General features: G+C 37.8%; 5 protein-coding genes and 1 pseudogene across 5 annotated transcripts; 2 read left to right on the plus strand and 4 right to left on the minus strand.

Annotated features, from left to right (window-relative positions):
- Window positions 1-2957: 2957 nt before the first annotated feature.
- Window positions 2958-11154, plus strand: ZNF214 (zinc finger protein 214). Its single transcript, XM_090267673.1, is given in 5 exon segments — window positions 2958-2968; window positions 8300-8442; window positions 9561-10741; window positions 10743-10969; window positions 10971-11154. Coding segments are annotated over 4 exon segments (1731 nt in total). The 5' UTR covers window positions 2958-2968; window positions 8300-8303.
- Window positions 11155-20019: 8865 nt separating this feature from the next.
- On the minus strand, window positions 20020-28963 carry ZNF215 (zinc finger protein 215). The gene is made up of 5 exons (XM_090267674.1): window positions 28398-28963; window positions 25321-25409; window positions 23621-23753; window positions 23206-23301; window positions 20020-21147 (listed from the first exon to the last, which is right to left on the minus strand). The coding sequence occupies exons 1-5, from the start codon at window positions 28795-28797 to the stop codon at window positions 20210-20212; spliced, it is 1656 nt and encodes a 551-aa protein (XP_090123800.1). The 5' UTR covers window positions 28798-28963; the 3' UTR covers window positions 20020-20209.
- A 9799-nt stretch (window positions 28964-38762) lies between these two features.
- OR2D3 (olfactory receptor family 2 subfamily D member 3) lies at window positions 38763-39728 on the minus strand. The gene has a single exon (XM_090267675.1). The coding sequence runs from the start codon at window positions 39702-39704 to the stop codon at window positions 38763-38765; it is 942 nt and encodes a 313-aa protein (XP_090123801.1). The 5' UTR covers window positions 39705-39728.
- A 10478-nt stretch (window positions 39729-50206) lies between these two features.
- Window positions 50207-51153, plus strand: OR2D2 (olfactory receptor family 2 subfamily D member 2). Its single transcript, XM_090267676.1, is given in 2 exon segments — window positions 50207-50624; window positions 50627-51153. Coding segments are annotated over 2 exon segments (945 nt in total).
- A 2960-nt stretch (window positions 51154-54113) lies between these two features.
- Window positions 54114-55088, minus strand: OR10A4 (olfactory receptor family 10 subfamily A member 4). The gene has a single exon (XM_090267677.1). It carries the CDS (start codon window positions 55086-55088, stop codon window positions 54114-54116), a length of 975 nt encoding a protein of 324 aa, XP_090123803.1.
- An 8761-nt stretch (window positions 55089-63849) lies between these two features.
- Window positions 63850-64801, minus strand: LOC150018241 (olfactory receptor 10A5-like; annotated as a pseudogene).
- Between the last annotated feature and the right edge of the window lie 7288 nt (window positions 64802-72089).

The following is a 72089-nucleotide window of genomic DNA, read 5'->3' on the forward strand; positions in this document are numbered from 1 at the left end:
ATAGCTGTCCCAGAGGTTTCTGATCCTCTCATCATTTTCCTTGCTTCCCATTTCCTCTCTCTGCACTGGTTGACTGTTTGTTCCTTCTCTATGTTCTGGTTTGTTGATTTGAACTCTGGATTTTATTTCCTCACCATCTGTCTCGTATGAGGTTTTGTTCCTTTCAGTATGAGTGTTTTTCAATTCTTTCTCATCTTTTTCCAGATCTTCTGTTAATTCTGTAAGCCACCTGATAACAATGGTCCTGAACTGAGCCTCTGACAGGTTTCTTATTTGTTCATCTCTCAGGTTCTTCATCTGTTGCCTGGTGAGCTGTGCCACCGGGATTTCTATAGTTGTCTGCCTCATTTTGACAGATGTGTTTTTTTTGGGGGGGCCAGCTATAGGGGACAGTGCCTGTGTACTCGTCACAACCCAGCGACCAGCGGCGATCCGCAACCTTTTTCGCCGTGCTGTGGCCCTTTGTCGTCACAACCCAGCGACCGGCAGTGGTCCAGCAACCTTTCTCGCAGCGGTGTGGCACTTTGTCGTCACTGCCCAGCGACCAGTGGCTATCTGCAACCTATTTTGCAGCGCTGTGGAGCTTTGTGTGGGGGCGGGGGTCCAAGATGGATTCTCGCAGTTATTCTGCTAGGAGACCGGGACCCGTCCTCCCGCCCTCTGGGCCTCACTGTTCAGGGCAATGTGGTGGCTGGTTTTACCATCGTTGGGGTCGCAAGCTGCCAGGGTTAGACTGCAGCTGAGACTGCTCTCCCTGCCGCTGTCCCTGGTGCTACCGCAAACAGCTCCGCCCCCTTTCGCTCTTCTTACCTGCCCAAAGAGCGCCGCTGGTTTATAACTTTGTACGTTGGGCTTCTGTGTAGCTTTATTTTCTGGAATTTCTAGTTATCTTTTGTTTTGAAGTAGTTGTATTCCTCTCTAGTTGTAGAAGGAGACCGAACGTGTCCGTCTAAGCCTCCATCTTGGCCCGAAGTCCCATGGTTAGTGTTATTATCCTTCTTTTAAGATGTGTGAGAAACACTCACAATAGAAACACCAGAACACAGGACTTCAGCAGTAGACTAGGCTTTATTCACAATCTGCAGAGCTGGGTGCACAACAAAAGTATGCACACCCAAACAGAAAAACAAGCTGGTCTTATACTAACATGAGCAGCCCCCCAATACGCCCCCCCAACTTCCCCTTCCTCCTTTTCTCCATGCTTGGATATTCTGGAGTTACAATCTAAGGCGATTAACTAAATTAACTGAGGGTAGTAATTTCCTAAATTGTTTGCTGAACTGTCTAGCTACATTTTCTGATTTCCCTGTATTTGGTGCTGAATATTTTTCCCCTTTGATCTCAGAGGCATTTGTGCTGAACTGCTGAAATATCACTTCCTGACTTGTAGGTATGCTAATACTGTTGACTCTTGACTCAGAGACCCCCTAATTCAAGATTTAATTAATTTGTTCTTTGCTGCTAATTACTTCCTACTTTGGTTTGAGAGTCTTTGTACCTTTACAGGTGGGGACACTGACACCAAAAGATTAAGTCATTCAGCCAAGGTCACATACCAATAAACGGTGTACTGTAGTCAGCTTAGAATCCAAGGAGTCCCTTACTTTTAAAGACTCCCTGAAAAAGGTTTTTTGCCTACTAAATCATTGAATACTATGATCCAACCCAAGTTTGAGGTAAACTGCTTAAGGAAATGAAAACATTTTTGCTTGGATCGCTTTCTGTACTCAAGACACCAAAAAGGGACTGATTTCTTCCCACGCATTTACCTCAGTCTTTCCCTTGCCCTTTCTCAGTTCGGAGTCATCAGAAAAGCCCAGAAAGCGGCTGGAAAAGGAAAGGCGGACGTTCCAGCCCTACCCCTCAGTGCGGAGGGTCCCGGGCACTCAGAAAATAGCTTTTTACCCAACTCTAACCTAAAGTTTAGGGATGACGCTGTGGCCGGAACTAATGGAGTGCCCATTACGCTGAGGGTGCGAAACTACGGGAGCTTCGAACCCTCGTCCCCAAAGGCGACTTGACAACATGGGTTTCCCCAGGTTCCAGATGGGAATTCCGCACCCGCGAGTTGTGAGGGTCCCACAATTGTGAGGTCCGCCGCTCATTTCCCATAATCCCAGCCCTGCCTCTGTTCCAGGGTCCCTAAAAGAACCTTGTAGAGTCCTATTTCTAAGTATGGGAGGGGGGGGGGGGGTTCGTCCCCATCCACCGCTTAGAGCGCCGGGTTTCTCCCGATCTTTCTGGCCAATCAGGAGCCACGTCCTCCTTTACTGGCCTGGCCCGTCCCCTCCCATCTCCTTGGAAACGCTTCAGCGTCTACTCCAAGGCCTGCGGCTTCGGTTCTGTCTAGCCAGGCTGCGTCCATTGCTTCTGCAACAGGAGTGATTTGGTCAGACCCCTCAGAGGCTCCGTAAGTGACTCTCAGGAGCACCAAGCCAGAAGTGGACAGGGTCGGGGAGAGCTGTGGCTGAAGAGCATGTGGCAGAAAAGGGAGGGTCTGGGGCCGAGAGGCGAGTCAGGCTTAGAAATTCCGGAGATAGCATGTAGGTGGGGTCTTCACAGCTACCCTCCCCATGTTAAAACTGGTAAGGGAAAGGAGAGACGAGGCCACAGGCAGCTTTGGGCCCTGCGCCCAGGGTGTCAAGTTGGGGTGTGTTGGGGTGCACCTCGGGTCCGAGGGTCCGGACGCGGAACGGAGACCACGCACGTTTTCGCTGCGGGAGCGGGGGCCGCGCAGATCGTGGCCCTGAGACCGGCAGATCCCGCCCTACGAGAACCGTTTGTACGTCTGCATCCGGACATTCGGGCAGCCGGTGGCGCATTGGGGTCCCCAAACTTGTCCCGCTCTTGGGACACTCATGAGTGGTTTTTCTAACAAAGAAAGAAGGCTCATCTTTTATTTTCCCCAGGGACCAGTGATCAGCAAGGCAGGACTGGGGTGACGAAGGCTCGTGCCTCCATTTTACAGGTGAGGAAAGTGAGGCCCCGGGGGGCCTACAAGTTTGGTCCTTCCCAAAGTTCCACAAGTGGTCGGTGACAAGAGTTAAGAATTGTGATCAGGATTTGGGATCCTTCTCTAAGACTCTGGGTGCTCTGGTAGTCGTCGTCGGCAGCCGTCCGTCTCGAGAGACGATGGTGTAGCTTCTTAAGAGTCTATCTGCACCGCCGAGAATGGCTGTGCAGTCCAACTCGGGAGTGACACGGTATCTGTCTCCTCCCGTGTTGAATCGACATCTTACGATGACGCTGGAGTGTCCTCTCCAGTGAAGCTGAAGCTACAGAGCCTGGGCAGGGTGATATGGAGGGTCTGCTGTTGCCCATGCAGCAGACCCCCCCTCTCTTCGCAGCTGAAGGATCCAAGGGAAAGACGGAGTCAATACAGCTTGGCTTCAGGTGCGCCGCAGGAGTTGCCGGTGTTGACTACAACATCAAACCGCCTTAGGGACTCCGGCTCCGGATTTTCTGTCAGGGTTTACTCCCTTAGCCTTTCCCCTGAAGAGGTATGCCGCAAGGCAGCGGAGGTTTTTTTGGAGTCAGAGTTTTCCTTCTCTGATGTGCCCTGACTGGAAGATCGAACCAGCGACACTTAGCTCGCAGGCCGACGCTCAATCCACTGAGCCAAACCAGCCAGGGCTAGAAGTTGACTAAAAGAGAAAGAATTGGGCTTAGGGCCGAGAAAGATATAATGGCCCCTAAATTCACAAACCTGAGGGAAACACAGTGGAACGCAATTGAGTGAGAATAAAAGAATAAGAAAAATTGAAGCAGCAGCATCAAGGGAGTCAACTATGGGTCACTTGGTTGGACTCAGAAGAAAAATAATATGAAAAACAAAATCAATGTCAAAACTGACAAGTCAGATTAGCAACAGATTTCTGTGACTGAGACATCTTTTGAAGTTTCATTTAGTTAGCAGCCACATGCCTAATATATTTCTCAACTCAGTTTGCTTACAAATGCATGTCCTAGAAATGATTTGAAATTCAATTCATTTATTGGACATTGACTACTAATGCCTTATAAATAAGTTAGCTAAATTCTCCAAGAATCCTGAAAGAATGGCTGGTGAAGTAGAAATAATCAGAACCTTGAGAGATGGAGATCATGTGATTTTTAAGTTCATGCTCTGGTAGTAAATCCAATATTTTCTGTTGTAACAAGTAGGGGAGAGCAGTGGACTATTTAATTGATGAATAAAATAAGAAAAATAAACAATAGAAATTGACTACCCTGCTATTATTTCTACTATTTTTATTCTTGTTAATAATAAAATAGGAAAGCCTTCAGACTCAAGAAGTTAAAGAATATAGTATCTCCATCCCTGGAGGGTGCAGACTAAACTATGAGATCAAATTCTGTGTTTCATGCTCAAACTAGAATTTAAAGTTTCTACAGGGTCAGAAATAAGGGACTCCTGGGTGCCGGTCCTTGGGTCTCCTGATCCTTGAAAGGGAACAGAAATGTTCTTGGGCTCTTTCTGACCGCTTTGTAGGGGATATAGGGGTTATATCTCATTAGTATGTAGGGATTGTAGTGAGTTTGGGAATTTGAAGTCATGCCTAGTCTTTCATTCCTACTTTCTTCTCCTTAGCTCAGCCTTCTCAACACTCCACTCTTACCCAAAGGAGGAGCACAAACTAGGAAGGAATGTTCACTATTTCCCTCATTGCCTGATCCCAGGTGAGTAGGATTGTCTTTTCTAATTTATAAAACGCCCCTGAATTTTCCATTGATAGTGGAAGCAGTGGTAGTGGTTATGGGGATGGATGGAGACCAGACAAAATAAAATAGTGTATGTTCCTAGCTTGCCTAGGAAGTCTCCTGTGCAGCAAGCCCTGCTTCCCACCCAGTGTCTTTTCCCAGCATTTACTCAGTCATTCAAGTCTACTACATAATTCATATTGTTCTAGGGAGCTCTGAAATAAATATAAGAATGTCTTTCCTTAGCATTGGGGAAATAAACCATATGAAATTAGTAATAATTTCTAAAGTTACTGCAAATTAAACAGTGCCAGAATAAGTAGCACTTAAAAGACAGGAACAACTCAGATATATATAGGTTATCATTATATAGAGGAAAATGTCATTGTAGACAGGAAGACCATTTAATCTCAGGCAGAATTTGAGGAGACAAATATGGAAACTGGGCTAGTTGCAGTAGAGGGTAAGTATGAATGTATAAGGTGAGGACATATTGTTGAGGGCTATTAATATTTAATTGGGCCCATACGGTTGTGGCTCAGTTGGTGGAAGCGTCCTTCGGGAGTTTGATTTTCCGTCAGGGCACATACCTAGGTTGCATGTTGGATACCCGGATGGGCAATGAATGGGAGGCAACCAGTCGATGTTTGTTTCTCACACTGATGATTCTCTCTCTCTGTCTCTCTCTCTCTGTCTCTCTCTCTCTCTCTCCCCCTCTCTCTCTGTCTCTCTCTCATTCTTGCTTTCTCTCTCCCCCCTCGTTCTTTCCTCTCTCTTTAAAATGAATAAACATTAAAACATTTTTAAATACTTAATTGGTTTCTTATTCTTGTGCACTTCAGTCTCCTGCCCATCAGCCGTTATTGACTTATACTCGTAGTCCTTTATATAATACTTAACATGCATACATACTTACTATTCTGTACAAACACTAATATGTATACATACATATACATACTCATGTACAAGTAAACATATGGGTTTAAGATACATGTATATAGAAATTAGTATATATAAAACATTTTGAAATTTTAAAAATTTGCATAAAGTGAAATTTTATTTTTTTATTTATATAGATTTGCTTTGAAAGCTCTTCTGCATCCCCAAATCTAATATAAAATCACTTTCATTTTTTCACCTTTTTAATAGTTTCAAGTATTTTAAAAGTTTAACTCTGGAACTTACGCATTCTTTTTTCTTCCCTCTTATTTTATTTTTCTCATAACATTTCCTTTCTCCATTGATTGTAGTGCTACCTTTTCATATTCATATTACTTAATTCTTCATACACACACATACCACAGAATACTTCTGCCACTATTGTGTTACATGGACCCATTTTTCAATTCTTATACTAGTATCAGAATGTAATTAATCTTGTTCCTGTACATATGGTACATTTAATGGGTAATGAAGAGGAATTTAGCCTTTGTTTTTCACTCAGTGAGGACAAGGAAAGGGAAGGAAGATGGCTGACATATTAGTAGTATTCCATAGAATAACATTATGATGATTTCTATTTTGGGAAAAAAAGGAAGTAAAAGTTAATAACTTTTAGATATTGAATATATTAACCTTTCAGTATGTTTTATTAGTATAGCACATTAGACAAACTACAGGTGCTGGACTCACTACCTAAACTTGTTTCATGTCTCTACAGCTTCTCGGTTATGTGAACTAGATTCAGTTACTTAAGCAGTATCTCATCTGAAGTGGGAAAAACAGAACCTACTATATAGAGTCATTGACGTTAAATGAGATCATACATGTAAAAAACTTAGTACAGTTCTTGACAAGTAGAAATAAATGGTTGCTATTATGTTATTTAAAATATGCATACCTGATATAACTCTTTCTAGTCACTAAGACATAAAAGGTGAGGCAGGTAATCTAGTTTTTTTTTTTTTTTTTTTTTTTTTTGCCAGATAGCTAGTTGTCCCAGCATCAATTAAATAAGCAATCTTTCTCTCAAGAATTTGTTGCCATCTTTGTCATGTTTAGGATTCACTACTATATAAATCCATTTCCAGATTTCTAGTCCTTTTCATTGATTTTCTTCTCTATTTCTATGTCAATCCCATGTTGTTACAATTACAGAAGTCTTATTAAAGTTTTAATATACCATTGGGTTAGTCTTTCCTCATTATTCCTCTTTCACAGTTTTTCTTTTTCTCATGGAATCAATTCAAATCAGTTTATCAGATGTACCCCTCTACCAACTTGTTAGTACTGTATCTCAGTTGGGAGCCCATTAAAAATATAAATAGGTTTGATGAGAACAAAATTATATCTATTTCTCTAAGATTATGGAGTATTTCTAAATTCTGAAGCTATCTTTATATAGGTTTTAAGTGTTTTTAAGTTAATTTTTAAAATTTTATATTTTTAATTTACTGTTATTTTTAAAGTAAGTTTTAATGATTTATATGTCCAGACTTTTTCTAAATTATATAATTGGATTTTGTATATTAATTACTTTGAACTTTTATTGTGATGTATTACATAATGTAGAAGACTATATTAAAACACATATGTACAATTTAAAGTACAATAACATGGACACCCAGCATTCAGACCAGCAAATACTTTTCAAAGCCTACAGTTTATTTCCCTTTCTCTCCTAGAGAGAGGCAACTGCTATCTTAAATCTTGTGTTTATTATTCCTTAGCTTTTAAAAATAGTGTTGATTACATACATCTGCATCTCTAACCAAAATTTAGTTTGCCTATTTTTGAACATTATAAAAACGGAATTACTGTATATATACTTCTGTCAATGGCTTATTTAGCATAGTTAATTTTTTTATATTTCTGTACTTTTTACAAAATAAGGAACAAGTTAGTTCATTTATTTACCACGCTGACACCAGTTTTCAGTCCTGCAGTCTGAGTTTCTGAGCATCCAAATTTTAAAATTTTATTTATTCATTTTTGTGAAAGTAGATTTATCTTCAGATTTTTTAAACTTGTTTTTTTTATAATTTATTTCTTTATTTTATTTTATTTTATCAGAGAGGAAAGGAGAAAGAGAGGGAGAGAAACATCACCGTGTGGTTGCCTCTCACTCGCGCCCCCAACTGGGGACCTGATGTGCAACCTAGTAATGTGCCTTGACTGGGAATTGAACCAGTGACACTTGGCTCGCAGGCCAACGCTCAATCCACTGAGCCGCAGCAGCCAGGGCAATTAAACTTGTTTTTAACACACATAAAGAGCAATGAATTTTCTCATTTTTGCGTTATTTGTGATTAATGTTTCATTCTTTAGACATGGATCTTGAGAATTTACTTGATCTTTTACAACCATTGTTTACTAATTTGTAAAATGGAGATAATAGTTTCTATAAGATTGCTATGAGGCTTAATTGAAATATATATGAACTTATCAGACAAGTGATACATAAATGTTTCTTATGGTGGTGATAGGGTTCAATGACTAGATACATTCTTTAGCCTTTTGACTACTATTATGTCTCCTCTTACCTTTCTTGTTTATCTTCATTATTGAAGTTCTTTTTGTATTTGATTTGCCACTTGTTGCCCGATGAACGTCTTTTTCTTTACCTATTTTCTAACTTAGATTTCTCCTTCCTGGAAAGCCTGATGTTTGACCAGATGGCAGTAACATTTGAAGATGTGACTGTTATTTTTACTTGGGAGGAGTGGAAATTTCTGGATTTTTCTCAAAAAAAGCTCTACAGAGAAGTCATGTGGGAGAACTATAAAAATATCATGTCAGTAGGTAAAGTTATCCAGATCTTAAAGAATAGATTTTTCTGGGATCGGTTTGGTTGAATATTTTGGTTCTTTATCTAGGTATTGTATTGAGGTAGAAGAAGTAATCTCAAAAATGAGTCCTAAATCAGATGACAAATAGAAGATAATCAAAGCAAGACATCTTCCAAGACACCTAGGCTATGTAATTATATATATTTGTAATTGTTGTTCTTATTTTCTAGATTACATTTAACACATAGATCTCCACAAACTATAATCACTTTTGTGTGGTCCTAAATTTGTTCTCATTCCATATTATTTGTATAACTTAGCTTTTGCTGTATAACAAACTACTCCAAACATAGTCACTTAATAAAGTATTATTTTTTATGATTCTAATTGGTTAGATGGATCTCCTGTCATCGAGTGACTTGGTTGGGAATGTTTGGTCTAAGATTAGGTTAGATGGCCTGACTCATGTCTGGCAGTAGGTCAGCATCAGTGGAAGTAATGGGTATGGGTGGAACATATGTCCCTCTTCAAGCAGGCTGGTCCAGGCTCTTTTACATGCTGGTGGTCACAATACTTTCAAAACCAGCAAGAAAGAGAACAAGCAGCAATGCATAAGCACTTTTCAAGTCTCTGTTTATATCACTTTTGCTATTGTCCCAGTGACCAAAGCAAATTGTACAGCCAAGCCTAAAGTCAGCGTGGAAGGGGACACCAACAGATGTAGATAATGTAGAGGTTAACGTGGCCATTCTCTTTACACAATCTCTGACACCATCCGAGAACAGAAAAATAGAAACAACATTTTATTTCTTAAAATAATGCCCCAAATAGGATAATCTAATTAAATCTCCTCTTAAAGACTATGTCCATGAAGCAGTTAACCTTACTCTGTCATTTCTAAGAGTACCTGGTAAGTAGTAGATGCTCAAGATATTTGTGAAATGAATAAGTGAATGAATACATATATGCATGAACAAACAAATGAATTTCAAAACCAAATATGGAGCAGCCTAAGTCATAACCCTTCTTTCCTACTCCCACCACACGTATATTCCTATAATTCTAAATACTTAAAAATATTTAAACACAGCCTTCATCTCACCACTGGGTTATCTGTTTATTCCCCCCTAGGAAACTGGAAAGAGACCTACAAACCCCAAAAAGAAAGATTCAGATATTCAGAACATGAAAATCTTTCTTGTTGGCAAGATTGGAGGAATGCCAGCCCTCAGACATATGCAAAGCAAAACTATGTGGAAACCATTCAAGGGATAGGTTCTAAAGACCTAAAGCAGCAAAACCTTTCCCACTCTCAAAAATGGTTAATACTCTCCACACACGTACCAGGTTATGGGGGTCTTGAAGGCAGAATTTCCAGGAACTTAAAAGATACAAAGTTTATACCTTGGCAATCCTTAGAAACAAAACACACTCAAGACAGTAGTAGAGAAATCTACATGAGTGATTCACACGGTTTTCAAGTAAGCAGATACTGTATTGGCATATCCAGGAAAACTCTCTCCATTGAAAAAGAACAGAAGCTCATGGTTCAGCATTCTTATGTCCCAAAAGATGAAGGTCTTCCTGAGCATACTGAGGTGATATGTCAAAATGACCTACTGAAAGATTCTACAGAAGAGAAATACTGTGGATGTAATAAATGTAAGAGGAGTTATTATTGGAACTCACAATGTGTTTTCCACAAGAGAAATCAACTTGGAGAAAAGTTTTATCAGCGCTCCATCAGCACAGCATGTTTCTCTCAGGGATCAGACCTATACATATATCCAAGGCTGCGCATAGGAAAGAAGCTGTACAGGTGTGATGAAGTTGACAGTAACTTCAGTCAGAGCGTAGGTGTTCACTTTCCTCAGAGAGTCCACACAGGGAAGGTTCCTTATATATGTAATGTGTGTGGTAAGAGCTTCAGTCAGATCTCTAGTCTTCACGGTCATCGAAGAGTCCATACAGAAGAGAAACACTATAAACTTGAGTGTGGTAAGGACTTCAGTAGAAATTCATTACTTCACATTCTCCCGAGACTTCACATAGGAGAGAAGCCTTTTAAGTGCAATCTGTGTAGCAAGAGTTTTAGTCGGAGTTCAGTACTTCATGTTCATCAGAGAGTCCACACAGGAGAGAAATCCTTTAAATGTGATGACTGTGGTAAGGTCTTTACCCAGCGCTCAAATCTTCAAATTCATCAAAGAGTGCATACAGGAGAGAAGCCTTATAAATGTGACGCCTGTGGGAAGGACTTTAGTCACAGCTCAGATCTTCGCATTCATCAGAGGGTCCATACTGGGGAGAAACCCCTATACTTGTCATGAATGTGGGAAGGGCTTCAGCAAGAGTTCAAAGCTTCACACTCATCGAAGAGTACATACTGGAGAGAAACCCTATAAATGTGAACCATGTGGTAAGGGATTTAGTCAGCGGTCACATCTTCTCATTCATCAGAGAGTCCATACAGGAGAAAAACCCTATAAATGTGATGACTGTGAAAAGGGCTTTAGTCACAGCTCTAATCTTCACATTCATCAGAGTCCACGCAGGAGAGAAGCCTTATCAGTGTGCCAAGTGTGGTAAGGGTTTCAGTCATAGCTCAGCTCTTCAAATTCATCAAAAAGTCCACACAGGAGAGAAATCCCATAAATACCATAAGTATTACAGGAGGTTTGATCAGAATTCACATCTTTACAATAATCACAGAAAAAACTTATAATTCTGTTCATTTAGTTAACAGCTTTAATCAAAGCTTAACTGTAAGCCCAATAAATGCTGCTGGGAAGAAAATTCTATAAATAACCCAAGTAGCCATGGCTGGTGTGGCTCCATGGACTGAGCACCAGCCTGTGAACCAAAGGGTTGCCGGTTCAAATTCCAGTCAGGGCCAGGTCCCCGGTTGGAGGCACATGAGAGGCAACCACATGTTGATACTTCCCTCTCTCCCCCTCTCTCTAAAAATCAATAAAATTAAAAAAAAAAACCCAAGTAATCCCAAACAACATTTACAGTTTTCCCTAACACTAAAAATCATTTGCTTCAAGAGAATATCCATAGGATTCTTATGTATTTAAAATTAAAGTGTATAATCTTTTTCTACTATAAATATTATATATATTATGAAGTATATAGAAGATTTAAGGTGAAAACTATCTTTTTTCATTCTAGTCTTTATGTGCATGAAATCATACTGTATGATCAACTTTGTGTTTTCACTGACTTCAAGACATATTTTGGTTTGAACTGAAATTGGCTAGCTAGATGAAATAGCATCTTGACTCTTATAAAGTCTCTAGGAAGCCACAGGAAAAAAAAAAAAGGAAACACACAAAACTTGAAATTCAAACTGGTAGCCTGTTGTTCAAATGTGGAATTAATATGGGGTAAGTAAAACAATTACTTATGACAACAGATAGGAAAACACTGTATGTGTCAACCAGAGAACTCAGGGGTGCTGCACTTTGGGGTTACCACAATGCACTGACCCATTCCTCTCCCTAGTTTTCCACTCTTATTCATAGGTTCAGACATCAACTAACAAAAGATTTCATTCTCTAATATGTGAAAGATGTGGACAAAAGCTGATAGCAGTGAATGTTAGAAATTGAAGATACTACCACTGATTGAGAATTAGAGATCCAAGTCGTAGAATTTTATTTAATCTCAGTAGAATAGAGTGGTAATAAATACCTGCTAGAAAGAGAACTGATCTCAGAGCTATGTGCAAATATGAACTCAAGTTAATTATGTCAGAAGAAAGAATTTGCCTTTATAAAATGAAGTAGACTCAATAGGAATACATAAAACCTAACTATTAATATATGAATATATTTGGATATCACTACCCATGAAAAATAGACCTGCTTAGGGAAATAAGAGAAAATTGAAATACCAGAGAAAGGATTATAATTGTAAAGACTTAGAATCCTATTGCCTTAAGAATGAGTTATTTTGGTCTCCTAAAGAAATCTTCCAAGAAAATGGTATTCTCAGTAGCATGACAGAAAACCTGAAAGAAATAAAATGAGTAGAAATTCATAAGTATAGAAGAACTTATAGGATGAAATATATATATAATTGAAGAACTACAGGGAAATTGAAAACTATCAAAATAAAGGCAATAGGGAGCAGAATTGACACTGCAGAACAAATACTGTAATGAATAAGCTTGAGACAATTTTAAATATTAATAAATGATAATGAAATGGGAACAATGAGAGAAAAGATATGAAGTATAGAGAATGGAGATTCCAAAGTAAGAATTAAAGGTGTTTCTAAGGAAGATAAAGGAACACTTGGAATAGAATAGATGATCAAAAAAATTGTTCCTGAGATAAAAGTATATGCTCACTAAATTTCTAGGAAAAACAAGTACTGCAGAAACAAAAATTCTGGTTATCGACAAAATAAAAAAGGGAGGACGAATAAAGACTTCAGCAACAGTTAATGTAAAAGACAATGGAACAACACCTTTGGAATTGTGAGATTAAAAAATGTTATCTACAGTTTTTCTTATCAACTACATTGTCTTATATGTGCAGGTAACCAATTAGATAAACCAGAAAACATACATGTGCCTTTTTTAAAGAGCTCAAGAATGTGGTCATGATATAAAAGGACTGGTGACAAGCACTAAAAGTAGCTAAACATGCCATTAAGTCTTAATAATTGTTAATTTGTTTATAAAACTTCAGGAATTTTAAATAGTTGTGCAAAAAATACTAACAAATGCGAAAAGATTATATATAAAGTTTGGGTGGAAGAGTATTTTTAAAAAAGATATACATAAATAATTTTTTTAGTATAAGTATGTTCCAAATACTGCATTGGACTTATACTAAGAAATTATTTGTTTATATGAAATTCAGACTTACCGAGGCATGCTGTGTTTTCATTTGCTAAATCCAGCATCCCTATGGGGAAAGGACAGCAAAAGGAAGTGTGCTAGATTTCTGATCTTAAGTAGCAGGGACTCATTACATTAGCTTCTTGACTTCAATAATTCAAGAATTAAAGGTCTAATGAATATTTTTTTACAATATTAAAAATTACAACTAATAAAACTAAAATATACCTTCAAAACAGGAGAAAACAAAATCAAAGAATGTTCAATCCCTATAGCAAAAGAGAGAAAAATTTCCAAAAAGAAAAACATGGCCCCCAAAATTAGTCAACATGGATCAAGAAAGAAAACCAAATTTTATGAAAATAGGTTAAATCCTCCTTTTAAAAGTTTTGAAGCCCTTAATTGGGTTAAAATTTTTACTTATATGCTATTACAAATGAGTAGATTAAAGCAAAATGATATTAATTGATCAACTGCAGGAGATAGATTTACATAAAAGAACAGTCTAAGGCTCATTAGGCAGACATAAAGGAGTGCCTACAATATGTTAAGTTAAAATGAACTAATTAAGCCTATTAAGATAGGTAAAAATACAAAAATCAACAGTTTCTTAAACTCTTGCAATAATCAGAAAACATCAGCAAGATGTAAAGGGAACCAACCATATGGGAAAACATATTTGCCAATGATACCTCAGACAAGGGTTTGACCTCCAAAATATACAAAGAACTTATATGACTCAACACCAAGAAGACAGACAATTTAATTAAAAATGGGCAAAGGACCTCAACAAACACTTCTTCAAGGAGGTCATACAGAGGGCCCATAGGCATAGGAAACAATGCTCAACATCACTAGCCATCAGAGAGATGCAAATTAAAACCACACTGAGATACCTCCTCACACCAGTCAGAATGGCCATCATAAACAAATCAACAAACAACAAGTGTTGACAAGGATGTGGAGAAACGGGATCCCTACTGCACTGTTGGTGGGAATGCAGACTGGTGCAGCCACTATGGAAAACAATATGGAATTTCCTCAAAAAACTTAAAATGAAACTGCCTTTTGATCCAGCAATTCCATTGCTAGGATTATACCTGAAGAATCCTGAAACACCAATTCAAAAGAACCTATGCACCCCTATGTTCATAGCAGTGCTACTTAAAATAGCGAAGTGCTGAAAACAGCTTAAGTGCCCATCAGTGGATGAGTGAATAAAAAAACTGGTACATTTACACAATGGAATACTATGTAGCAGAAAGAACTACCATTTGGGACAGCATGGATGGAACTGGAGAGTATTATGCTTAATAAAATAAGGCAGCAAAAGACAAATACCATATGCTATCACCTAACACAGGAACCTAATGAACAACACAAACAAATGAGCAAAATAGAACCAGAGGCAGGTAAACAAGGAACAGACTGACAGTGACCAGGGATGAGGGGGGAAAGGGGGGAAAGGGGTAGGGTCTAGTCAAGGAACTAGTATGAATGACCCATGGACATGGACAACAGAATGGGGATAGAATGTGGGAAGGGGGGTGGGTGGAGTAGTGGGGAGAAATGGGGGGAAAGTAGGATGGCTGTAATAGAAAAATAAAAAATGAAAAGGAAAATATAATGGGTGGAAAAAATGTGCTTTGTAACACTAAAATGTCTTGAGGAACAAATAAAAATGTTGCATGAAAATAATGAAAAAACAAAACAATTGAAACTTTTTTAATTTTTAAATATTTTTATTGATCTATTACATTGTCCCAATTCACCCCCACCCCCACCCCATTGCTCTCCACTGCCCCGCCCACATCCCTCCTCTCCCACAGTCAATCCCCACCCAGTTGTCCATGTCCATGGGTCATTCATACTAGTTCCTTGACTACACCCTTCTTCCCCTTTCTTTCCTCTCTTTTCCTCCTCCCCCCTCTGCTCTGGGCACTCAGACTGTTCCTTGTTTCCATGCCTCTGGTTCTATTTTGCTTGTTTGTTTTTGAAATTAAAAGAGAACTCAAATAGAGGTCTTATTTTTTTAATAGGGAATGTTCCTAAGTAAATTTATAGATTTCAGAATTCATCAAAAACCTCAATGACATTTGAAGTAAAAAGGAGATTCTAAAATCTTTTAATAGACATTGGAGAACAGCAGATATATAGGAAAGGTTAATGAGCTATATATTAACATATATTAAATGATATATTGAAGTTAAAATAACGGAGAATTTGACTGGGAAAAGGACTATTCAGTAAATACTGCTGAGAAAATTATTTCTTTCATGAAAAACAAAATTAGGTTATTGCATGACTTACGACACACACACACACACATACACACACATGCACATGTTTTTAAGCTATGTTCCAAGAACCTCTATATGATTTCATGAAGGCTGGTGTATCAGAAACAAGAACCACAAATTTAATTCCATATATATATGATTCATATATAAGATAAGCACAAGATTTCATTTTTCGTTTTATAAAGAAGGTTCTACCAGTTTAGACAAAATATTTAAAATTCACTAGTGTTTTTTTTAATAGTTGAAAACACATACACACATGCATTTTTTGAGTTAGGTGAAATGGAGAAACACAATACCTAGGAATCTGACCACGTAAAGTTTTTTTAAACTGTAATTTAAGAACATATGGAAGGCAATAACAGGAAAAGTATTGTCATGATTATGACAGTTATGAATTTCTATAAGATGGACACCTAGTAAAAATATTGGCAAAGGATAACAGATTAAAGCAATGAAATACTTTTATTAAAAATTATAATAGCTATTTTCAGTAAGAGTAGAGAGTGACGGATAGTTATACATTATTTATGTTGAGGGTAAATTGATACGGACTTTTTGGAAAAGCTATATGGCAAATCATGAGCCTTAAAATTGTTGCTCTTTCCTGCAGTGAGTTCATATCTACCCATATAGTCTATGGAAATAAGAGTTACACACAATTAGTGAACTTCTGTTTTCAAAGAATAGAGATCCACTTAGGTTATCTCCTTATAAAAAAGTTACATAACATTATGTTTAAAAATATTGTCTTAAAAAAATACAAGGACAGAGAGTTCAATAGGGGAACTTGCTCTACAAAGCTATTTGACAATGAGTCTACTCTTTCAAGAACTTATTTCTCTTTTTGTATCCTCTTTTCTCTCTAGAGACTGACCTTCTATTTATCTATGCTTATAATTGCCATCACATGACTGAATATATTTTTTTCAATTCTGCTGCCCACTTGCCCACTAGGTTGCTATTCAGATTTCTGAATGGGGGAAGATGATTGAGTCAAGTTATATTATTACCTCTGGACAAGCCTTTGAGGCCAGGTTAAGCCATAGGCTACTGGTAAGCCTTTGGATTGGCTATCTTTGTATCAGATTTTCATTCTGGTCCCTTAAGTCATGCTAGGGATGGTGAAAAGGCATATAACATGGTCATTAAGGACTGATGTTCAAATTGATTTCCCCAGAAAGCAGTAGTTTTGGGTCAAGCACTCTAAACCATGTTCGAACACACAAAGAGAAATGTTCAAGATATTTATTGCAATATACTTTATGTTGCCCTCTCCCCAAAACAGGTCAAATAAATTATGATGCATCTATATGATGTTATGCAGTCATTAAAATATATTTTCCAAGAATATTCTGATGACTATACTTATGGTGTTAAAAGTACAAAATACAGAACTGCATATGGGTTAAGATTCTGTTTATATATATTTCCATGGGGAAAATATTGGGTATATTCAAAAATGTTATTTGTATGTCTCTTTGATAGGATGGATTGCAGTTATCTTTATTTTCTTCAAACTTTTCTGTATTTTTTATTTTATTGGTCTTATTTTCATAAAAAATAAAAATCATTTTACATATAATATTTAAAACATTATATGATATTGCATTGTGTGGCTGTACTCTAATTATCTCTATTATCAGGGATTTACTTTTCATTTTATATCATGAACTGAAGAGCCATAAGTGTCATTATGTATGAAGAGTTCTATTGAGTAATTTTAATAGTTTTCTATATTCAATTATTAGGTTAAAAGATAGGAGGCAGAAGGTGTGACTTGTACCAAGAAATGGAATAATGAAATTGCATGATGTATACAGCTAGCTACAAGTAGCTTGACACTGTTGGAGTATAACATGTAAAAGTGGAAGGAGAGGTTAGAGGAAGGACAGATCAAGAAGGACTTCCAATGCCAAGCTAAAAAATTTCTGTTGGTCATGGAGAAACATGAATGAAGCTTAAATGAAGGAGCAACACTCATTTTAAAAAGATGACTTTAACAACAATGTGGAGATTGGATATGTCAGTCAGTGAGGGGGAGAGAATGAACAAGAATGGACATCACCAGGACATTTAGAAGACAATTAAGGTGGTATCAATGAATTTTGATAGTAGGAGGCAGTCTTTTTTTTAATTGTTTTATTTTTCCCTTTACTAGTGTGCTCACCAGAGTAAATTTGGAAAATATATTCAATAAAAACTGAGCTTAAAGGTAGTATGAAAAGTATTGGAGGGTTTTAAGTGACATGATCTAACTTTAAATTTTAAAAGGCTCACTCTGAATGTTGTGCTAAGGATTGACTGAAGGTAGAAGCTAGCGACAATGCAGGGATTCAGAGTCCCAAGTTAAATAATTAGTTAATGGACAAATTATTTGCAGATCCAGGATTAAAATCCAGAAATTTAGCATACATTTTAAGACTCTTTTAGTACATGTGTTTTATAAGAAGCATTTTCATAAAAAAAAAAAAATCAAAATGATATATTCCTTTCTCAGGTGCTTTGTTCTTTAGCCACCAAATTCATTGTCATCTATACTTAGAGATATCTCTTACGGTTTTCCTCACTAAAGTGATACCTACAAAATAAACTTTATAATCAATTTGTGAAAAAAATCTCAATGAAATATTTGATTTTTTTATAGTTTAATGTAATATTCAACATCTCTACAACAGTCTTCTCACCCAGAAGCATCTCTCCATTTATTCAAAATATTTTTTGAGTTTAGTGAGGTACATATAACCGAATTTACTTATTATATCTAAGCTTTACAATAGATTTTTTCAGGTTATCCTGACTGGTCTACCACATCATCAGCGAATGAATTTTCCCTTTTTCAATTTCAATTTATTTTCCTTCTCTTGTTATTTCAATTACCTCTTTGAGAGGACTAAATAACTGTGTAGATAAGAATTTCTTTTTCTCTGCCATTATCTTTAGGATAAAGTCCAAACTTCTAAGGTGGCTTACAAGGCCTTTTATGATCTGACCTTTAGAGTCTCTAGCTTCACCTCTATGTATTCCTGTCCCATTATTTCCCAGTGCCATATTCCAGTACATAAACTTCTGTTTTCTGATGTCAATGCCTTAATCCCACTGTAATTTTGGACTGCTGTTTTTCCTTTATCATCTCTCTTCTCTAACATTCCCACCCTCCACCACACACAATCGAACTAATTTCTACTCTTTTGCGTTTCAACTTGAACACATACAGTAAAAGTCAAACATAATAGATAGGCTTATGGGAAAAGATTGAGAGGTGTTAATTGGCTGTAAATGTTCTGCAAAAAAATTAAATTTTAAATACATTCTAAAGAGACATTCTTTGAAGCTGAGTATGTTTAACTTAGTAAATAATAGTAAACAGATCTTTTATTTTTTTAGAAAGCTTAGAGACTTAGGAGGAAAAAAATAAGAATTTTACTTAAACCCAAAGACCTAGCTGTTGAGAGAAAATATAAAAATAGTACTTTTATGCTTCAGCCACCCAAAAGAAAATCACAGCTTATAAGAAAAAAAGTGAACTATTAGATTCAGAACCTTAAATGAGAATGCTAGAATCCATTATATTCAACAGGTAATTGCTTTGATGAATGACTGAACTATATATCTCAAAGAATTTATTATACTGTTTTTTCCTTGTTAGGATCCTTTAATAAATTGCCTTATGTTTATATGAATTTCCATATCAATTACTTATGTAGAGTTTTGTCTTAATACAATTCATGTTGTGGTGTAAAGGATGAACAAATGAACGTGAAATAATTTTCCACACTTACTAACTCATCTTAGGAGTCTACTTCAGTATGCTTTTCTGCTTTTGAAAAAGCCACCATCATTCATTGGGAATCTCTTCAGTATGAATCTTTTTGGGCAGATTAAGTTTCTCAGCTCAAGAACTCTTTGGGATACTGACGCAGTTTACGGAACAAAGAAGCAGTTCTGGTGCAGATAATTAGGGCACTTTATTGTCCTTTTAATGTTTAGGATAAATGAGAGACCTAGGGCTATGGATATCTCTCCAGGCTAGTCCCGAAGAGTACTTCTAAAAAATGCATATCTTAAAGAATGCATGTAAATTAACAGCAACACATCCCATTGCAGATGATAACCCTTTTCCAATTATAATCCCCACTGAGCACCAGGACAGCCAAGGGTATTAATCAGGGTGGAATAACTGGCTGTCACTGTGGTCTTTGCCATTAATTCAGAGTTTAGTCCTCAGAAATGTCATCCTATATTCTTGTCAGCTCCTGGTTTCTTGTAATCTTATGAGAACTGAAAGTTTGAGTTTCATTAAATATCAACTCCAGGTGTATTGCCTGGCTTCTCCCAAATATGGAATTCCTCAACAGGTCAGGTGAATAGGTCCTATTTATGAACTAGTGAAAGATGACAGTAATGAATATCAGAAGGATGATAGACACACACACACACTTGGTATGGTGCTGTTTAACTTCAAACTCTGTGGTGTCATCCAGAAGTCTGAAAAATCTCCCTGAGATTTCTATCCAATAACAGATTTCTCTCCAATATTAATTCCATCATTTTGAACTAAAGAATAATCTCTGACAAATAGTTTTTTCCCCATTTACCATTTTCACAGGATTCCTTCCAACATAAATTCATGGATGTTGAGTAAGTTCTGCACTGTGACTGAAGGTAATATCACATTTACTCTTACAGGACTTCTCTTGAATATGAAGTTTTTGGTGTTTAATAAGGTTTGAATTCCTGTTGAAGGTTTTATCACATTTGTTACATTTAAATGGTTTCTCTCCTGAATGAATCATTTGATGTCGAATAAGTGAGGAGCTGCGGCTGAAGGATTTACCACAGTTACATACATAGGCATTATCTTTAGGGTAGAGACTTGGATTTTTATTATTGTCTTCACTCTTACTGAAGGTGGTTCCGCATTTATGTCCTTTGTAGGCCTTTACTTCAAGATGAATTTTTTGATGCTTAGTAAGGTTTGTTCGTCGGTTGAAGAATCTCCCACATTCACTGCATTTATAGGGTTTCTCTCCTGTATGAATGATCTGATGTCGAACAAGGGATGAACTCCGGCTGAAGGCTTTCCCACACTGAAAACATTCATAGCAATTCATCACGGTATGACTTTCTGTGTGTTGAATATCTGTATTCAGGCTTGAGGCATTCTCACATTCATTATATTCTGAATGTTGCTTACCTACTGAGTCTAAATTAAATTTGAAGTTAGTTTTAAACTTACCGCACTTTCGGGACTCTTTCCTCATAGGAACTTCCTGTTGCGTATTAAAACTTGAGTTAACTGACTTAACATTGAAGCTTTTATTATTTTCATGACATTTTAAGTCTTCCTCCTCGATATAGATTGTCTTATGAATAAAAGCTTCTTGTGGCAAATTTATGTCCCAGTGCTCCTGGTTCCTAGGTAAGCAATCATCACTTTTCCAGGGATCTAAAGAAGGAAGCCCACTTTGGGTCAGTTTTGTTATTACCACTCTATGGGATGATTCTTCTCCAGAAATTTTCTGCTTTGGAAATGAATCCTGATTTTCTGAAATTGTCTGTCTATCTAAAAAAGAAATAAAAATTCCACAAACTAGAAGAAGGGAAATTGCTTAATTAAGGAAAAGCCAAACCACGTAAGGTGATATGCATATTTTATGGATCTTAAATACAGAATGAAAATGTGAGATGAGGTCAGAAAAGGATAATTACAGAATAAATGGGATAAAATATTACAAAGAAGGTTCAGAAGTCAACAAAGCAAAAAATAGGAGAATTGAAATGGGATCCAAAAGATAACCAAGGAAGAGGATTTACCTTAGAAAGGAAGAAACAGAGTAATTTGCCTATCAAATTAACAAAGGTTTCAGGTTAAAAAAAATACGTAGTGTTTGGTAGGGTGATAATAATAAAGATATAATAAATAGAGATAATAATACTCTCATTACTAGTGTGGGTCTGAATTGGTATAACCTTTCTGTAGACAATGTAGCAAACTGTAACAGGAAGGTTAAATATATTTATTCCCTTTGTAAAGAAGATGTGGAATATATATACCATGGAATATTACTTACCCATAAAAAATAACAAAATTTTACCATTTGCTATAACACAGATGGACCTCGAGGGTATTATTCTAAGTGAAGTCAGTTAAAGAAAGACAAATACCATATAATTTCACTTAAATATAAAACCTAAAGAATAAAATAAATGAACAAACAAAAGAGAAACAGACTAATAGACACAGAGAACAAACTGATGGTTGCCAGAGGGGAGGGGAGTTGGGGCGCTAGGCGAAAAAGGTGAAAGGATTAAGAAGTACAACAGGCAGTTACAAAATAGTCACAAGGCTATAAAGTACAGCACAGGGAATGTAGTCAATATGAATTACGTATGATGTCAGGTGAGTACTAGACTTATCAGGGTACCACTTCTTAAATGTCTGATCACTATGCTGTACATCTGAAACTAATATAAAATAATATTAAATGTCAACTATAATTGAAAAAATGTTAAATGAATAAAATGCATCTTTGTACATCTCCCTAAAAAAAATTATACACACACACACGCACACTTATATATTTATTCATATATATACATATACACCACACACACATACACACCTTTTTTGATGCTGAAGTTCCACCTCTAATAACGTATCCTAAGGAAGTGATCAGATATGCTTGAAAAATTGGTAATAACCTAAATGTCCCATAGCTGGGGGGTGGGGGAAGGAATGGTTGAATATATTGACACATGTATGTGATGGAATGTTATATGTGAATTAGAAACCACATTTTCATAGACTATTTAGTGTACTACTATAGTCCCTTGTGCATGGTATAATATTAGGTGAGAAGAGCTGAATATATGTATATAATGACATATTCCTGATAATCCCAATTTTGGAAAAAAGACACTGTCACCAGCCAGAGACACATCATTACAAAGAAAATGGCTTAACAAAACAAACCAAATGTTAATACTGCATAGCACTGGGTAGTGAGGTAATGGGTATGAGACATCCCTCGTTACAATTTTCTATACTTACTAAAATGTATATCAAGCCCACAGTAATTTATAATCTCTCACAAACAAAATGTTAATAAGAATAATGAGATTATAATAAGGGTAGGGATTTAAGGCACCCATTAAGGAGTTCTATAGTTAAAGAAGAAAAAAATGGAAGAATGTTGAAGCCACTCTAGGATAAAGCAGAGTTTCCTGATTTCTTGTAAAGAAAAATGATCATTTAATGTTATGTTGGCTAACATTTGTTTATACAGTACTTACCAGGTGTCAGGCACTGCGCTAAGTATGCTACCCATATCAGCACATTTAATCCTCACAGTAAAGTGGAGGCAGACACTATTATTCACTTTGTTACAAATTAGGAAGCTGGCAGATCGGCCACACAGCTTTGAGTTAAATGTCTGTATTTCTAACCCATAATGCGTAAGAAAAAGAGTCTGTGATCAAAAACCAATGAAGACCTTTTTCTTCAAAGTCTAGGTGTTTTTTTTTGTCACCTCCCCAACTAGCAACTTAAAGGTTGGCTTGTACCTTGTAGTTTAACAAACAGAAGCTGTTTACAAATGCCTTGTATCTGCCTGCTTCTTACCAAAAACACTTGTTCTTGGGATTTCTTTCTCCATTATCCATCTTTGCTTCTTAATCTCCAATTTGGGGACTTCCACTGGTTTGGAAAATAGGAGCTCTGTTCATAGGGAAAATGAAAACAACAACAAACATGCATGACACTTCAGACATTTTTATAGGGAAAAGAATTCCATCCAACATAGTCTAAGAGCTGTTGAAAGATAAGGCCAGAATCACCAGGGACCTGTGTACTTCTAACTCTATATCACAAAGGACTTTCAACAAGATACAGCAAGAAAATCTGCTATTGTGCCCAAAGGATATTAGGAAACCTGAACCTAACGCAGATGCCCTTAATCACTTCAGCAGTCCTATAGTTTTTAACAGCAGATGAAGAAATTACTAATGGGCAGATTAAGTAAATACACAGAAGCCACCTTTATGCAATGAATTGAAGTTCCTATAGTTCTCCAGCATCACATCCCTGTACAGGTTCTTTACCGCAGGGTCCAATTGCCCCCACTCTTCAGCGCTGAATTCCACAACCACATCTTTGAATGTCACTGGTTCCTAAAACATGAAGTTCCTTTTTAATCAAAGGTCACTCTGAAAACATTACTATAGGAGAAATAAATTTGGAAAGAATAGAGTAGGTGGCCAGAATATACAAGAAATTGAGAGGGCAATGTTTGGAGTTCTTTACTTGTCTATCAACTTGGAGCTCTGTGGGGGCTGAAAAAAAAAATTAATTAGATTAGCTTGCATTTTGCTGGAGGAGAAAAAGACAGTTGGAATAACTGTGGAATAAATAATGTATATTATAGAGCATACATAATTTACATAAAAGGAGTTCAGAGCACAAAGGGTTTAAGGTAAGTTTGAGGGAAATTTAATGCTAGATAGAAGAGGCAGGGCATTTTCTCTAATTGAGAAACGCAGCCTGCTAACTCAGGTCTCATGGCCCAATGTCACCTTGTCAGACAGGCCTTTCCTGATTACCCGAAGTAGCCATTCTCCTAATCAGTCCCCACGGCATTATATTTCTTTTTTTTCTTTGTAATAATTATTTTCCACAATTATCTTATTTGCTTGTGTTTGCCTGTCTGTTTCTGCTACAACATAATCTCCACAAGGGCAGAGGTTTTGTTTCATTTACCATCATATTCCCAGCCCTTAGAAAAGGCGTCCGGCATATCAGGCACCACATAAACATTTGTTATAAGTGCCTTCAGTTACTGCACTTCTCTCCAGCATTCTCAGCTTTGTCACTGTTGGTGTTCTCAATCACACTGAAATATATTCTCCTTTCCCTCCCCCTACTTCAGGGCCCATTTCTGAGTAAGTTGTCTACATTCATTTGCCTACTTCCTTCCCTTCTCTTTTTCCCACAAACCTCTGCAACCTGGCTTCTCTTCCTGTGCATGTTTGTATGTCCATGATGATAAGTGAACAGACACTACTCAGGTTGGATTTTCCTGAACTTTAAATATTCTCATCCTTTGCTTTCAGCAACATCATATTTTCCTGGTTTTCCAGTACCACTTCGGTCCTTTCATTTCAGTATCCTTTAAGTTTCTTTTCCTGTTGATTAAGTAACATTGCTCAGGATTCTGTCCTTGGCTGCCTTCACTCTTAATGCTAAATATTCTCTGGATAGGCTCTATTTTCTTTCTTTTCTACCCTACTTAAAAAAAAAAAAAGATAATATTTATTTATTTTTAGAGAGACGGGAAGGGAGGGAAAAAGAGAGGGAGAGAAACATCAACATGAGAAATATCAATCTGCCTCTCACAGGCCCCCAGCCAGGGAGCTGGCCCACAACCCAGCTTGTGTCCTGACCAGGAACCAAACCGACAACCCTTTGATTTGCAGACCAACGCGCGACCCACTGAGCCACACCAGTCAGGGCTAGGCTCTGTTTTCATAGATTCAATTATCATTTACAATTTTGAAGAAATAGATGCACAGAGATTATATAAAGATTATATTTTCCAAAAGAATGTATCATCAACTAAAATAGGTTTAATGTCCTGTGAGAGAACAATCTCATGTCCTTAGTTGGAACTGTTTGTCAAAAGCCCAAAGGCCGAAAAAGAAAAAACAGCTCATTTCAGTAAAGAGTGGAATCCTAATTCACCTGGGATATGCCTGTCAGAGAGTCAGCTTCCATTTTCTCCTTCTTCATGCTCCCCTTCTGGAGAAGGATAGAATCCTCACAGGATATATCTGAAGATGATGAAGGAAAACATTAGGGAGACAACCTTTACCCTGGAGAAACATTTAATGGTGACAACAGAGATTTTAACATGCTATTCATAGGAATCAGCTTTAAAGAACTTTGAAAAAATAACGATGCCAGTCTCTACCAACAACCAGAATTTCCAAGGGTGGGGTCCAGATCTCATATTTTTAAAAAGCTCTGAAGGTAATCCTGATATTCTACCCAGGATTGAAAACTACTAAATCAGAGGGAAGGGGACCAAAATAATATTTTGAGGCCCTATCTGTGGTTATAGCAGATTCTAAAAAATAACTTCAATCCTACCAAGACTAAAGCCTACCTAAGGCTTAGCCACCACAAGCTGATGTAATTCTACTGGGAACTAAGAAAACAGGATGGGGCAAAAATAGGACTACAGTTCTGAGTATATGAAACAAACTTTATCCTTGTATTTTTATTTATTAATTAGTGTATTATTTTCCATATGAACAACTATCAGCCTACTTTTGCTGTCCCTGTATTTTATGCAACCAATCCCTCCTCAAATACATTAGGGAGAATTCTACTCAAGGGTTCTTTTCCTCTAAGTTAATCTATGTATACTAATCACAGACTTAGGCAGTCTGGTCATCGTGAGCTACTGACCCTTTCAAGTACATAAAAATCTCAGTGGCGACCAACTCTCTTCTCCAGCCCGTTGTTGAGAAGTATACCCAAAGGTCAATTTCCTAAAGTTTGTCCAAGATTCATTAGTTACACAGAGATCTGCAAATGCCAGACTATAAACCAATACTGGTCTGTGAAGAAATTTTCATTGATTCAGAGTGAAATAAGTATAAACAGAAACAATGCAGGAGATATTTTATGAGACCCTTTCATAAAAAAAGGCAGAATTAATTTGAAAAAGTGTACTCACAGAAACTCTCATTCTATTAAAAAAAATTCATAACCATTCTTAAGCTCTTTATAGAATATTCCTTCCCCTTCTGATGTAAGATGGATCTTGGCTATCAACACCTCTTTCCATCCTCCATTATTACAGTCTTGGAAGTTTTAATGTACTCATACCTCCATATTCCCACTTCCTCATAAAGATTTTCTGGATAGAGTGATCTTAGTTGTAGGTCCTTGCTTTTCATCACTTTGAATGCTTCATGCTAGTCCCTTCTTGCCTGCAAAGTTTTTTTTTGAGAAATCAGCTGATAGTCTTATGGGAATTCCCTTGTAGGCAACTCTCTTCTTTTCTCTTGCTGCTTTTAAGATTCTCTATCTTTAACCTTTGACATTTTAATTATGATGTGTCTTGGTGAGGTCCCCTTTGGGTCCATCTTGTTTGGTACTCCCTGTGCTTCCTGGTCTTGTATGTCTATTTCCTTCACCAAATTAGGGAAGTTCTGCTTCATTATTTTTTCACATGTTTTCAATTTCTTGCTCTTCCTATTCTCTTTCTGGTATCCCTATGTTGAAGATGTCCCAGAGTCTTCTTAATCTCTCCTCGTTTTTTTGAATTCTTGTTTCTTCATTCTGTACTGGTTGACTATTTATTTCCTATGTTTGAAATTGTTGGTTTGAATCCTGGCTTCCTTCCCTTCATTATTAGTTCCCTGTTTTTCTTTATTTCACTTAGTATAGCCTTCATTTCTTCCCTTATGTATTTGCTGTACCCAATATATTCTCTGAGCATCCTCATCACCAGTGTTTTGAACTCTGCACCTGATAGGTTGGCTATCTCCATTTCGCATAGTGCTTTTTCTGGAGTTCTGATCTGTTCTTTCATTTGGGCCATATTTGTCTCCTCAATTTGGCAGCCTGCCTGTGTTTCTTTCTATGTATCAGGTAGAGCTGCTTTGATGGCCTATCTTGGTGCCCCTGTTATATTATAAGGGGTGGAGCCTTAGATATTCATCAGTGTGGGGAAACCCAGCTCACCACTTTGTGGCACTATATATAGGGGTCAGAGGAACAATGCCGCTTTCTTGGCACTGGCCCCTTTTCTGGTCACTTCACCCACTTCACCTATGCTACTGGCACCCCTCTAGCTGTTGCTGTGGTGGTGGTTCCCAAAGTGGGTGGGTCTGCATATGTTCTAGGATAGTTGGGATCTTCTAAACAAACTCTCCTTGGAGACAGGCAGTTTCTTCGGCAATCCCCACCCCCACTGGTTTCTACAGCCAGAAGCAATGAGGCTTTATTTTCCTGGTGCTGGAACCCTGGGCTGCACAGTCTGACCTGAGGCTGGGATCACTCCCCGGGTGTCCCTCCCAGCTTTTATGTGCCACATGTGAATGAAGGACCACCCATTCTGCCACTGCCTTGCTGCTGCCACCATATCGCATCCTCTCCACCCTGACTCCCCATTTCTGCCCCTCCTACCCCTCTGGATGAATATTTCCTATTTAAATCCTTGGTTGTCAAACTTCTGTACAGTTTGATTTTCTGGCAGTTCTGGTTGTTTTTCGTTTTGAATTTAGTTGTGATCCTTCTTATTGTTGTGCAAGGATGCGAAGTGTGTCTAACTATGCCTCCATCTTGGCTGGAAGTCCAGGGTCAACTATTTTTAAAGGTTTTTCCTTCTTTTTAATTAAGGCATAATTGACGTATAACATATTAATTTTAGGTATACAACATAATGATTCAGTATTTGTATATATCATGAAATGAGCACCATAGTAAGTCAACATCTATCACTACATAGTTACAAAATTCTTTGCTTGTGATGAGAACTTTTAAGATCTACTTTCTTAACTATTTTCAAATATGCAATACAGTATTGTTAACTATGTCACCATGCTGTACATTACATCCTCATGACTTATTTTATAACTAGAATTTTGTACCTTTTGCCCTCGTTCACCAATTTTGCTCACTCCTTAGTCCCCACTGTTGGCAACCACCAATCTGTTCTCTGAATCTATGAGCTCAGTATTTTTGTTCTTATTTTTAGATTCCACATAACGGTCAACTATTCTACAATCAGTTTTCTATATTCTCACCTTTATCTTTAAGCATTTCAATCACATCTTCTATGAGGGTCATCACTTCTTTGCTGTTCTTTGGATGTTGTAAATTCACCCAAGTCCTGACTTCTTCAGGGAGAATTGTCAGGAATTGTTCTAGCACCAACAGTTCTAGGATCTGTTTCTTTGTATGAACCTCCGGTCTCAGCCACTGAAGACAGAGCTCCCAAAGCTGACTCAGGGCTTCATGAGGCCCAGACACGTCCAAGTACTGGAAATGTCTGAACTTTTGACGAGAGGCCTCAGAGTCATAGGTCTCCCTGAGTGGGATGGTTTCCTGCTGCCAAGACACATCTGCTCTCACGACCTCACTTTGTTCATGTAGAGTCAGGTTTTGAGGTTTTAAGACATCCATCAATGTGTTCAGGGGCTGCATCTTCCTAGATACAACTCTCACTTTGTTTGATCTTCTTATCAGATGAGTCCAGTAATTCTTAGGTTTAGGCTAAGCACCTGTATACTATATATATGTGGCGTGATCTGAGACAAGTGATATCTCAAAATAAAATTTCCAGAAGTTCCAGGAGTTTCAATACAAAGCCAACATTCAGATGCCTAAGAGACTGAAAAAAGACACAGATATGACTTACAGATAATAAACATGTATTAGCATAGTGTTAAAAAATAAAACAGTACAAATAATATTCTTAAAACTACTTAAGAAAATACATATAATGGATTCTCCTTTTACTTCTTGTTTTCCATCTTTGGGACAGGAAAATATACTGTCCCTCCCCCTCAACCACCCCAAAAAGACAGAAACAAACACAGATAGACATCACTCAAAGAAGTGATAAATGAAATATTCCTTTGATTAAAACAAATGTCATAATATAATTGCAGCTAGATTTCTCCTAAACCAGGTAACAACTAATTTTGCTTTACAACTAAGTAAAACAAATTTTCAGGCAGGATAGTCAGGATATGAAGGTTTATATTAGAGATGCCTAAAAAAAACTTCTTCCTTAGGTTCCCATTAAAATATCAATAGTTATATAAATTAGTAAAGTTGGCACTAGTACTAGAAATTAAGGTAAAAACTATTATTAAAAAAGATACAAGAATAAATATCCATGAGCTATTTCATTGTTAGGGATTAAAACAAAAGTGCATTTCTAAATTACAATAATTAAAACTTTTTCATTTGTTAGGACTCTCCAGGGGCCAGTCTGCAATGTCCACAAGGGAGGTCTCAGGCTCAACTAAACAGACTCACAAGACTACCATGGGTCACATTTGGCCCCAGTTTATTCATAAGGCTATCAAACAGAAAACACAGCATGTTGGCAGAGTGAGTGATTGGCATTTTTCTTCACTGGGAGTCCTCATAGAGTACAGCTCAAGTCAAGAGACCCACATAGGTTGTGCAGAGAGCATCTTGATGAAAAGCTTTCCCCCCAATACATCTTCTAATAATTCTGAGCACAGCACTCAGGGTTTCCCAAAGAGCTTTCCCAACTTTAAATCATTATGTTCAGGGAGGTTCAGATATAGCTTTTTAACCAATTTCCAATACTCCCAGTCTGGATATAATTTACCATTCAAAGGTCTTTTTTTATTATACGCCTCAAGGCTAGTGGTTTTCAGGAGTGATTTTGCCAACAGGGCCATGTCTGGAGACATATTGGTTGTTGCAACTGGGGGTTATTTACTGGCACCTAGTGGAAGGGGACCAGAAATGCTGTTAAATACCCTATAATCCACAGCGGTCTATAACAAAAAATTACCTAACCCAAAATATCAATAATTACAATATTAAGACACCCTGATATAAGCAATATATAGTGACTAAGAGTCACACTTTGGATTTATACCTGATACATGGTTAAATCCCAGCTGAAGTTATTATATGTATGAAATTGAACAAGTTATTTAACAAAAGCTTGTGTTTCCTCAACTATAACATGTCTATAACAATATCAATCTGATTAAGTTATAAGGATTAAAAGAACACTCATCTCACTTCTTGGCAGCTAGTTAGTACTCAATACGTGCTTTGTTGAGAGTTTTTACCATAAAAGAATGTTGAATTTTGTCAAATGCTTTTTCTGCATCTACTGAGATGATCATGATTTTTATCCTTCATTTAGTTAATGTGGTGTATCACACTGACTGATTTGTGAATATATTTGTAAATCATGTATCTGATAATGGGTTAATATACAAAATATACAGAAAAGAGATACAACTCAATAGCAAAAAAAAAATCCAATTAAAAAAAAAATGAGAAGATCTGTAGCCATTTTTTCAAAGAAGACATACAGATGACTAAGAGGTTCATGAAATGATGCTCAACACCACTAATCATAAGGGAAATGTAACTCTAAGACACTGAAATGTCAGCTCATACCTATGAGAATGGCTATTCTCAAAAAATCAAGAGATAACAAGTGTTGGTGAAGAAGAGAGAACCCTGTGCACTGTTGGTGGAAATGTAAACTGGTGCAGCCACTACGAAAAAGAATATGGAGGTTCTTCAAAAAATTAAAAATAGAACTACCATATGATTTAGTAATTCCACTTCTGGATATTTATCTGAAGAAAACAGAAACACAAACACAAAAAGACACATGCATCCCTATGTTCATCACAGCACTGTTTACAAGAGCCAAGATATGGACACAACCTAAGTGTCTATCAATAAGTGAACAAATAAAGAAATTGTGGTATATATACACGAAATGAAATATTATTCAGCCATTTTAAAGAATAAAATCTTTCCATTTGTGACATTGATGGACCTCAAGGGCATCATGATAAGTGAATTCGGGAAGAGAAAGAGAAATACTGTGTGATCTCTCTTATAAGTGGTATTTAAAAACAAAAAGCCAAACCGAAGCAAAAAGCCAATAAAACCAGGTTCACAGATTCAGAGAACAGATTGGTGGTTGCCAGAGAAAGCAGGTGGGGAATGGGAAAAATGAGTGAAGGGGTTCAAAAGTTGTGTGTTTTGTTTTTTTTTTTCTTTTTCAAAGAGCTAGAAGCAAATGAGCAGGATATACTTTCTCAAGGTTTTCCACTGTGTCTTGATGCAATCATATAATATTCATTTTAAAAAGCACTCAACAGATTAAGATATATATAATGTTTATGTCTGCCTATTAGTAGATCTTATAAATGGGTGAAAATTGTGTGCACAAAAGTTATTTCCTGACTGCTGAGATCCAACACAAAGTTTCAAAGCTTAAGAAAAGCCCAGGTTCGTTTAAAAATATTAAGTTTAAAAGTGACAAAAAGGTATCACTGAGTCCTAGCAAAACAATGAACTGTAGGCCCACATACTTTAAAAATTAACACAGAGGAAAGTTGGGGAGGGGGGCAGCTCACAGGCAATATTTTAAAAATAAAACAAAACAAGAAAACAAAGAAGCATAAAAATTAAAAATAGAAATAACAAAAACATTTATTGTAACAATAAAGGTACTAGGTAAAATTTTAAACTCAACCAGATAAACACTCAAGGGACATCCAGAACAAAAGAACTCCAAAGTTGAAAATAAAGGGATGATTAAAAATATGACAAGCAAATACAAGCAATAAAATATGCATGAATATATTGAATTAAAATATATATAGAAATTTTAAGCACAAATGCATTAAAATAGACAAAGAGGAAATTTTGATTAAAGGTACAACTCAACATGAAGTATGACTATTATTAAGTATACAAAAAAAAAACACTGAAATATATTTATAGCAAAACCATCTGAAAAGGAAAGGAAATTAATGACACAATAGAAATGGGAGACTAAGATGGTTTTCTCAGTTCTTAAAGGAAAAAAAAAACCCACAATTAATTACTAATATAGTGCATATAAATAATATGCTTAGTCTGATATATAAACCAAACAGAATGTAGTTTATATTCAAGTACTGACAAGAATGCTTACAAAAGTTACTTATTAGGCTACAAAAATTAAAAACTCAATAAATAAAAAGAATATGGAGTGATACAGACCACATATATTACCAAAATGAAAACTAGAACTCAGCCAAACAGAGAAAAGAACATTCTTAACTACTTTGAAATTTAAATGTTGATTCTAAAAGTCAATTCAAATTTAAAACATTGCTCATCATAATCTATAGAGCAAACTCAAGCTCCACTGTGAGGCAATGTCAAAGCCTTACATATATAATTAAACAAGAATGAGATGACTCAAACATTCAACTCTTGGAAAAAACAACAAAATATCTTAGGGAGTTATAGGTTAAAAATATGTTAATAAATTACTCAGTATAATTATAGAGCTAGAAGGACAGGTAAAGATGATATACTTGCATTTAGGATACAGAACAGCTTAAGTCAGGAATTTTTTATCTTTTTATTTCATAGCACACATCAACTAATTACTAAAAGTCTGCAGCACACTAAAAATATATATTTTTGCCAATCTGACAAAAAATAGATATAATTTTGATTCATTCATATCAGATGGCTATTGTTGCCATTTTTTATTTGACAATCTAAGGGAAAAGGTCAGTGCCCCAGGCTAAAGAGTCAAGTATTGCATGTTTTAATAATTCTGTGGCACACCGGTTGAAAATTGCTGGTTTAGGTGACAGAAGGGCCAACGTTTGGCTGTGAAAGCCAGGAGCTTAAGTGGTCTGTAAGTGATGGATACTGAGATAAACAAAGTCAAGAACTGTTAAAACTTAAACTGAATACAGTAGATGCATTTGAGGATGACAGTGGGGTTCAAGCTGATGAGTTAAGGAGAACCAGCCTCACTGGGGAAGGGCGCAATAAGGCGCAGGTGACAGGAATCTGCAGCATGGGATTAAATAACCAGGTGACACAAATTCAAATAATTTTATAGTTCAAGGAACTTGAACAGGCGTTTATTACGGGGAGGTTGTTTTTAATCCAATAGATTTTAGGTAGGTAGTAGCAGCCTGAGGCAAGGAAAGCTTTTCAGATTAGCTCAGAAAAAGGAGCAGAAAACAGTTTGGAGATGAATGTCTGAAACAGGAAAGATGCCTGGAGGTTTTAAAGTTTTAGGAGTCGTGGCTAGGAATAAGTGGGAAAGCAAGGAAGTTGGAATGAACTTTTCTCCATTTTCTTTTCCAGTTGCCTGATCCAGTCACACTTGGTATTTCCGCGAGGAATCAACGCTAGTCTTTCCAAAACCGGCTGACCAAGATACATTCCCCAGATTGAGTCCCTGGAGATTGCCCCACTACGGAACCGAAGGAAGAGGGCAACAAAGCTAAATTCCTGAGTTAGCAGAACCGGATCTAGAGCCCAGGCGTCGTGCTCCACTCTAACCATCTACCTCCGCTCTTTCGCGCACGAACTTCCTTCCGCAGCCCTCGCCTCCACCCCGGTCAGCTTGCGCCGTCACCCAGCTCCTCTCGCAGAGACTGCGGAGCGCAGGATTGGAATCCTGGTCACCGCGAACAAGCCGAGGAGACGTGCGCGTTCCGCGTAGACGCCCCCAAGCGGGACTCCCAATTCCACGCACCCCCGTTCTCACCACTCGCGGACCCGGCCGATACCTGCGAGCAAAGCTTGCAGTCCGGGCTCTGCTCTGTCACCCCCAGGCGTCAGTTCCGAGGAAAGCCACGGAAGTCGCCGTCTCGGCTGGCGAAGGGACCTGGAGGCGGCAACCCCACCACAACTAGGAAGCCCTGGCCGCTCCCGGGGCTTAAATGGCACGGCCGGATCTGTGTCTTATAAATTCCAACGCAAGCCCACCGCGCACCCCCACGCACGCGCACCCAGAATCCCGCGCGGCCCAGGGGTCTGTGAAGCAGACCAAGGTGGGCCTTTCCTAGTCACGCCCCCTTCCCTAGGCCCCGCCCACTCCGTAGACATAATTCCAACCTTCAGGCCAAGAACGGAGTTAAGTCGCGCTTCGGAAGAGGGACCTCTCAACTTTACATCGCTAACCCTATCCCATCCAGGAAAATTGGCCAAAATATTTCTTACCTTTTCCCTGCCATACCCCACCCTCCTAATTTTCTTGGAACCAAAAACGGTGACATAATTTCGACAAAATACCATCTTGCATATAGCATGGTTTTCACTGATTTTCTGATCCACTGATTCATTCATTTAGTTTTGCATCAAGGTAGAAGATCTTGTAGAAGATCATGAGCTCAGGCCTGGCTTACAGAGTGAGACATCCAAGAAGCATTGTCTAATACACAATCGGCATCTGGATCTTAGAGGTGTTGAGGGCTACACATGTAAAATTTGTGTCATTTCTGGGTAGATGGTAATTGATGCCATGAGTAGGGGTGCTATTACAGACAGATAGAAAGAAATAGAGAAAATAGTAATGGGAGAGGATATTGAGCCTCAGAAAAACTCAAACTAGTCAATCAGGGAAAGGCTCTCAGGAAGGAGCTGTAACTCTAGGCCATGTACTGACCAAGAACAGATGTGAAACTAAAATTTTTGCTTTGTTGCAACCTCCTCTGTATTCATTACTCTAAGTAAATTGTAAGTATAATCTCAACCATCACCATAATACTATAAAGGTAGAGGCTGTCATCCCCCAAGTTATTGAAACTAAAAGACAGCACAGCTAATTTATAAGTGCAGATCACTTCCTACTTGTCCCACAGCTATTCTCTCAATGCTGCAAGATTTAGAGAACCATTGGTAAGAGATAACAGAAATGGTGGAATGATATTTTCTAAGATTGGGCGTATGACATGTGTCATGAATTGTTTGTGATGGGATGGGCTTTTATAAAAGTCATATTTAACTAGCTAGGCAAAAGAAAAAATTTAACTTGGAAGAATTGCCAGTAAACATGCTCAATCATTCTCTTCAGCAATTAAGAGTGCAGGGAAATGAAAAATGCACTAAGTAGGAGGGAGAATGACCAGCTTTTCTTTCTAGCTCTCCTAGACATGAAGTTTCTGACCATGTGTCTTCAAAGGTCCACTGAAACCCGGATGCTGCTCTCTAATTGAACAAGCGTCATTTTTAGGTTACAGTCATCTCACTGGAGGTCCAGCTATGTTTATGGCACAACTTTATAAAGTTTCTCTCCCCCCTCCTCATGAATTATGATTTGAATGTCTGTGGCTTTTCTCATCAGAAACCATAAAGCCCAGAAGACAGTGAAAAATCATCTTTAGTGTGCTGAAAGGAAATGAACTCTTATCAATTCAGAATTGGTGTTACATTAAGTAGGTTGGAAAAAGTTAAAGCTGTCTACTGTAATCCCTAGAGAAGCACTAAAAATATTACTTTCACCATATAGATAAAAGTCTCTGAAGCTATCTGGAACTAGATCCTTAAGATGAATAGAATTGTTTGTTATAAACTCCATTCTCTTTTATCATCACGAAATTCAGCTCTTCGGATTTAGTGATTCACTTATTATTAACTAACCTGTCTGCATTAAAAAAAAAATGCATAGAGAAACTTGACCTGACTTAAGCCAACACTTTTCCTAAACCACTTCTATACTCATTCAGCAAATTTATATTGCGAATCTAATGCAGCAGATACTGTACTAGCAATTGGAAATACATTAGTAAACACAATCAGTTGAGGACTGTCTTACTGTTGAACAGAAGATTCCTTATATCTCTTCAGTTAATGCTCTGTGCTATACACATCCTCAGAATATTATATTGTGTAGCATGTGAGTTGCACGGGTCAATCTGGAATCTTTAGGTAGTCAAGACATTAGTGGGCGTGATTTGATTTCATTCGCTATATGTAATGGACATTTGTCAAATTTTGGCTTCTGATCCTGAAATGCCCTTTCTATGTTTACAGTTTTCTGTGAGTTTGGGGAGAATTTAGAGTGTGCCTCCCTCCATAAAACTTGAATATTGCCTGAAATCCATTTCTTCATCTTCATTGCAGCTAGGGCACAGCATGTAAGTTGAAATCAATTAGATACGCTCAGTCTAGACTTTAAATTAAGAGGTTGTAATATGAAAAAGCAAGGACAGCAAACAGTTCCATGTCTTTTTAAAAAAAACTTTATTTTTTTAAAGCAGTTTTAGATTTACAGAAAAATTGAGAAGATATAGTACAGCAAGCTCCCATATGCTCCCACTATTCCACATTATTTTTTCCAATTTTATTTGTATTGTTGACACTATTACAGATGTCCCCATCCCCCTCTTTGCCCACCTCCACCCAACCCCACCTCCACTTCCCTCTGGCCATCACCACACTCTTGTTTAAGTCTATGGGTTCTGCATGTATGCTCTTTGGTTAATCCCTTCACGTTCTTTCATCCAGTCCTCCATCCCCACTCCCCTCTGGCAGCTGACAGTCTGTTCCATGTCTCCATGCCTCTGTTTCTATTTTTGTTCATCAGTTACATTATTATGGCACATTTATTACAATTAAAATAACTGATACCTTATTATTGACTAAAGTCCATACTTCATTCAGCTTTGTTTAGAATTTGTTTGTATTTTTGTATTATTATTTTTTTTTTTTTTACTGATCCTTTTTCTGGGATGCTGTGTTACATTTAGTTTTCATGTCTCCATAGGCTTTTCTTGGCTGTGACAATTTCTCAGACTTGTTTTTGATAACCTTTACGGTTTTGAGGAGTAGTGGTCATATATTTTATAGGAAGCTCATCTATTAGAATTTTCCTAATGTTTTTCTCATGATTAAGTTAAGGTTATGAGTTTGGAGGAAGCAGGTCACAGAAAGTGTTATTTCCATCATATCAGCTCAAGGAGACATACTATCAACATGACTTATCACTGTTGATGTTAGCCTTGATCATCTGACTGAGGTAGTGTTTTTCATCAGACCCTTCCTTTCCTTTCCTTTCCTTTCCTTTCCTTTCCTTTCCTTTCCTTTCCTTTCCTTTCCTTTCCTTTCCTTTCCTTTCCTTCTTTTTTCTCTTTTTATGTTAGTGGCAGAGGAAGCAACAACATGCCAATTCCCAGGCTCAGCAAATAAGCAGTTATAGAAGCAGGGCCTGCATTCAAGGTGTTGGCAGGGTAAATTGCGCCATCTAGTGCTGAATAGTAGTTCTGTGGTATGATTTGGGTATGTGGTTTTGGCTGCAGGACTAGAATGACCATTTCAGTATTTGTCCTTTTACCTTTAATCATGCATAGGAGTTTCTGTTACTTGCAGCCAAGAACCCTGACTTAGATATATATTTATTATGATTTTGGGATATGTATACTAAATAATTTTTTCTTTAGAAGCTTTCTGACCCTTTATTCCCTCTATAGAGTGAGAGGTAGCAATTTCAAGCAGACAGCTTTTCATTGCTATTGTGAAAAAGGCCCAGTAGCATCTATTTTGATGAAATAAATGAAAGCATTATTCTCTCAGCATTTCAGTTACCTATTGCTGCATAACAAACCATCTCAAAATGTAGTGCCTTAAACCGGTAACCATTTTATTTTGCTCAGAATTCTGTGGGTTCAAAATTTGGACAGTGGGGATGGCAATTATGGTAGATAAAGGAATTTTAAAAGAATTAGTGGTGGTTGTGTGAGAATTTATCTGGGGGAAATATGGAAACTGACTGTAGTGAGTTATGATATAGAAGGATAAAAATTGTTCTAGGAGTAAAACTAGAAAAAGTGGGTTGAAGATACAGAAAAATTGTTTTGGACCTACCATGAGGAACATATTTCTAATAGAAAAACTATCTATATATGAAAGAGGACAACCCACAAGAGGAAGGAGCTATATCATTCTTGTTTAGGCAAATGCTAGACAGTGATTCAATAAAAATATTATGGAGTGGGTTAAGCCTCAGACCTATGTATAGTTGGATTAGAAGACGTTGAATTCACTTTTTATTTTGATACTCCATGATTATATGAAATTTGGATTGATAATATAAAAAACTCTGGAGCTTTCAGGAGAGAACATATGAACTAGAAAATATTATTGCCTCTAGTACCTTTCTACAAAATGAAACCCTATGGTCCCTGATCTCAGTATTAAAGACCTCTACAGATATTTTGATTGTTATAGTTAAAGCCTATTCCTAGGTTTGTATGACTGTGACATCCAAACTTGAAACATCTTTGATATTAAAATTATACATGCAATTTATATTAGAGCTTATTTCAGGATAATCCAGTTTATACCTCCTAGATTTAATTGTGATCATGCTTAAAACATGTCCATGTTAGATGAATTAACAACAAACTCCTTCAAAATAACACGACACTTTTTATATTCAGGATATAATCTAATTTTTCAACCTTTTATTTTTCCTATGTCCTAGAGCTTAGAATGCAGTATTCACAGTTTCTAGAACATGTCCTTCACTTTCATGCTTCTTTTTGAAACAACCCAATTCATAACTGCCTATCAAAGTTCTGCTCCTCTTTTAAGGATGTTACCATAGCTCAAAAAGTGACACCCAGAGGTCACTACCTCTGAGAGAAAGACTTTTTTCCAGTTAGTTTCCTGAGAGCCCCTTTGACATCCTTGTTTCTCAGGCTATAAATTATGGGGTTCAACATTGGCGTCACCACTGTATAGAACACAGATATCATCTTATCCTGTTCTTTTGTGGTCTTGGAGTTTGGCCGCATGTAGGTGAATATTCCTGACCCATAGAAAAGGACCACAACAATGAGATGGGAGCCACAGGTAGAGAAAGCCTTGAGCCTGCCCTCCCCAGACTGCATCTGGATCACAGTGGAGATAATATGCCAGTAGGAGACAAGGATCAGGGAGACAGGAGCTAAGAGGATGACCACGCCCATTGCAAAGATGGCCATTTCTGTGCTGTAGGTATCTGCTGAAGCCAGCTTCAGGAGTGCAGGAGGTTCACAAAAGTAGTGATTGATAATGTTCAGTCCTCGATAGGGAAGTTGGAAAGTAAAGGTGGTGTCCACCAGAGACACTAATGCTCCACTGGCCCAGGATGCAATGGCCAGCTGGAGACACACCTGTTGTGTCATGATGGTGGAGTAGTGCAGGGGCTTGCAGACAGCCACATACCGGTCATAGGACATCACCGCCAGCAGTGCACACTCTGTACACCCAACCAGAAGGAAGGCAATTATCTGTGTCATACACCCTCCAAAAGAAATAGTTTTCCTATTTACCAGTAAGTGGACCAACACTTGAGGGACAATGCTCGTAGAAAAACAAAGATCTGCGAAAGAGAGATTTCTAAGAAAAAAGTACATGGGCGTGTGAAGTTGAGAATCTACAAAGATGAGAATGATGATAAGCAGGTTTCCAAGCACAGTCAGTAGGTAAATGATGAGAAAAAGAATAAATAGCAGGATCTGGGTGTGCAAGTCCCGTGAAAGGCCAAGGAATATAAATTCAGCCACAAAGGTTTGGTTTTCTGCGCCCATTGAGAGTTATGCCTATTTACCTGTTTGGCACCAACAAAAAGAAAAACTTTGGTTTTACTATATATCAAGTCCTGTAGAAGAGGCTCATTTAAAACTGACACCTAATTGGATATTTTTATCTCTTTTGCTATCCAACTTGTTCTAATTAATGCTAAATATAATATTTTTATTCTTATAAGTTTGTTGTAATTTTTACAAGTTTTATTTATTTATTTTTAGAGAGAGAGGGAAAGGGAGAGAGAAAGAGAAACATTAATATGTGAGAGAAACTCTGATTGGTTGCCTCTTATATGCACCCTTACTGGCACCTTGACCAAGAACCAAACCCGCAACCCAGGCACATACCCAGACCAGAACTAGAAGTGGCAAAATTCTGCCTTATGAGATGATGTCCAATCAACTGAACCACAACAATCAGGGCAGTTGGTTGTAATTTAAATCCAGGTACAGACTGTACAGTAAATATAAAGAACAGTTGTCTATCTCTCAAAGGTAAGATTTGTACACTTATGTACACATGTGTGTATATGTGGAATGGGGAAGAATATGATTTAATCTCCAAACAGAAAAGGAGAGTAATAATTGAGTGAAAAAGGAGGTAAGAAAAGGAACTGTTGTATATTTACATTCCAAGAAAGGTCAGGAATAATTATTCTTTTACACTCCAAAGATTTCATATAACTATCAATTTTACTAATTAATTTAACATGATGTAATATGGACAGAAGATGAGGAAAAAAAACTAAGAGTGGTTAAAATAGAATAAAGGAAATAGAACTTAGAAGAAAGCAGGGACAGAGAGCTGAACATAGAGATGTGGAGAAAAGCAGAAGGAAGAAGGGATGCAGGAAGAGATCTGTGAGTCTGCTGTTGCCCCCAAACTGAAAGCCTGTGTAATGAATCTTCTGTCCTTCTGAGTCCTTAACAACTTTGTAACTAATATGGCCTTTCCAGAAATCTCATAATGACTATGACCCACACAACTGCATACATGTGAATTATTGTCCACACATGCTACATATAAACAATATCTCATACAAACATGTACACATCCACTCATCACGGATATACTCACAGAAGTATTTCATATTCTTATATATGAACACTTATGGCCACCAACTTTTTCACCATAACAAAAGGAGTTGCAGAGTAGGTAATTAATTGGGTACTGAGCCAACTGGATACTGATCAAGGCTGGGTATATGGGAACGCACCATGCCTGGCTTGTAGAGGAAGGATATTGTAGTATAGGGTGTAGGTGTGATGGCACCAGCAGTGGGGGTCAGTATGCTCCTCTGGACTAGATGGACAGTGCTAATGTAATTGGACCTGCTCTCCTCCACCTGCTCTTACTCATGATGGGGATTAGAAGCAGCAATGCCAGCATCCCTAAGACAGTGTCCCATACTGTCTTGGTTCCCTCACATCTCCTAGACTCAGAGCCTGCTCAAGATCAAGAGGCTCTTGAGGTTCCTCAAAGCAGGATTCCTAGTTTCCTTCAGGTTCTCTGTTTGTTCAATGGGAGATGGTGGAACGAATGCAAGCTGAAGGGAACAATGAAAACTGAAGGGCTGACAGCAGTGGGCAAGGGAGGGAGAAATCGGGCAGAGAGGCTTTTCAACAGCAAGAGGGAAGGACTGTGGGAGGACGCGGCCTCTGTGATCTCTCTGGAAACAACCTCATCCCTAAGAAGAAAGTCTGGAAGAGGCTTTGGGGGTTGGGTTTCTGAAGAATGGAAATAGAAATGCTGTCCCTGAGACTTAGCAAGGAAAAAGTTGATATGTAGGAGAATAAATGACAAAGTTCATCTTTCCCAACACCATTCCCACCCCTCCACCCCAGCCCCCCAACCAGTACTGGAGAATCCTACAGACCGAGGCTTAGCAGCAGCTTTCCCACTCTCACCTGAGGGCAGAGACCAAGCAGAAGCAGGGTTGAGGAGTCATTGACTTAGGAATCCAGGATAAGCGTGGGAGGGAATGACTTCTGCAGCCTGCAGATCCACCAGCCTGCACCAGCTGTGGGTTGGCTCCTAAGCAATGCCTCTCAAGGCCTACACTAGAGTCATCCTATGAGTGGGACTTCATTCCAAGCCTTTCTGCCTTATTTGATTCAAGGTAAAAACTCTGGTTCTCCTAGAGCCCAGTTCTGAACAAAAGATTTTTCTTCAGGGGACTATTTAAAGGTGAGGTGCTGAGAGTGATGTAAATAAGAGATTCCCTGGAGCTTTAACAGCCCTCAATTTTATTATCTTTCCATCCTCTGAGACACCCTAGAGCACTTAGTGCTACATTTGAAATCCCAGACTAAAGCCTCCAAATCTTTCAAACTGTACACCAGTGTCATTCAAATGACATCAGCAGATATATTCCCAGAGATTTACAAGTTATCAAACTTGTGTTTTCATTTATATGGTGATTAAATAGAAAGGACATTGGGCATATATTGGATTATCTGAATGCCAACTTCCTATCTGAGTAACGCAGATTGAAGAGTTGCACTCTCGTTTTGGTTTATGGTTGTTAAGGTGCCATGTTATATCACCTTAAGTAGCGGAGTTTAAGTTGGTTAGTACTGTCCTAATATCAACATGACAACAGGAGTTTTGAGTGTGCTGTTATATTAAAGTTGCGTATGTACTTTTACTGGACATAAAGTCAAAGCTTTTCTTTTGTGGGGATAATTCAGAGTCAAAGAACATTTGTATACAACTGTTTCTGAAACTATTTGCTTCTTAAACTATTCAATTGAGACTTTGGTTTGGCCACATGAAAATGAAACTCCTGTAATACTCTCAAGCTAATAAAAAAAATCGAAGTTGAGTTTTATATCTAAATGATGTATCCATATTCTCTAAAGGCTAAATGATGTAAGAAAAAGATGGTGGAAGAATTGAGGCATCAAATAGTAGTACAGGCATGTTGGATTCAAGGAAGCACCCTGAAGCTGATAGTCCCAAATCATTTTTCGTGTGGCAATTTACTTTCAGAAAACATCAATCTATCATATTAAGGAAATGCTGTTAACTTGAATTCTACTGTTTCACTGGTTTTGTGGTTCGGCTTACACATCATTTATAGTTTAGTTTTATTTTCATAGCACATATAAATCTAACTCATTAAAAATAAATGGATTATGTTCTGTAGTATAAATATGCCATGATTTATTTAACCATATCCATATTAATGGACATTTGGGTTATTTCCAATTTTTAGACATTAAAAAAAAATCTTTGCACATATGTCTTTGTGTCCTTGTCAAATATATTTGAAGAGTAAGTTTCCCGAGGCTTAGTTGCTGGGTCTACATCTTTATTCCTTTAAAATATCAATAAACATTGTTAGTTGCATTAATTTGCACTCCCTTCAAAATTGCAAAAAAGTACCTATTTAGTTACACTTTTACTAACAATTGGTGTTACACTCTTCAATTTTGCTCTTTTATTATATAATACTTTGTACTTGAGGATGAGCATAATTTTATATGTTTATTAATCATTTTTGTTTCTTTTACTGTAAAAGGACTGTTTCTTTTGCTAATTTTCTTTTACTGGGTTGTTAAACTTTCTTTTACTGCTCTGTAAAACCCTTAAATATTATGAAAAAATTGGCTCTTTGATTTTGCCTTGGAAATAAGTCTTTTTCCACTTTGCCAGTTGGCTTTCTTTATGGATGTTTGTATCACGCATGTGATTTATAATTTAATCTAGGCACATTAATCAGTTTTTTTCTTTATGACTTCTGATTTTTGTGTTAATATTTGAAAGGCAACTGTTATGAAAAATAATGCTTTTAAAAATTACTTATTTCTTTCTCTAAGATTTTCAGTTTTGATTATGTATGTGGCCTTTTTTATATCTTGATACAACTAGAATTTATTTTGATATAAGGCATAAGATAGATATCCTTAGTTTTTCCCCCAAATGGTTCACTTAGCACCGTTTATGAGATAATTCCCTATCAATTTTAAATGTCTTATATACAAGATACTACAAAGATACATGTGCCCTTATGTTCACTGCAGCATTATTCACAATAGCCAAGACATGGAAACAACTTAAGTGTCCTTCAAATGATGATTAGATAAAGAAGATCTGGAAGACATAAACAATGAAATACTACTCAGCCATAAAAAAGATGAAATATTGCCATTTGTGACAACATGGATGGATCTTGAGAGTATCATGAAAAGCGAAATAAGTCAGAAAAGGGCAAGAACCATTTGATTTTACTCATATGTGGAATATAAAACAAAAAGCAACAAATGAGCAAAACAAACTCATAGACAGATATCACTTTGTTGGCTACTGGAGGGGAAGGGGGTTGTAGGGAGGATAAAGAGAGTAAAAGGGTCAAATATATGGTGACAAAAGGAGACCAGACTTCGGGTGGTGGGCACACAATGGAGTACACAGATGATGTATTATAAAATTGTACACTTGAAACTTATACAATGTTATTAACCAAAGTTACGCTCCCCAATTTTTAATATAAAAACATAAAAAATAAAATTTGGTTTATTTTTATACTCTATGCTCTCTCCCTTTTCTGATTTTCTGTTTCTGTACGAGCACCATGCAATACTTCCTCCTGTTGTTTGTTTATTTGTTTGATTCTCAGGTGTGAAGAATTGAATTAAAGTACATTCCTCGGTGTATAACATATTACCATAATTACTGATTTCAAAGCCCATTTCTTGTTTATTTGTCTATACATGATTCCCATTAACCTCATAATCATTCTAGTGTATGCAGTGCCTTTATCTTGTTCTTGCAAAATCATTATGTTGTTTGTGTATGTATTTTTAATTTATATAAATGATGTGTTATATGACTTTTTTTCTGACTTTCTCACTCAGTTCTAAGTCTTTAAGAGCATTCATGTTGCCACATGTACCTCCAAGCTCTTCTGATTGCTGTGGAGTATCTTGGTGTTCATCCACTGCATTTTCATTTATTTCCTCTCTCAGTGAGGGTATCCAAATTACACAACATATTACCAACACAAATAATAGATCCAAAAATATCCCAATAATGAGTCTGTGTGAGAATGTTTTTGTCTCAATAATTACTACTTCATAGAATATGCATAAGCATAAGATGACCAAGTAATACTGGATTCCTTCCCAGAATGATTGTACCTCATCCCACATGCAAATGTGCTCCTCTTTTGTTTACTGTTTGCCAGCCTTTATTGTATCTGAATTTCTAATTTCTGCATGTCTAATACAGGTAAATAAATATCTCTTTGATATTTTACTTTGTAGACTTTTGTCTATTAATGAATTTGAGCATTGCTTTATATTCCTGGAGCCATTTAGAGTTACTTTTTTGTAAATCCCCTTTATATATTCTCAGCTCTTTTTTCTCTTGGGGGGATGAGGTTCTTCCTTTTCTTGTTGATTTTTTCTAATTCATTGTAGAATCCTGATAGTAAATTCTTATTTCTTGTTGGTTTCAGATAAAGCAAATATTCCATCAATTTTCTCATCTATCTTTTAACTTTGTTCTTAATGTTCTTCACTAAACACAAATCCCAAATTTTGATGAAAGAAAATTCAGCAAATTTTTTCTTATGGATTGCGCTTTGGAATTTCTTTACTCTAAGTAGTAAGATATGCTGCTATGTTTTCTTCTATAATGTCATTGTTCTATTGTAACTTTTAGGTACAATAGTCTCTCTCTAAATCGCGGTTCACTTATCGTGGCCTCACTGTATCGCGGGATTTTTAGAAATATTATATTTAATTATTTATTGCTGATTTTTTGCTATATCACAGGGTTTTGCAGTACTGTATATGTATGTTGTTTAAGTTACATAGGTTTAAGAGTGTAGAATATGTTTAAGAACATAAGTAGTGTTTATAAAAGTGTGGAAAAGGTTAATAAGGGAGTGGGAAAGGTTAATAAGGGACTGGGAATGGTTTATAAGTGTGTGGGAAGGGTTTATAAAGCCTTAAAATATGTATAAGTACTAAAATAAATGTAAGGTTCCTACTTCGTGGATTTTCACCTATCACAGGGGTGTCTAGAATGTAATACCTGCGATAAGTGAGGGAATACTGTATTTAATCCATTTAGAGACTACCTCCTTTTGTCAGGTTAGGTAGGAATTCAGTTTTATTTTTCTCATTGTAGTAAACTAATTTTTACCAACATTTTTTACTAAACTATTTGTTCTCTCCCTAATGATATTTGGAATTTCCTTTGTTTTACATTAAATTTACATAGAGGTCTATCTACAAGCTCTAAGTTCTGCTCCACTTATTTATTAGTCACTTTTTGCACCAGTACCACCTGGCTTTTATTTTTGTGGCTTGGCAATATGTCTGTCTTAATAGCTGGCAGCGCATCCTAGATTACCTCTTTCAATATTCCAACTAAGTGTGGATTGTTATTTCTCCACATAAATGTAAAAGTAAATCTCTGGGTTACTCAAAACATCCAGCTGGAATGGTTATTGGTATTGCCCTAAATTTATAGACCAATTTGGGGAGAAATGATATCTTTATGATATTAAAATCATGTGATCCAAAAGATGAAATATCTGTCCATTCATTCTAATTATCTTCTACTTTACTAGAGCTAATTTTTTATCCCCATAATTCATTTCTATATACTTTATAATTTTTGTTGCTATTGTGAAATTGTACCCTGTTTTTAAAATTACATTTTCCAATTGGTTATTGCTGGTAGAGAGGTAGAAAAATTGTTTTAATTTTTTTTAAGGTTGAGCTCTGATATAGAAAACTTGTACACCTTTCTTTATAATTTGTAACAGTTTCTTTATTGAAATTTTTGTTTTTGTTTTTTTTTCTAGGTTGGTAATCATATGATCAGCAAGTAGTACAGTTTTATTTCTTACCTTCCATTTTTTATATCTTATATTACTTATATTTTTTCTTTCTTCATGGTATTCTTCATTACTTTCAGTACTACGCTAAACAGTAATGGTGAGAACAGTATCCTCGTCTTGTTTCTTATCTTAGAGACTGAACCAAAAATTTCGATATTAAATATGAGATGTGTTGGGTTTTGATGCATAACCAACCAGATTTTTTAAAAAAACAAAACAGGGGGAGCAGTGGGGGAAAAATGGGACAACTGTAATTGAAAAACCAAAAAATAAAATTAAAAAAATAATAATAAATATATTTTAATACATGTTTTTTGTACATCTCTGAGATTATTATCTGATTTTACTTTTCAGTGTAGTAAATTTATGAATTTCTTTGTTGGGTTTCTGATCTTGAAACATATTTGCATCCCAGAGATAAATCATACTTAATTATGCCATATTATTTTTAAATACTCTTATGGATTCAATTGGCTCTCCTCTTAGTTGGGATTTTTGCATCCATATTCTCCCACAAATGGAGATGTGAGTCCTAAGAACATGTTATTTTTTTGTCCTCCTGGTTACCATTAAGAAGCTTCTTGATAGAAAATGCAGCTCAGGATTCACCCCAATGATTCAGAATTCTCCTGAGCACTGTAGCAGCTCCAGAGACTGCTCATGCATCCCTTAGTTCATCTCATTTAAATGGATCTATTGTTGCAGAGCATGCTCTGAAATCAATTATAAGACCACTGAATGTGGGAGATGTGGGGATTCCCCTTCCTGCCTTGTCCTTGATTTTACTGAGCACTTTGACTTCGCGACAAGATGCTCCCAGTCCACTCTGCTCATCCTGTAGCCAATACACCTGCAGCAGTTTCCCTCTCAACAGTGAGATGTGTTTACTAGTTTCGACAAGGTAATTTGATCTGTTTTTGTCCACCAGGTGAGAAAATGTTGTAAGATTATTAGAGGGAAGGAAAGAGAAGGCACGAGTTGAACAAAGGGGGGTAACCTGGCATACATTGAGAGTGAATTGGTTTCAATCCGTTCTTACATTTGATTTTTTATATTCAACTAATTTTGTCCAAACAATATAATTCTTAGGGCTAAATCTTCAGTCATAGATCTAGCCAAGGTTTTCCCCACAGTGGATCTGCCTTATCAAATCACAATTACAATGTTGAATTCCCTGTGAAGAAGAATCATGGTCCTCACCTGATGGAGACAAAAGCAGAGCTTCCATGAAGTCATTCGTTATTGATCCTCTGGGTGTAAGTTTTATGCCTCTGCACGAGGCTGGGAAGATAGTAAGTGGGTATGGAGGGTAGGGAATAGGTGATTGTGAGGACAGAAGATCTTGGAATAAGAAGAGAAATTTAATAGTTTTCTCTTGGTTCCTATGGATTTCCTCAGTATCCTCTTCCTAAAAGACATGTGAATTAGACAATGCATAGCTTTTTGACCCTATCATTCTATTCCACACCTAGTAATATATGTCATCTTTAGAGAAATAAACTTACAAGTTGATGTTAAATCTGGAGAAAAGGCAGAATAACATGAAAGGTTGACAAAAGACATGATTTTATTACAGAAGCTTCCTGACCTTGAGGTGGCCTGGTGGAGCATTTTCTCCTCCACATTTGCATGGGAGAATAATATTTTAAAAAACAAATTGGGATGTAGCTTTCTAGTATTGTACTCCCAGGGTCAGTGAGCATTCCTGCCATCTGACAGGTCACAAGTCACACTCATTTTGGATTCATTCAACTGTCTCCTGCTACTTTGACTTGAGTCAAATCAGCTCAAAAATATGCGTTGGACATGTATTCTGTGCCAGGATTTATCTTATTTGCTGTGAATAAAGATGAGTCAAATGTGGTCGCTGCTCTTGAATGTCTCACAGTAACAGAGAAAGAAAATAACTTCAATATAATTTGTTAAAGCTATGACAGAGGTAAGTACATCATGCTGTAAGTACAGTTATGTATCTAGGCTATACTCGATGTCTATGAATGTGTGTACTTGTGTGTGTCTGTGTCTATTTCTATGTGTGTCAGAGATGGGGGGAGGGTGGATAAGAAGGCATAGAAATGAGCAATATCCTGTAAATGCCCTTTAGAATTTTGTGACAACTTTAGTTTTACCCTATTTTTTTCATCAAAACCAAGAAACATTATTTGCTTTCTATTTAATTTTCCCTGAGATCTAGACACACAATTAATACCTCTGGGAAGGATGTGAACTGTGGCAGAAGAAGTAAGTCTAAAGGACTTGAGCTGAGCCATAACCTGGAGAATTTAAGAACTAACCAGGTAGTACTTTCCACTAGTGGATGGTAATTCCAAAAGTACCTATCTTAAAATAGCTTGTGTTCTCAAAGTTTTTTTTTATATCAGCTATTTAACAATAGGCTGTATTTCCCATTAGAAGTAAGTATATATTAGTTTGATTTAAGTAATTGTTAGATCATATGAACTCACTTGGTCCAGTACATTCATTTGTTAAACTAATATTTTCTGTGAATCTGTGATGTTCCAGGAAACACACTGGCACTGGAGAGAAAACACAACTATAGTCTGTTCCCTCCTATCTGAGAGTCTTTGGCCTCAGAAGGTGGATCTTCTGTCTGTATCCCCATTACCAAGGAAGTGTTTGGCCAATAACATTTACTCAACAAATAAGGTGACTTGAGTATTCAAAGTGTGATGAATGTTCAATGGAAATGATGCTAACTCTATGTAGCAGGCATACCTTTAAATAGCGGGACTATTAGAAGGCTGAGCAAAAACCAGTAGAATTTAAAAATACAGTGTGTCCTAGTTATGTGGAGGACACACCTAGTTAGGTGGTCTCTATCAGATAAGAGAGTCAAATTTTAAAAGGAGTTTGTAATTTCTAGGAATAGCAGCCAGATAGCAGGGAAATTAGTGCTGCTTAGTCTAAACAGAGAAAACTAGCCATGCTGGTGGTTTAAAATAGAAACTATGTCATGATGGTGCATCTGTTATTTTGGAAGTTCACTGATGGTTGAGATTGATATTTGGAAGCTTCAACTGGAGGGAAGAATAGGATTTCCAGAGAGACTAGGGTGCACTATCCAGAGTTACCTCTTGGTTTCCTAGCTCCTTCAAAACAGGTCATGTTCTCTAAGACAAAATTCAGTTCCATTTGATTTATTATACCTTTGTGACTACCCTTTCAAGAAGCAGGCAGAAGAAACAGTTGTATGTCCAACGAATTAAAATCATCTGCACCAACATGAGATGGGAAAGGTGTGGCAAGAGCAGTATAAGACTCAAAGTTTTAGTTAATAAAGTGAAATTAAATAGTATGACTTTATGTGTGAATTCAATCTATCTTTTTATTATTAGACCTGCAATATTATAAATAAAGAAGATGACTTTTTGATCTACTCTACACTTGCCAGATGACATTAAAAGTGAATACATCATATTATAAAGTACTAAGTTTTGCAAAATTGAAAATGTTCCAACTAAAGCAGCATGATCATCTTCTAAAAACCTTGTAAAGGAGATTCTTGAAGTGGTTAGTAGTGATTGGAGGCAATCACGAAGCCCTCCAACTCTGAATTATACAATTTCATACGTTATACACACTTATGTTTAGTGTGTAGTGACTTTGTACTGAAAAAGGAGACAAACCATGAGACAGACAAATCAGACACAGGTGACAGAATTCTTCCTTCTGGGACTCTCTGACAACCCACACACCCAGCAGCTACTATTCATCTTACTCCTGGGTGTTTACCTCATCACTGTGGTTGGAAATCTGCTTCTCATGTCCCTTGTTCTAGTTGACTCCCTGCTTCACACACCCATGTATTTCTTTCTCTGCAATTTATCTCTGGCTGACCTCTGTTTCTCTACCAACATTGTTCCTCAGGCCCTAGTCCACCTGCCATCCAGAAAGAAAGTCATTTCATTCACACGTTGTGAAGCTCAGCTTCTACTCTCCTTCACTTCGGGGGGTACACAGTGTGCCCTTTCGGCAGTGATGTCTTATGATCGGTGTGTGGCCATCTGAAACCCTTTGCATTACCCCAGCATCATGACTCGGAGGGTGTTGTCCAGCTGGCTGAGGGATCACGGGCCGGCGGCACCCTGGTGTCTGTGGTGGACACCACCTTCACGCTAAGGCTACCCTCCAGCGGCAGCAATAATGTTGCTCATTTCTTTTGCGAGGCACCTGCACTGCTGGTCCTGGCATCCACAGACACCCGGGTTTCAGAGATGGTCATTTTCCTCATGGGGATCGTGTTTCTCCTCATACCTGTTTCCCTAATCCTGGTGTCTTATGGCCACATCATAGTGACTGTGGTCAGGATGAAGTCAGCTGGGGGGAGACTCAAGGCATTCTTTACCTGTGGCTCCCACCTCATGGTGGTCATTCTTTTTTATGGGTCAGCAATTGTCACTTACATGACACCAAAGTCCTCCAAAGAACAGGAAAAACTGGTGTCTGTGTTCTACACAGTGGTGACCCCCATGCTCAATCCCCTCATCTACAGCCTAAGGAACAAGGACATGAAGAGAGTTCTGAGGAAAGTGGCCACAAGGAATTTCCGATGCAGGCTTGGAGTTTGCCACTGACAGCAAGACCCTCCTGGCTACCTACTTCTAAGACTTGCTGAGTGGTTTCCTCAGCAAGACTAGAAGGTGGTATGAGTCTCAACCTTGGGCCTTGTCTGTGGGCCCAATCCTCCATCCTTCATCCAGCACTTCTTCTGTAGAAGAAGAAGGCAATGATTCATGGAGCAATAGGAAGGAGGGTCTTCCTCCTGGTTGGTCTTTTAGTACCTGAGAGTTAGGAAATCCCCTGAAAAACACTCACATTTTATAAACCGTGGAACCTTTAAAGTCTATCTTATTAAAAATGCTATATATTAATATTTATGTACCCCCAAACCTACTCCAATTCTTTTATTTTTTGATATTTCTTTGCATCATCAGATAATAAATGAGAAAGCATTACTTAATCATTTACTATGAGCTAGGTACTACATGTATGTGTGCATACTCTTATACCTACATACAGTTGTGGGAAAAAGTAGGTTTACAGTTGTGAGTTCAAGAAACAAAGAGTGTATTCTTGCATTATTATTATTATTATTATTAATTTATTTATTATTGTATTATTTATTTGTAGTATTTGGAAACTTACTTTTGCCCATGCTTATATATGTTTGAGGTGGCTAGTGAAGAGTAGGGGTATAATGAAGCAAAATTTATGTACTTCTCACACTCTTATTAGAGGCATAAATACTATATCTATTAGGACACACCCTTTATAAAGGTAAAGACAAGGTTTTGGAAACCAACAAGAAATAGTGACATTGCAGGGCAGCAAGAGAAGAAGCTATTACCAATCCTTGGGCCAAAGGGCCAAGAGAAGGCAACCAGAACGTGGAGAGGGTAGTCATGTATAGAAGGCTGCCAGGTAGGAGCTGTGGACTTAGGTATAAAGAGGTGAGGAAGCCATGGGAATAAATGTTTCAAGGTCATCCTTGACCCACCTTCTGGTTTTCTGTTACTGTATTAAAAAAAAAAAGAAATCCAGGCTAATCTCCCCATGTGAGGATCCTTAATGTAATTACATCAACAAAGTCCTTTTTACTATATAAAGTAACATATGTACAGGGAACTAGGATGTGGATGTCTTTGTGGGCCCATTATTCTGCCTACCATACTACCTACCATACTAAGATCAAGTAAAATGAATGTGAGGCAGTGATTAAAGCTTGGCTAAAATTCGTCGTCGTCGTCGGCAGCCGTTCGTCTCGAGAGACGATGGTGTAGCTTCCCAAGAGTCTATCTGCACCGCCGAGAATGGCTGTGCAGTCCGACTCGGGAGTGACACGGTATCTGTCTCCTCCCGTGTTGAAGCTACAGAGCCTGGGCAGGGTGATATGGAGGGTCTGCTGTTGCCCATGCAGCAGACCCCCCCTCTCTTCGCAGCTGAAGGATCCAAGGGAAAGACGGAGTCAATACAGCTTGGCTTCAGGTGCGCCGCAGGAGTTGCCGGTGTTGACTACAACGTCAAACCGCCTTAGGGACTCCGGCTCCGGATTTTCTGTCGGGGTTTACTCCCTTAGCCTTTCCCCTGAAGAGGTATGCCGCAAGGCAGCGGAGGTTTTTTGGAGTCAGAGTTTTCCTTCTCTGATGTGCCCTGACTGGAAGATCGAACCAGCGACACTTAGCTCGCAGGCCGACGCTCAATCCACTGAGCTAAACCAGCCAGGGCCAATTGGCTAAAATTAGAGATGATAAATTTATAAATGGAGCCAATCTGCTTAGTTCTGTGATTGCCATCATGCAAATAAAACCCTGTAATCTGCCTTTTCATTTGCAAATTCCAGTGGTGATGTTCAGAATGCGCTGCCCTCCTGGAGCCCTGATACATGTGAGTTGAAGGAGACTTTGTGTGGGAGACTGAACTGGTCCTGATACCTCCATGGTACAGAGCGTTAGAGTTGTTTCTAGGGTTTGTGGAGAGGACATGCCTATGCAGTAAACGCTATTTTACTTTATTAATTATAAATACATTCTTATGAATAGTTCACAAAAGCTATGGTGTCCATGTCTCAAGTCTGCTGTTTGCCAAGAGTCAAGAGTTGGGCAATGTTCACTGGACAAAATCATGAAGTGTGGCTGCTACATTGGTTGAGTTATACCCAAACTTAAAATGGACAGTTGACTTCATTCAATCACAATAAATTTTCTGGAAAAAATTAGTAAACAAAGAAACTTGGAGTTATTCACAGCAGTTTCCTATAATATGTCCACTTATACTTGACTGCAAATTCCTTAACCCTTTCTGTCAAGCAACTCTCACATCTAAGGTTGGATAATTTGAGATTGAGGCAATTGTCAGTAGTGTAGAATTGTCTTTCTCCAGATGAAGCACAGACCATATAGTTAGCAGAGGAAGAACTCCTCAATTGTAAGTAGAGTTTGTAAGTATCTTTTTATTTTCTCTCTCTCACTATAATTTCCATGAGGCAAGAAATTTGTCTGTTTTATTCACCAATATGTCTTCTGGACCTAAACAGGGTCTAACACATGCTAAGTACTGAATAAAACTTTGTTTCAAAAAAAGAATAAAACAATGAAACAAAACTCTACTATTTATTATCATTACATTACCTTGTAAACAAAAAGATCCTTAAAAGTTGCATGTAGAGTTTTTAGACAAATAGAAGAAAGTAATGCAGAAAAACTACAAAATGATATGAAGTTCAAGAAAAAGTTAAAACAAAAAATAGCAAATTGTAGCAAACTTGTCAACCTTCAGGTGTGCACCTAATGTGTGTAAACTAGTGGCATCTTCAGAGACATTGATACCACAGTCCCATAGGATCCTGGGCCTACTGCATGCAGTTCTTTCTTTCATCACTCATGTTCTTTTCAGAAATGGATCCCAGGGGAAAGTCCAAAATCCCAGTAGGTATACTGTGGCTCCTGGAAAGAGTGGAGTCCAAAAACCCATTTGAGGAATTTTTTTTCTTTTCTTTGTCCTTGCATTCTACTCTTTCAGTTTCCATCTAAGTCAGTCACAGTTTCTGTGTGCCCAGGGTCCTGCGGATGACCCGTCTCAGTGCAGCCTTCACTTCACTGTTTCTTAAGCTGTAAATGATGGGGTTCAACATGGGAGTCACCACCGTATAGGAGAGCGACAGTATCTTCTTGTTCTCAGGAGAGGTGCTAGACCGGGGTCGGAAATATGTGAGGATGGCAGTGCTATAGAAGAGCGAGACAACCAGGAGGTGGGAGGAACAAGTAGAGAAGGCCTTGCGTTTTCCCTCAGCTGAGGGCATCCTGAAGATAGTAGAGAGGATGCGAACATAGGACCCCAGGATCAGCAAGAAAGGGAAGAGGATGAAGAGGACAGTGGCTGTCAGAGCCTCCAGTTCAAACAGAGAGGTATCAGCACAGACCAGTGCAATGACAGGGGGACTGTCACAGAAGAAGTGGTTCACCCTGTTGGGGCCACAAAAAGGGAAGCTGAAAATCCATGTGGTTTGCACAGTAGCCACCGGAATCCCTGAGAACCAGGACGCAGCTGCCAGCTGGGCACAGGCCCTGCGGCCCATGATGACTGGGTAGCGCAAAGGGTCACAGATGGCCACATAGCGGTCATATGCCATTGTGGCTAGGAGGCAACACTCAGCAGCCCCAAAGAAGAAGAAGAAATACATCTGAGTGGCACAGCCAAGGAAGGAGATGGTTGTGTCTTGGGTGAGCAGGGTCCCCAGCATCTTGGGCACAATGACCAAGTTGAAACCTATCTCCAGGAAGGACAAGTTCCTGAGGAAGAAGTACATAGGACTTTGTAGGGCAGAGTCCGCTGTAGTGACCAGGATGATAAGGACATTGCCCATTAGGGTAATCATGTAAATGGTCAAAAAAAGGAGAAACAGTACAGCTTGCAGCTCAGAAGACAAGGCTGAGAAGCTCACAAGAACAAACTCACTGACAACTGTCCAGTTTCCCCGTATCATTCTTCTGCCCAGGATTTCGTTGGGCATTCACACTCTGGGAAGAAGTCTCCATATGTTATAGAGACCTCTGTTGGAAAAAGAACATCTGTGGTCTCATTCTCTACCTCTCTTGTTATAGTTGTTGAAGATCAAACAGCTGTACTTTCAAAAATGTGAAAAACAAGTCTGATGATGGAATTCGCAATTTTTTGGATGAATATTAACCTTTTTTTCAGAGTGAACTGAGGCACACCATATATATCTATACATCTCCTTACTTTTCTCTGCTTTTCTTTTTTCCTTATCACCAGTCAGTGGTGCTAAAAATAAGTCCAAGCATTTCTGAAGAGAGAGATCTTGAGGCACAGTGAAAGGCGTGCACGTGAATCAGGATGTGTTTTCTACAAAATAAAAGAGTGAAAAGGAGAAAAGCAATGGGAGTGAGACAATAGTTACCAGTGATCCCTGAGGAGGAGACCTAAATGTGCCCCAGTCTCCAGCAGCCCAATATGACTTCAGCATATTGGAGGAATCTTCATTTCTAAACTCAGACAATTGCAGTCTAAACAAGAAGACACACAATATCAAAACATTTTTTTTTTTAAATCTCTGGGCTAAATATCCTCCAAGTGGCTATATGGGTATGTGAGCAGACAAAGGAAAGATAGACTCAAGATAGTATCAGACCATAGAGAATCTAGGTGTGTTATGTATAAACCCTTTCATCATTTTCTATTGGTTGACTTGTGTCTTTCCTCTCAAGAAAGATGAAGCCCAACTGTTACAGGTTAGTAAAAACCAACTTAAAATTTGCAGGTGTGACAAGTAATATTAAATCCTGTGAAAAAGAAACAAATTTTTCTCGTTGTATTAACAACTAAGTTTCAAAATTGGGACTCTGAAATCCTTTCTGATAACTATACACTTTAACAAAGGAATGAATCTAACGCACTTACCATGGTAACTGGTACATAATGAATGTGCAATAAGTGCTAATCATTGTAATTATTATGATAGAATGTTAGATCTACCTTTCAAAATTCACTTCTGATCTAACCCCTTGCCCAAACTCACCATAGCCCTTGCTTTTTTTACCTCTGGTAAAAGAATAATTTATTCAATAGATATTGATTGTCTTCTAGACATTGTTCTATATACTGAAGATAATATATCAGTGAGTAAACAAAAAATTCTGCCCTCACAGAACTCCTTTCTAGTAGGGAAAACAGATTATAAACAAATTATGTAAGTAGAATGTATAGTATGTTAGACAGTAACAAGAATAATGGAGAAAAATAAGGCAGGGGAAAAGGAGGTAGGCATTTGGGGGTGTGGGGAGTGTCAAAGAAGGCTTCACTGAAAAGATGACACTTGAGTCAAGTCCTGAGCAGGTGCAAGATGTGAAGTCAGGGTGGTGAAAGAAGGAGGGAGGTAAAGAACAAAAACAATGAGAAAATGCTATTTAAAAATTTTTACTGAATCCTATCCATTTCAAAAACTTTAAGCTGGATATCACTTCCTCTATGAAAACTTTTTTGATACCTTTTTCATTTTCACAGTAAGAATTAACATTTATTGAGCACCAAATAAGTACCAGACACTAATCCAAATGTTTGCATGTGTCATGTTTTTGGTCTCACAACAACCTAAAGATAATAGAACCTTTTATTAGTCCCAATTTACAGCCAAGGAACCTGAGGAACAGAAAAGTTAATTTTTCTAAGGTTAGGCAGCCAGCAAGTGTTGGCGTCAGGATATGCATTCTGGGCCATCTGACTCCAACTCATGAATTTAACCATCGGGCACCTATCTGAAAACTGGAACGAGTCTGAGCTCCAGGTGAGGTCAAGCTGGAGCAGTTAGCATTGGGTGACAGTAGGAGAGCAAAGAGTAAGACAATTTCTAGAAAGGAGCAGGAAGTTTCAAGACATTAGCAACACTGGAAGCCTGAAATACCACTTTCATAGTCTTTATCTTAGAATAATCATTAATTTATGTCTCCATCTTATATTCAAGATGGTATATTCCTTGAGAGTAGAAATTATGCTATTCAACTTTTTATTCCAATTCCTAGCAAGGTAGATGCCCAGTAAATTGTTACTGAATGAATGAATAAATAATGAAGAAAATGTAGGAAAAATAGGGAAATAACTATAAACTGAATTTAGGCACAATGAGCTTCACGCATAAGGAATTTAGACACAAAAGACTACATACATTAACAATACAGTCTCATATACACAGGTTTAAACAATGATGAGCTATAAATTATACTCATTGTCTTCCTCCACCCCAAGCCTTTCCCTTTTATCAACCCCATTTTAGAAAATGACAATATCCGCTGCATGACCCAGGAACTGGGAATAAAAATAAAACCTTTAATTCAGCCCCCAAACTTGATTATTTTTCCTTCTGAATACTGATTCAGTGTCACCTTCTCTGTCCCTACCACACTGCTTTTAGATTCGGGCTCTTACATTCTCTGGCTTAGAATATTGTAGGAACCTGATTCCAATTTGTTCTTTTCAAACCATCCTTGACTTGCGCGTGATCCAGTAGCAACTCTGATGAACTTACGTACTGCTTAACATCTTTCAATCATCACTTCCTACTGTCTGTGGGATAAGGCAAACCCTTTAACAAGGACTTTTTCTTTGATATCTGCTTATTTTTTGTTTTAGAATCCCCTACACTACTGACGCTCTGGTCACACAAAAATGTTTTCTGTTCTATGCACACATCATGTTCTCTTACCCCTCCTTGCATTTGTGCACGTGGTTCTCTATTCTTGGAAACTTCCTTCTGCAATTAGGTATATGTAACTTCCTGTTCATCTTGCAATTATCATGTGAAACATAATTTTCTTTGTGAAGTTTTTCTGTCTTCCCTTGGCCAAACCAAGGAGTTATTTTTTAATTCTCTTATAACAATTTGTGTCAACATGTATTAGAGTAGTTATAATTGAGTATGTGTGTATCTATTTATGTCATTGAATTGTTAATGCTATGAGGACAAATCTATCCATTTGTCATTGTACCTTCCACACCTAGTGCACTGCTGAACACCAAGGACTTAGTGATTAATGTAGCCTAAGGTTTAATTATTTTTACATAAGTTTGATGACATTATTGGATCTCTAGTTGAGCCTGCAGTCAAGTAAGAGCTTTGAGTGTGTGTGTGTGTGTGTGTGTGTGTGTGTGTGTGTGTGTATTTTATAGGTGGTACATTAGGTTTCATCTTCCAAAGTATATTTCTTCTGTTTAAATGTTTTGCTATGCTCTGAGAAGATATTTTAAAAGCTTTATTATAAGAGCTTTGCATCACTCAGGGTGCCACAGATGTCCACCTCCTGCATATATGTAATCCAAATATATCCCAGGACAGAGATAAGACTCTGGGGCACATCACTTAAGCCATATCTCAGAATGAGTCAACTGTAATGTTTTAATCTCTAATTTTGGGGCAAGTAGCAAAGCAATTTATTATCTTCATCAGTGACTTTAAATCATTTCAGACATGGGTTGGGTATAAATAAATACAGTTTATGTACTGTTATCTGGAACATATATCTTTAATGTAATAACAAAGAACTCATGAAAGAGTTCATTAAATGCTTTAGTAAAATGCAGATAAACCATATAAATGCTTATACTTGAATCCAAGAGCTAATGTCAACTTTTTGTAAAATCTCTTCTGACCACTCCATCTCTCAACTAGGTATAATTAATTACTCTCTCCCTTGTATTCTTTGTAGTGTCTTAAAATACCCTTATTTTAACAATGGTTTTTTATCATAATTATTTTTATATGCATCCTCTCCTGAAAACTGCACTTCTTTTTGAAGACATAAGCCAAATGGTATCCATCATTGTATCCACATTACATTGCCTGGTAACTACATAGCAGCAATAGATATTTGTTGAATTACTAATTAACATTTATCTTAATTACATCAGTTAATTGGCTTAACATATTAATATCTTAAAAGGTTAATGAAGTTCTTTATTATGAATTCACAATAGATTAATCACTGTTATTTTTAAGTGCTTGTAAAAGAATCCTGTAACAATATTTTAAATTATTGGCTTGTTAGAGATATAGAAATAAATGTAGAATAATAAAACTGTACAAATTTGAATTATTATTGTCATTACTGTTATTATCAACATGACTATAATTTCTATGGTTCAAATAAACTCTAAATCAAACCTTATAGTCAAACAGCGTTGGGTACATAGAAAACAATCTAATAAAATGTACCCAAGATCCATGACTGTTGGAACGGAAGGAAAATTGCAGCACAGCAGAGTTTGAGAATTTTCTATTGACACACAACCAGATGACACTACTTAGACACTAGACAACATGTGACAAAAGTCCAGTTAATGAAGCAGAGGGAACTTACATATGCCTAACAGTAGGTTTTTGACTTTTAAAGCAGAGGAGCTCTCTCCCCCTTTTTTTGCAAACCAAATCTTACAGGGAATTTCAATACTTAAGTCCAATGAAGATAAACAAGGGCAGGGTCTCAGAGCCCCACTTGCTTGGCTTTTCCTTTTCTCCTGTCTCCTGAAATGGCCCTGCATTCATCTTCTTGGGGCCCTAGGGCTGCACAGAACACAAAATGAAAGCAGGATTCCTGGCTTTGCAGCTGCCTCCTTCCAATAGTTGTAATTCCATATTTTCTTTTATTTGCCTGATCCTTCTCTAACTTTTCCCTTTATTTAAAAAATAAAAAATCTAGCTTTCCCTCTCTTTCTCTTTCATATTTTTCACCTTTCTTTTCTGTTTTGTTGTTGTTGTTGTTGTTGTTGTTTGTTTGTTTATGTTTTTCCTGTTTTTCCCTGCTAAGTACGGTGGTAGTGAGGAAAGCATCTGTGAAGACTTTGAACTGACTCCTTGTAACCACATGAGTGCGGTTATGGTTGTTACAAGGATGTTATCAGTGCAGTATATAATTTGGGTACTGCTTTACTGCTGGATTTGCAAGCACAGAGCCATGGGTAAGTGTGGTTGTAGTTGCAGCCATCAGAGAGAAGGAGCAAGAACCCTGCGGGGAGGGAAAGTTAAGGGGAGAGAGTTGAGGTTGCCCGGCCAGCTACATCTCTATCCAGAGTGTCTCCTTACAGGGATAACACCTTGGAGAGTCAACATTTTATTTTAACAAGGAAGAACTAGACAATATACTTGAGAGCTCTGGAAAACTATCAAATAAATGATAGTTTGAGAGCACATAGTTATAATGGCAAGGACTTTGAAGTCATAAATTCAGAGTTACAATTCTGGTTATTATTATTTTTAGCTGTGAGGCACAGAGCTACTGACATGATGTTTTCTGAGTATTATTATTGCTTGCTAGTCTTTCCCAGGTTTCCTAATCTGTCAAGTCTTACAAAACTTTATGTTCTTCACTTGACACCTCTAATCACCTTTCTTGTTTCTCAGAAGTGTGTTAAAGAAGACAAATTTCTGAATGAGCCATTATCCTCTTTACAAGAAATTTCAAGTCTGTGCCCTATCCTCTCACCCTTTACTTACCTCCAGTCAGTAAGACTTGTCTGTATCACATTCCAGAGAACCCTGGTTTGTGCCAGTCACTCTGGATCAGCCTTAGTCTATGTCCGAATGATTGACTCCAAGGGAGTTCCTAAATTATGGCTCTGTCTGTGCAAGTCATGTCAGAAAATGCTGGACTGTGTCTATACCAGTCAATCGAAAGAAACTCTTGGCTGTGCTTGTCATGGTCCACGTTGCTGTTGAACCCCGAGGTTGTGCCTTGTCACATTCTCAAAGAAGCATTGTCCCCAGGCTGTGTCAGACATCCCAGGCCAATCCTGGGCTGAGGCTGGGGCCAGTCCTTGTAAAGATGCTCTGAGCTGAACAGAGCAGCTCTGGGATGGGTCTGTGTCGATTACTCTAGAGGGTTCCAGGCTGGGTCTCATGGCTATTTTGGTCTCTGGTGTTTACTATAAGAAAGTGACTTCCCCAATGCTGCTTCTTTCTCAGGTGAAATCACAGGTTTCCCTTCTGACAGGTGTGAGTTTTGAGGAGTTCCCAGGAGTACAAGAATTCATGAAGGTTTTGCAACCCCATAATTGGAAGAAGGTCTACTGCACCTCCATTTTTTTTCTACACTTGTGAGATGATAGAGCAAGGGGATAAAATTCAGTGGTCCATCCTCCAAGGTTTCCACCTGAAAAAGATTAGAGGAGCATGCAAGTGTTCTTTTTTAACTTAATTTCTGATTTTTCCAGTTTTATTAAGATGTAATTGACTTATAACATTGTATACATTTAAGGTGTACAAAGTAATGATTTGATATATGTATATGTGCAAAATGCTTACCACAATAAGGTTAGTTAACACCTCCATCATCTCATGTAATTACTTTTTTAGTCTTGGAAACAGAGATATACTTTGTTAATTATAGTCACCATGCTATATATTAGATCCCAGAACTTATTCATCTCATAACTGAGTTTGTATATTTTGGCCAACATCTCCCCATTTTCTCCACCCTACCCAGTCACTGACAACCATCACCCTACTGTGTTTCTAAAAGTTTGTGGGTTTTTTTTTTTTTCAGATTCCACATATAAGTGAGATCATACAGTATTTGTCTTTTTCTGCCTCCAAGGTCTATGTTGTAACAAATGGAAGGATTTCTTTTTTAATGGCTGATAAGTATTCCTCTGTGTGTGTATGCCTGTATATGTGTGTGTATCTCACAGTTTCTTTATCCATTCATCTTCAAATGGAGACTTAGATTGATTCATGTTTTGGATATTGTGAATAATGATTCAATGAACATGGCGGTAAAGAGATCTTTCCAAGACAGTGATTTCATTTCCTTCATGCCAGTATTCTTTTACATCTCCCCTTACTTTTGATTCTCACTGGGCTGTTAGTCAGGGGTGTTTCTGACCTGGACTCAAGAGAAGTTTTCAGACATGGGGAGGAAAATCCATTAAACATTATCTAAGCCAAGTGGAGAACATTAATGAAAACTATAAGCATTTGGTTGGGGTGTTGTTGGTTGGGGAAGCTATTTACCCCTGGTTACGACAAAGCAAAGAAAGTCTGACTAACAGTTTTGAAATCCTAACTATTCCGGAATAGGAATTGAAGTTGAGAGAGTAAAACGAAGTCCATGCTCTCACATAAAATTTCTCGCAGCTGATTAGGGCTTCATCCAAACACTCTTAATGCATATCTGAACATTTCTTACAGTTCTGAAATGATGTTATATTGCACATTTCTTACTTAAAGCAGTGACCATATCTGACGTGTTCATTATGGTTTGCTTAGTACCTAGCATGGTGTCTGCACATATATCCCAGCAATACCAAAGGGACCCCTGTAAAAGTGGGAGATGAAGAAAAAGAACTACCACTGCTCTACATAGTGATGTGATGTTCAGAGACTATTATGAAAAATAAAGGCACCTTGAAGTGATGAATTAACTACAAAAATATTGATTTCACAGTTACATGTTTGACTCTGATGATTAATAAATATCTTTGGGATATGAATTTGAATATTTTTGTGTTTAAATTATAGTAGTCCCCTCTTATCCACAGGGGATATGTACCAATACCTCCAGTGGATGCTGGAAATTGCAGATAGTAACAAATAGTTCATATACTAATGTAAAGTGTATACATATATGATATGGCTTCTATCTGGCACACCTAAATTGCCAGTATCGCTATTCTTGTGCTTTGGGCCATTATTCAGTAAAATAATGCTTACTTGAATGTGAGAACTGAGATACTATGACAGTTATTGATGGGGCTGTGAGATAACAAGCTGGTGGGCGTGCAAAATGGTAAAATCACATTGGGAGGGAATTTGCCAGTATATAGCAACATTACATATGTATTTACTCTTTGCCCAACAAATCTAATTTCTATATTCCCATCTGTCATATGTACTGGCAAAATTATAAAAAGGCATATTTCATAAAGCTATTCTTTACAACATGATATGTAATCATAAATGACTCAAATAAACCATGGTATATCTACAAAATAGAGTAGTATGAAGTTATAAAAAGAATGAGAAATATTTTTGTCGTTAAAAAAGAACTATGTTAGAATCAGCATGCATCCATTTGAAGCTTTGATGAAAGAAGCGTTATGACTGAAATTTATGTTGTCACTTCAATAAGTCATACAAATGTAAATATGGAAGCTCATCATTCTCCATGAGAAAACTAGAGTGAGGAAGAAAATGATTATTGGGGTTATAAAGGTGTGTATGGGGATTATTGATCCACTTTCCTATATCCTTACCACATACCAATGAATTCAAAAGAACTAATACTACCTAAAGGGCATGAGAACTAAATTAAGACAATGAGGAAAATTATGCATTGAGACAAATCATGGAGTTTTCTATCTGGTAAATAGTCATATTTGCCCAAAGGAAGAGATAGTGATAACATAATTTTTTATTGGTTTTACCCTCTTTAACTGTGTGTGTCTCTAAGTTAAGATTACAAGCAGTTTCATACTGTTTTCAATGTAGACACAGGGATGTGACTATCTGGTATTACTTGGCCACAGAAGTGTTGAAATACCAATAAGAAAAAGAATGTAAGTCTACAATGGGCAGGCAGAGGAGTTTTCCAGGTTGTAGTAATAGGTCTAATGTAACTCTGTGCTCTTTTCTGTCTACTGGGCTCCCTAATAGTCATTTCAACAGCTGAGTTTCATCCCAATGACGATAAGTAGAGAGGCAGAGAGGAATACCAAATATAAACCTGATTGTCCCCTATTCAATAAACTTTAGTTTTATCTCTTAATGTCTATAAGATGTAGTTTCTAAGACCTAGAGCCTGAGGAACATGCTGCTGAGGACATTCTTCACCTCATTATTTCTCAGGCTGTAGATGACAGGGTTCATCATGGGAGTGATAATAGTGTAGGACAATGATAACAGATTCTTGCTCTCAGGAGAATTATTAGACTTAGGCCAGAAGTAGGTAAGGCTTAAAGATATATAGAAAAGGGAAACAACAAGGAGGTTGGGAGTAGCAGGTAGAAAAGGCTTTATGCTTCCCTTTAGCTGACGGAATCTTGAGGATGGAAGCAGCAATGTGAAAATAGGAACATAGAATCAGCAGGCAGGGTATCATGATGACCAGAATGGTTCCAATGATTGCATAGACCTCAAACAGTGTTGTGTCCACACAGACCAGCCTCAGCACAGGTGGGCTGTCACACAATAAGTGGTTTACCTTGTTGGTGCCACAGAGTGGAAAGCTAAAGAACCGCATGGTCTGCATAGTAGCTACAGGAGAAAGCCTGGAAACCAGGAGGCAACAATCTGTTTGGCATGTGTCCTTTGGTTCATGATGACTGGGGAGTGAAAGGGAGTGCAGTTGGCTACATAGCAGTCATATGCCACAGTGGCCAGGAGGAAGCATTTAACAACCCCAAAGAAGAACAACAGATACATTTGTGTGGCACACCAGAGAAGGAGATGGTTGTGTCCCAGGGCAAGCAGTGTTCTCAGCACTCTGGACATGATGACTAGGTTGAAGCCAATTTCCAAGAAGGACAACTTGCTGAGGAAAAAGTACATGGGACTTTGTAGCATGAGGTCAGCCATGGTAACCAGAATGATGAGACTGTTTATCACAGTGACCAGGTAGATGATTAGAAATATCAGGAAGAGTAACAACTATATTTCAATAGGTAGGGAAGAGAAACTCATGAGAATAAACTCAATTCTTCTGTCCAGTTTCCTCCAACCATAATGACAGGAATGAATCCCCAGCTGGGGTCAGGGAGAGGAATTCTTAATTAGAAAAGTCAGATTCCAGATTTGTTATTCAGATTCCTTCTTAGTATCAGGGAAAGAGGCAAGATCCGGTTCTCAGAAGAGGAAGGGCTTTCCATGGTCTAAGAATAAAGATACAAAAAAAAAAAAAAAATGGCGAGAGCTTAAACTCTGGGATGGGCCTGGGTTAGCTTTTGGGGGAATTAACATTTGCCTACTTGCACATTGACGTATACAGAAAGGTCATGCCAAATAAAAAACACAAGTCCCTGAAGGGGACACTGAAGGGCCTATTTTAGGAGACATTGATATTCTTGAAAACACCTAAACTTGGGAGAATAAAAAACAACATCTATGATTTCATTAAACATATACATGTGAATTTATCAAAATTTTATAAATACGTCAATAATTATAATTCAGAACAATACATCTAATAATTTTTCTGCTCTTCATGAATTTTCTTGCCTGGCTAGAATTTGAGAGGTAAAGAGTGGCTAGCATGTATTGAGGACAGTTAACATATGCATGTGCTTTGTCCTCCTATATGTGCATTTAGTAGGTGAGGAAACTGATCCCAGAGAAGTTAAGAAATAGCAATTAAAGTAGCAGATCTGAAATTCAAACCACATCTGTTGGATTACAGAGTCCTCTGATTTCTACTGAATCATCCTTCATCAGACTGCTCTGCCTCGATCTGAAGCCTAACTCATTAATGCTTAAGAGAATTAGAATTGGGGTTTCTGTTAAATCACAGTGAAGACAGAGAAAAAAAGAACCAAGAGAATCAATATCATTAACATCAAGATGCTCAGGAGCTGGAAACAACCTAAGCATTCATCGACAGATGAATGGATAAAGAAGTTGTCATATAGACAATGAAATACTATTCAGCCATAAAAACAAGGTAATCCTGCCATTTGAAACCACATGAATGGACCATGAGGACATTATGCTAAGTGACAATAAGTCAGACAGGGAAAGACAAATACTGTATAATCTCACTTATATGTGACATCTAAACGAAATTCAAAGAAAAAGAGATCAGATTTGTGGTTACCAAAGGTGGGCACTCGTCGTCGTCGTCGTCGTCGGCAGCCGTCCGTCTCGAGAGACGATGGTGTAGCTTCTTAAGAGTCTATCTGCACCGCCAAGAATGGCTGTGCAGTCCGACTCGGGAGTGACACGGTATCTGTCTCCTCCCGTGTTGAATCGACATCTTGCGATGACGCTGGAGTGTCCTCTCCAGTGAAGCTGAAGCTACAGAGCCTGGGCAGGGTGATATGGAGGGTCTGCTGTTGCCCATGCAGCAGACCCCCCCTCTCTTCGCAGCTGAAGGATCCAAGGGAAAGACGGAGTCAATACAGCTTGGCTTCAGGTGCGCCGCAGGAGTTGCCGGTGTTGACTACAATGTCAAACCGCCTTAGGGACTCCGGCTCCGGATTTTCTGTCAGGGTTTACTCCCTTAGCCTTTCCCCTGAAGAGGTATGCCGCAAGTCAGCGGAGGTTTTTTGGAGTCAGAGTTTTCCTTCTCTGATGTGCCCTGACTGGAAGATCGAACCAGCGACACTTAGCTCGCAGGCCGATGCTCAATCCACTGAGCCAAACCAGCCAGGGGTAATAGAAAAAAAAATATATATATATATATATACTATACTAGAATGTGCTTACTTGTCCTAAAATAACAAAACGCTCTAAAAACCAACCAAGTTCTTAAGCAAATCTAAAGCAAAAGCATTAGCAAACCATACATTATGAGATGAATAATGATGTACTCCAAAACATTTGCTTAATTTTGAAACATCAGCTGGCTCATACTCTAGGGGCAGCACATCCATCCTGCTTGAAGTTTTTTTTTCTATATTCTTTACTGGAGTCTTAAAAATGCCTTCAGAAATTAAATCTACAAATACTAAAGTGGCCCATTTAAGTATATGAAAGTCAACCGAAAACGTTGGCAAGCACCGAAGATCATCTAGATGGGTTGACTACCTACTGGGGTTATCACAGTCACAAAACAGGCTCTAGGTCTCAGTACTGCGTAGTCTGATCTGGGGCTCCCTGACAATAGAGAAGCAGGAGATTCTTCACGGGGTGATAGTGGGGGCGGTGATAATGGAGGGGGGTTGGAAGTGGGCGGGGTGGGTGTGGTGGAGGAGTTTGGAGGTGAAAATGTAAGGGAGGGATTTGGGAATGGGAGGGAGGCGAGGGGTAGAAGACGGGGAAGGGGGCAGGGCTATTATTTCAGCTGTGCATTTTAGCCATGTACATATCAGGATCTTTCTGCTCAGATCAAACCAACACAACTGCAAGAAAATAGAGATCAGATTTGTGGTTACCAAAGGTGGGCACTAAGGACAGGAGAATTGGAAGAAGGTGAACAAAATGGACAACCTTTGAGTTATAGGATAAACAAGTACTAGGAATGTAACATGAAACATGATGACTATAATTTATATTGCTATATGATCTATAGGAAAATTGTTAAGAGAAGAGATTCTAAGAGTTCTCATCATAAGGAGAAATTTTTTTCTGTTTATTGTTATGTATATGAGATAATAGATGTTAACTAATCCTACTGTGGTGATCATTTCACAATACATGTAAGTCAAATCATTATGTTGTACACTATATGTATAAGTATATCTCAGTGACATTGGAAAAAATGTTCAGGAGGTTCCTGAGAATCAACCAGATCCCCATTTTGTATTATTTGTTTCCAACATGCAACTGACTATAAAGAAGCTCTTCTTTTTTTGTTATTTTGGTCATTTATAATATTGAATTCTAATGAAGAAATTATGAGATTAAGTTAGAAAATGGTATCAGCTAAGAGGCTAGAATACATGAAAAAGAAATTAGATATGGTTAGGAATCATTCCAAGAAAATTATAAGTTTCATAACATAAAAACATTATTAGAAATAGTAAAAATCAGAATTGGCACAACAAAGAAGACAAACAAGTATGCAGTCAATATTTTGGGTATGTTATATCAATAGAATTTTACTCTGTGCAAAGGAAATTGCATCTTACTTTATAGATAGAGAGAGCCACATGGATATTGGAAGCAGGGCAGTGACATTGTCATGTATGTCATATATGAAGATCACTATGACATTGTGAGAATGAATGGAATAGGGTGGGATTAGATAGGGGTCAAAGCTGAATGCATGGGATCAAGAAGACCAGGTGGTATGCTCATCCTTCAGTTCTGTTTCCATTTTCAAGCAGTAGAGGGGACAAATAATGAAAAGAGGCTACATATTAATCAGGTTGTGGTGAACAACTTAAATTTAAAGATTATATTTAAAACTCCAAAACATTCATACAGAATTATAGAATCATTCTTACTAATCAATAATGATCAAACTGATCTAAGATTTCTTTGAAGCACTGAAAATTAAATTAAGCATATCTAAAACTTGGAGCCCAACTTCAGAAAAACTAAATACAAGCTTTAAAAAATAATAATAGAAGGATCAATGATGCAGTGAATAGATAATCTCAATTAGAAACCCTCCCACTGTCAGTACAAGACAAGCCAGCCCTGTGTCTTTCAGAGTAAGGAAACAGAGAAAGACAAGGGAGTATCGAGACATAACAGTTTAGATTAATAAATACAAGACATAAGAGTAGTTGTTCCCTTCTCAAAAGAATTTTTAAAAAAAGGGGGGGGGAGCCTGGAAGAAACGATGAAGACATTGACTTGATTTCAGTATGTACCCTTGGCAAAGCCCTACCTGTTATTGAATAAGTAGTCATGAAACCGACATGCTTAGGTCCAAAAAGGCCACCTGAGGTGGTGGGAGATCATGATTATTGAATTAAAATGCTGTGGAACATATTGTTAGAAATGTTTAAAAAATGAATTAGTAAGTTAGAATAGAGGTTTGAGAAATTGTACCCAAATTACTGAGAAAAATTATGGAAAGATAAAAATAATGAGGAGAATAGTGAAGTGCAATACAGGAAAAAAAGTCAATCTAATAAGAATTCTAGAATGACATAACAATGGAGAGGGGAAAAAGACAATATTTAGAGAGGTACATGGTGAAGAATAAACATCTCTGAGCTAAAGACATGACTTTTTAAATATATATTAAAAAGACAGAGATTGGCAAAGTGGGTCAAAAATATGACCCAACTATATGTCGTTTATAAGAAATTTACAGAATACATAATTACATAAGTAGTTTTAAAGAAAAATTTGAAAAAAAGACATTATCATGCAAATATTAATTCAAAATGCTAATTAAATTATTCATATTTTATAATGATGACAATAACATACATTCTTTCCAGAACTGAAAATATAACATGTGTAAAAATCCTCATGGATTAATCTCACTGGTGAGCATAGATGCAAAAAGTCCAAATAAAATTTAATCTTTGGCTTTCAGTTAAGATGGCAGCATAGGTAAATGCAGTACTTGCATCCTCCCACAACCACATCAGAATTACAACTAAATTACAGAACCACCTGAAATCTAGCTGAACAGAAGTCCTATAACTAAGGTTATAAAGAAGAAGCCACATCAAGACTGGTAGGAGAGGTGGAGATGCAGAAACGGCTGGTCCCACACTCACATGTGGTGGATAAAAATTGGAGGGGACAGCTTGGCTGCAGAGGTGCCTCATGAGGAGTGTGGGGCCCCAGCCCCACACCAGGCTCCCCAACCCATGAGAAGTCCCCATAACTTCTGGCAAGAAAAACCAGTGGGGATTGTGTCTGAATAAGACAGAGGGCTTCTGAAGTCCCAGGCATTCATCTTAAAGGGCCTCCACACAGACCTATGGACCCACTTCTGATCTCCATTGCTGGGACAGCAGCACAAAAAAGAACCAGGGGTATATGGGGAGGAACTAAGTTGTCTGGCAGCAGGGCAAGAGCTGCAGGGGAAGCTTTCTCCCAGACAGAAGTTTGAGAAGAGAACATTGTTCCTTTTCTGAGCCCTCCCACAATGTAGCCAGCATGCTGGCATCATATTAACCTGGCTATCACTGTCCGCCCTGCCCTGGTGATTCCCTGAGACCCTGTCCACCCAAATTGGGGGCTCAGTCAAGCCATTTCCACTGGCTTCTCCATATGAACATCCTATTTGCCTATTTTGGCTCATGCTTCAGACTTCCCTAAAATTTCTCAAACAAGCAGAATCTGGGCTTGGTATGCCCCCTAACTCTCCCTAAGTGGCCCCATGCTTGGTACTAGTGGCAGATGACCTTGGTTCAAAGCTTGGCCTCTCTGGGGTACCTCCAATTCCAGAACAATGAGCAACCATCTATAGATTACTTTGTAGCCTATGCCAGGTGGTTCTGGGCAGATCACAGATGTCAGCTGACCTTTGCCTGCACCTCCCAGGAAGCCCAAGAGCCAGCACACCTAGCGGACAGCTTCAGAACTCATCAAAATACTACCCAACCCACCTCCACAAGAAACACACTCAAGAGGTGGACACAGTAGGCACCGAAGTCCCACTGAAATAAGTCCTACACAGTTGATCCTTCACAGTGGTCACAGCCAGTCCTTGCACTTGATTGACCTGAGGGTGAATTCCTCCCACTAATGTGCCAACAGCAATCAAGGCTCAACTACAACAAAAGCATGTACACAGCCCACATAAGAGGGATATGCACCTTGAGTACCCAACTTAGGCAAATGGGACGCTGTGCTACTGGATCCTACAGGACATCTACTACATTAGGTCACTCTACCAAGCCTGGGAGATGTAGCAGTTCTACCTAATACACAAAAACAAACACAGGGAGGCTGCCAAAATTAAGAGACGGAGAAACATGTCCCAAATGACAGAACAGAATCAAATACCAGAAAAAGAATGAAACAAAATGGAGACAAGCAATCTGCTAAATACAGAATTCAAAACACTAGTTATAAGGATGTTCAATAAACGTGGGGGAACACTAGATAAACAGTGAAAACTCAAAAACATTAAAAAGGGGCATGAAAACTATAAAAAAAACAAACAAATGAAGGATGTACTCACTGGGATGAAGAACAATTTACAGAGAATCAACAGTAGATAAATCAGAGAATCAACTCAGCAATTTGGAAAACAGTATTCCCTCACTTATCATGGGTATTATGTTCTAGACCCCCCTGCAAATTACAAACCTTACATTTATTCCACACTGTTAAACCTACGTAACTTTAACAACATACGTATACAGTACTGCAAAATCCTGCGGTATAGCCAAAAATCTGCGATAAATAATTAAATATAATATTTTTAAAAATCCCACGATACAGTGAGGCCACTGTTGCAGGAACTCAGATCTCTGGGTAGGGGCATGTTCCCATGCTCCTACATCCAGGTGTCCTGTGGCTCAGGAGATGAGCTGGTCTTATCTCTGCCTGGGGCTTTAGGCTGTTCAGGCAACTGGGTCATAGAATCCTGAGAACAAAGAGGTCTGCTAAGTACTCCAGCTGCCTCCTTGTAGATAAAGTCTTAATTGGAGCTGGCCTTGAGGATTAGTGGGTCTGCTTTGTATTCTTGAGAGGTGCTATCTAAACCATAAGTTACCCTGGCTATATTTTACACTTAATGATACATTGTAAAAATTCTTTCACTGTTGGCTGTAGAGCTCACCCCCCCCGTTCTATTTTTAGTAACTTTTGAAATTCTAATAAAAGGACGGTGAGGCTTCTCGCTCTCTGCTGACTGCCAGCGAGTGCTGCAGCCCCGCGATCGTCTTTTTCATTCTGCTTGCTGGAATTATCTCTGCATCCGGGATCACAACTAACACTCCAGGCCATGATAAGTGAACCACGATACAGAGAGGGACTACTGTATAAGGAAGCATAAAACACCCAATAAGAACACCAAAAAGAAAAAAGAATTAAAAAAATGAAGATAGTATAAGGAGCCTCTGTGACAACTTCAAGCATTCCAATATTCACATAATGGGGTGCCAGAAGGAGAAGAGAGACAGCAAGAAATTGAAAACATATTTGAAAAAATAATGACAGAAAACTTCCCAAACCTGGTGAAGGAAATAGACATATAAGCCCAGAAAGAGCAGAGTTCTCAAACAAGATGAACCCACAGAGGTCCACACCAAGACATATCATAATTAATATATAAATTTAAAGACAAAGAGAAAATTATAAATGCAGCAAGGGAAAATCAGTTAGTTACCTACAAAGCAGCTCTCATAACATTGTTAGTTGACTTCTCAACAAAAATTTTGCAGGCCAGAAAGGATTGGCAAGAATATCAAAATGATGAAAAGCAAAGACCTACAA

The sequence above is a fragment of the Furipterus horrens genome, unplaced genomic scaffold, assembly GCF_987537825.1.
Source record: "Furipterus horrens unplaced genomic scaffold, mFurHor1.1.pri manual_scaffold_2, whole genome shotgun sequence".
Lineage (NCBI taxonomy): Eukaryota > Metazoa > Chordata > Mammalia > Chiroptera > Furipteridae > Furipterus > Furipterus horrens.

Coding starts and splice junctions, on each gene's coding strand:
- ZNF215 (XM_090267674.1), bottom strand. CDS start 28,797: ATGCAGCCCCTGAACACATTGATGGATGTCTTAAAACCTCAAAACCTG. Junction 25,410..28,397: donor TGAAATGCTTAAAGATAAAG/GTGAGAATATAG, acceptor CATCATCTTCAG/ATATATCCTGTGAGGATTCT. Junction 23,754..25,320: donor CTCTGACAGGCATATCCCAG/GTGAATTAGGAT, acceptor TTCATGTTTTAG/GAACCAGTGACATTCAAAGA.
- OR2D3 (XM_090267675.1), bottom strand. CDS start 39,704: ATGGGCGCAGAAAACCAAACCTTTGTGGCTGAATTTATATTCCTTGGC.
- OR10A4 (XM_090267677.1), bottom strand. CDS start 55,088: ATGCCCAACGAAATCCTGGGCAGAAGAATGATACGGGGAAACTGGACA.